The following is a 72,089-nucleotide window of genomic DNA, read 5'->3' on the forward strand; positions in this document are numbered from 1 at the left end:
GTTTCTCACGGTCACAAACTTGCTAATTCTGATTTTAGTCAGTGGATGTAGGGTTTGCTAATACCTCTAAAGTCGGTTGCCTACTGCTCACTCGTACAAAAAAGTGTAGTTTATTTTAGCCATTTCCATACAACTTGCTAAATCAGTGATAGACAGAAATCAAAAGGTCTTCAGATAATGTGCCTACTGCTCCGTTCATACATGCGCCTTTAGTTTGACCTACCTTAAAAAAGATTTGCGGTAGAATCAGCCTCCTTATAATTTACTAAAATAATGATTTCAGAATACTTCAGAATAAATCAAGATGTAACATTTATTTTGCCAGGCAGGCTTAAGCATCAATTAAAAGGATTAAACAGAATACACAATACAAAACTGATCAGCATAAAATACAAACATAATTCAAAACACCATATCAAAAATAGTTTAAAAGAGCCAGCATACCTGGCAATAGAGACACACAGCAACAGTGTGGGAAGTTCTGTTTACAGATGCTTCCTTGAGTGGTTTGCCAATTCCCTTTAAATACCCAAGTGGAACAAAAGTACAATAAACATCTAGCACCCAAATATTTATTCAGCTTTCGTTGGACCCTTTCTCGTGCCCCAAGTGGTCACGCCTGGGTTTGGGGGATAAAGATAAATGTTATCAACGATCTTTATTGGGGCATCTCCCACAACAGAAGAACAGGCATTGTTTTCTTTCTTTTTCTTTCGGGAATGAAACTCCTTTACCATTCGCACCAGAAGTATTTATTTTGACCTCTCATAAAACAGCTGGAGACAGTAGGTTTGTGTGTTTTGCATGACTGTGTGAGACCTGTAGGGGAAAAGATAGTGTGAGGGGTCAGGAACTCAGCATGGGGGGAAGAGATGAGATTGGGGCAGTTGTGTTGTGCTCTCTGTCCCATAGATCTCTTCTTCAGATTAGTGAGTTTTATTATTTTATTGCAGGTTCGAGTTCTTGAATTCAGTCTTAGTAAAAATCCATCCTTACAGTGGTTAGGACTAGAAGTTTGGAGAAGGGGTGGTGGAAGGATGCTGCTAAACTGTCAATGAATTGAGGTGAGACTGCTGAATATATATAAGGGCTGTCAAAATAATTTTTTAAAGTTAATTTTTTTCTCAGATTAATTAATCGAAACGTGTTAAAAAAATAACGCAGATTAATCCATTCCGCATTGACCTTTGACCCGGAGCCGTTCTAGCCACCATTCGACTGTAAAATGAAGGAGGGAGACGAGAACGCGCTGGCGCTGCCTGGATCATTGATTGGAACATTTACTTGTAAAAAACGGCCTGATGGAAGTGTTGATAAAAATAAAGTCGTCTGCAATGTCTGCAGCAAGGAATTTGCATATCACCGGAGTTCGTCAACTGTAAAGTACCACATCAATGCAAAGCATCCGGGAGTTAACGTTAATCCGGAGGTACGACCTAGCACGTCCCGTGATACCAACTCTAGCAGTCAACGTCATCTTCAAACCACACTGGAGGAAACACTGAAACGCAGACTTAGCAAATCAGTTTGTGACTGACTGAGCAATTCCCTTGTTAAATGGGTCGCTGTGTCCAGCAGACCAGTTTCGGTGATAGATAGGTGGTTAGCAGAGGTTTTGCAAATAGCTTCTTACATAACATAGAACCCGCCATCGCGAAACACCATTATGTTAAAAATCCAGCAGCTGTACGAAACAAAACAAAATGAGATGTATTGTTGATTGTTATGGCCATTGTTTGAACAGTGAAAATAATAATAAAAGAGTTTTTGAACTTTAATGTCACTAATGGTGATTATTCATTGATTCATTTGAATTGAAATATTTAAAATACTTTCACAGCGAAAATTATGTATGCGATTAATTTAGATTAATTAATCACGGAGTATGTAATTAATTAGATTACATTTTTTAATCGATTAACATCCCTAATATATATACTAAAGACCCCCCCCCCCCCCCCCCCCCCCCAAATGAGTGCCGAGTTTGGCGGGCTGGCATCTCGAGACGGGGCCTGGATGCTTGACCAGAAGGGCCCATGATGGCGGCTCACTGTGCCGGACTGACGGGCCCTGCTGGCCCACGAACGGGGAGCAGTTGTAATTTGGAACGACCAATCAGGAGAGTTTGCGCCTTTCTTGATGGGAGCAGTTCGTGGCAGATCGCGGATGGCGAACCGGAATGACAATTCCGGTCTATGCTTACGGGAAAGTTCTCGTTGTGTCCGCTGTGAGACCAATGCTCACTGGACAGAAAGAGAAAACAGGGAAGAGGAAGATGAGTACTTGACCGGGAGATTTTCTCACTGCGTCCGCTGTGAGACCAAATGCTCGCTGGACGGAAGAGAAAACGTAAGTGCTCTACCGGGAAAGTTCTCGCTGCGTCCGCTGTGAGACCAAATACTCGCTGGACAAAAGAGAAAACAGGAAAGAGGAAAATGAATACTCGACCAGGAGATTTTCTCACTGCGTCCGCTGTGAGACCAAATGCTCGCTGGACGGAAAGAGTGAGACCCCAGGTGGACGACCCAGGAGGTTTTAACCACGTCTATGGTTTTGAGCACGTCTATAAACTGAAACAAAACTCAGCGAATACTTGTCACACATTTATGAGCCATATATCTTTATAATCATTTAAGTGTGTACTTTTAAATGATCGGATTCAAACTGAAAACAAATATTCTCTGTTTAAGTAATTTGTATAAAACCAACAAGATGTCCAGTATCTCAAACCCTTGCTCATTAGTTTTAATTTGACCACGCACGCAAAAGAGATTCACATGCAAATCTCCACATGGAACGCAAACGCGCTCATTACCTCAAAAACAAAGCACGAAAAAACTTCACAAGTCTCTGCTTTCCGTCGAGTTTGGAAGACGCGCATGAGCTTACATTGGATTTACCTCAGAAGAAGAAGAACGCGATTTGAAGACAAGAAAGATGTAAGGTAAGAAATTCTTAATTATTAGTTAGTTATTGTTGCATAAACTTCACATTGCAGTTGAACTGTTGCTAGATATATGGTGAATATTATAATATTTAGACCCGTGTTTACTGTTACTATGTTTGTGGATATCTGCTCAAACGTAGATATGGTAACCATAATGTTTCATATTGGAGCGCGATCGCGTTTGAAAAGCAAAACGCACCAAACGGCTTCATGTTTTTACTATTATCTCATTTCATATCATCATAACGAATGGAAACATTTGAAGTAACATATGATAATCAATATATTTTTCTCTAGCTTAGTTGTTACTGAAATCTTTTGGAAGATTTATAGGCTGCTATAGGTTATTGTTATTATTATTTTATGCAGCACTGCGCATAGCCTAAGGCACAACAAACTTGGTGTTCATTATATTATATATTGTTGGAAACATTTGTGTGTGTGTGTGTGTGTGTGTGTGTGTGTGTGTATTCTGTGAATTTTAAAAAGCAACTTTAACAAGAAAAATCTAAAATGTATTCCCAAAATTGTGCAGGCCTTTCTCTTGATATCAATATGTTCACTTTTTTTTTTTTTTCAGGGCCCAGATGCCACTGAGTCCTGCTGACTCAGTCAGCATTCACATGAGTCTCTGTACATGAACATGGTAAAGTGAAAATCAAACACCTTGGAAATGAAAGGTATGTACAATGTTTTTAGGAATGGCACAAAGGTCTTGTATTTGGATCAGTGTGTTCAATAAGTGCTTTTTTGTCATTTGTTGTGTATCTTTGGATTATGTTGTGTTGTAAATAAATCCAAACAATCAAAAAGCCATTCTTTTTTAAATCTCCTCATTCTTTGTGCAAGGTTGCTCAGAATGATAGGGCCTGATAGCTCCTAATAGGGCCGTTAGGGGAGGGTCTTTGTCATTCTCAGGTGTGAAAAGGCTTACATATTAATGAGGTGATCACACCTCCCACATAAAGCTTTCTCACACAAAACACGTCGTACAAATTTTAAATCAATATATTGTCTTATCTGAATGAGCAGTCAGGGTGATTTTTATATAGTTTTGGAGCAAATATTCTAGGCTATGTGATACAATTTTCAAAAGTCTTGTGAAGAAATAATCAGTATGGGTTTCATGGCCTTATTTCAGTGAGAATTTTTTTTTTGTATTTTCACAAACCACGCATAAATGTCATTATCTCAAAACTACAAACTTTTACATACATGCTGCTGATATATTATTGTAGCAGAGTTTGTGCTGAATACAGTGTAATCAGACTTTAGCCATGAAAATGTCACAAGTAACAGAAATAAGCACAAATGTCAGAGCATGTCAGAACACCTCCAGAGCCCAGAAAACCCCTCAGACCCCAGAGGGTTAATCAATGAGGGTTTGGTGAGCTTTTTTAATGTGGAACCGGTTGGTCCTGATATAGCTTTGGAAAACATCTGAGGACCATCTCCCAAGGGCTTGGATCTAATGTTGGGAGAGGCCTTTTTTCATAGGTGCCATGAATCTGGATGGATAGGCATTACTTTGAAAGCAGATGTAATGTCAATTTTGGCAAGCCAAGCGCCCCGACCTGCGATTTTGATCATGTCGATTGCCTGATCTATGTCGTGGTATTTAAGCGAAAATTCGTTGAGAGGGATCAAGCTGTTTATGCTTGGGAACGGGGAATTGTGTGTGGCTGACAGGTCGATTATTAGGCGTTTTTTTACCTGAGAATTTTCTTGTAGCCACTCCAATGGGGCTAATACGAAACAGATTAAATGGAGGATAAGCCTGACTCGACTTCTTTTTTGATCAGATTGTCTACAACTTCAGGTTCTATGAGGGCGGATTGAAGATTATTACATATGATCTTTTGGGAGAGCGGGCATTCTAGGCCGGGTTTAAAGCCGTTCAGATAATGAGTAAATTCAGCATCCGGGTGATGAGCTAGTTTGAAGTGCATGCGCGAAATATTTACAGGAGTGGCCAAATAATTTTTTGATTTTTTATTCACAGATTTGTACACTGGACATACAATGCGGGCATGAGCACCGCCACAGAAGCTACAGATGTGCATGAACCGGCAGCGCGCTCTGTTACATTTACCCGAGTTAAAATGGTTACAGGGCTGTCTGCTTTCGTCGAAAGAGTCCTGGTTTGCGCTGGTGGTTGCTGCACAAGGTACGTAGCTGGTGGATTTAGCAGTGCTTGTTCCCAGGTAGGGAAGAGAGGAAGGGTTAACCTGTGGGCATGATGCAGTTGGGTGCGTCACTGCGAAATAAAGGTTTTTGCACCCTAAAAACACCCTGCTGTGGAGATCTGGGTCGAGTGCGCCCCAGTATGTACACTGGTTCCACTGTGCGACTCGCACGACACTTTTGCCTGAAAAAAGTTTATGGTATGTGTAGAAGTGCCCTCCCCCATAGGACAGCGCAAGCTCGGCTATGATTGCTAGATAATCATTCAGTTCGCGCCGCCGCCTGTGGTGGAAAGCTGAACAGATAATTTCAGTGAAACGAGAAAAGGCAATTGAAAATTCAGAAAATGAAAGAACGCGGGATGAGTTTGTGTTTTTCAGGGTAATGGAGAAATCCCCACAATCTATTTGGCGGTCTGGATTGGCTGCGGGGAGCAGAGAGAGAAGAGAAAAAAGGTCTACATCTGCACCTGAGAGGATCTGTACGCGGATGTTTTGAGAGACTGGTGGTGGTTCCATGGCGACGGCGTTGGATGGAACGGGCACCGGTGTTGCTGTGAAGAGAGCATGTTGAGATTTATGTTGTATGAGAAAGCTAGGAAGGGTATAAGCCGGGGCTGCAAATGTTGGCGGCGGCCTCACGCTTGGATTACCCGCTGTGGCTTGGAAAGGAAAGTTAGTTGGAGGATAGGAAGGAAAGGAAGGCTCGCTGAGGGCCGGATCTTGTGGGGGAGGACAACGATGGTGTCTGAGGAGGCGACTTTTGGGCCCTGCGGGCTTAGCTCTGCCTGTGAGCTGACTTGGGAGTTGGTGTGGACTTTGGAGAGTGGTTGGCTGACTGTAAGGTAGCGTACAGATCATCCAGCTCCACTTTATTCATTTTTCGCGAAGCCTGTACGTCCGAATTACCCAGCGCTTTTCTCAATCCTGCTACGGTCCACTTTCTGATAGGTGGGATCGTCGGGACAGCCGAGCGGTAGGAGGAGGCCGGGGAGGAAGATGGAAGTCTTGCCGGGGGCGGCTAGGACTGGCCTCGACATCTTGGCGAGCACAGGACTGTTCGAGCAGGCGTGCGGCCGCGCAAAAAAGCCTGGGGCTCAGGTGCGATGTCCGGTGTAGGAGGAATGGTCCTAGGGCCGGCGGAATGCGAAGGCAGATCTATGGGGGTGTTTGTTTCTTTGTCAGATGAAGAGCTTTGACGTTGCAACATGGTAGCAGAATGGCAAACCAAGATGCTGCTAAACTGTCAATGAATTGAGGTGAGACTGCTGAATGTATATATACCCCTTACCATTGATTGCTGAGTGCTCTCCACTTGTGTTAATTATCTGAACGTGCTCCTCCCGAACTTTGTTAAAAAAACATAATTTCAAAGTGCAAGTTTTTGAAAACTCGTCTCCTCGTAAACAATCAAAGTGTGAATCTCTGAAGACGATGAGGTCATGTACATGCGTATTACATGTTTAGTCTATAGTGTTTCATCGCCATCTGATGGCCTGGCAGCAGAATACAGCGTTTTCGCGGATCCGTGTGAATGGGGATCGTTTTGACTACAGTGTCGTCTGTACGTGGAAAACTCAAAGGATAGACTTCCCCGTTTTCATCATAACTGGGTTGTAACAACCAGATAAGAGAAAATGTGATCAGGTGGTGTTGGTTATGTTTTGACTAATTTATAGTCTAATCTCTGAGTTTGATTGACCTTATTGATTACAGCCACCCTGTGATTCTACAGCATAAGATCCAGCATTTTCAATATAATTCTAAGGATTTCTTAAAGTTGTTTTGATAAAAAAAAGCCAGGGGCTTGTTTTTTCTCAGTGGATCTAAAAGATCCATACTTTCATATCCAGATTGTCCCCCTTCACAGACCGTTCTTGAGGTTTGCATTTCGAAGGTTTTGCATACCAGTATACAGTCCTACCATTGGACTGTCTCTGGCACCACGCACGTTTAAGAAGTGCATGGGTGCGGTGTTTTTCCCCTGAGACCGATGGGAATGCACATCATCAACTACCTCGATGACTGGCTCATTCTGGCCCAGTCAGAGGCGGAATTAAACTCTCTCAGATCTGTGCTCCTCAGCCATTTGGAATGCCTAGGACTCAGAATCCTGGGTGCAGTAATATACTTTGGCTGAAGGTTTGGCTGACACCCGAGCGCGCTCAGACGATTCAACGGCTTTTGACTTCGTTCAGAGTAGGGGCCCGTTTCAAAGGATTCTAGGCCTCATGGCCTCGACATCGACAGTCCTTCTGCTGGGTCTGCTGCATTGCGCCCCCTGCAGTACTGGCTGAAACCCCAACATTATATAGTATTCCTGCTAGAAAAGTTGTTTGTCCATGATAAACCTGTGATATTACTTGCATACTAGTCATAATCTGAATATATAGTACACATGCAAGACACGGCTTTAGTGGTGACATGTTGATATACAAGGTAAATTGCTACAGTCAGTCATGACATCAAATACACTTGTTGTATTACATTTTAACATTTATTCACAACACATACCATGACTGTTCACAAACATCTCTGTACCCTACAAACTAGGGTAAATGAAATGGCAACTATATATGCAGACAATACTTTTATTAGTTTAAATTAGACCATTAAAGTACACATTTAAAATAGTCAGATCTATGCATTTATTCAGGTGAAAATTCTCTGCACTGACAACATATATTAGGTCTCATTAAGCGACAAATCAAACCCAATGTACTATTTAAATCGATTGCTGGACATCGGAATGTTATTGTACATATCTGATTTAGCATTGTATTAGCAACACCCCCCCCCCCCCCATTTTTTTCCCTGTTTATCTTCTGTCAGCTTCATCATGTGCATAACACTTTTCAGAGAAGAGTAGAGCTGCACGATTCATCGTTAAAAGATCGCGATTTCGATTCAACCCCCCACACGATCTTAATCCTGCATTTCTACGATTCTGCCGATAATATTCAATGAGATAATGCGCCATAACTCACAGCGGGCGCGCTGACGCCTTGACGTCTCATCGGGTATTGCGAAAGCCAGATGTGCTTGTGCTAGATGCATTAATCTCCTGAAATGAGATGGTTAAAAACAAAACTGCTCAATCACAAAGTACCAGCGGCCAGACGAAACAAACGTCTAGAAAAACAATGCTATTCAACGCAACACCATACCCATCAAACTCCCTCAGGCACAAAGAAATTACAGATGCAATAGCATTTCACCTGGCAAAAGATATGGCTCCCGTGACCACTGTTAAAAAGATGGGTTTAAAAAACTGATTAAAACCCTTGATAAGCGCTATTGCATGCCCTTTCGTAATTATATTTCACATGTTGCAATACCTGCTCTGTGCAACAAGTGTCGTGGAGCAATTGAAACGGAACTGCGAGATGTACATTATTTTGCAGCAACTTCAGAGTTATGGCCCAGCAGAGCAAAGTTATACATGAGCATAACGATTCATTTCATTACTCGTGATTTTGAGTTGAAAAGTCGGTGCCTACAGACTGGGTTTTTTCCTGAGGACCAGACTGGCGAAGCACTGGCGCAGGGATTAAAGGATGCTCTCATAAACTGAAAATTGGAGGAGGAAAATAACTTTTCATATAAATGAGATTTAAGAAGACTAAGTACAGTTTTTCTTTAAAATTTTCAACAATCTAAAGTTTTTGAACAGACATTGTTTAATAACAATTATACTTTAGGTCACCATTAAACAAAATCATTACAGTAATCTTCTAAAAGATAAATAGAAGATACAAATGTATTACAACTTTAAAGATTTAATTTAAAAAATCTCTCATTTTAAAAGAGCATATTTAAACTTTTATGATTATGCTTTAAATTTTAATTTAGTATGAACAAAACTTTGGCTTTGGAAAAGCGTTAGCAGAATAACATTACATACGCTGTGACATGATGCAGAGAGGCTCATCAGGTCTTTGTTATTACACATACTGTACATTTCAGTAGATATTTTACATTTCAATTGTCTTTTTCAGTGGTTCTTTAGGGCTTCCAAATTACAAAAGCACAGACGTTGACATGTAAAACATATATTGCCAGCATCAAAACGGTACAAATTGTTATGTATGAAGAAAAAAAAACTAACATTAAAATAAGCTACAACAAAATTCAACGATTTTTTAAATTGTTTTGGAAACCATCTTGTAAACCTGGATATACAAGATAGCCTAAATTTAAAAATGGGATTTTCTAGACCTGGAAAAGAATATCTAAATCCAGTATGGTCAAACTAACACACATGCGTTTCTGCGTAATTATTGTCTTTTGTCCTCTTTGTGTTCTGGCTTTGAGTTCTAGCACTTTCAGAACTATTTTAATAACCGTTGGTCTAGTTTTAATTTAGCAATGTGTGACTAACTAGTGTGACTACATATTTTCAGGAGTATTTTCAGAGCGGTGAACTCACTGTTGAGGTTTTGAAACATGTTTCTACTGAGTGTGAGAACTCAGCTAGTTTAACCACACATGTTTTTAGAGAAACACGTGTGGTTAAAGAATAAAGAAAGAAGAGGAACTGACATCAAAAGTAAAATAACGTATTTAATGGATAAATACAAGTATTTGTCTGGTACCTTTTATTGGATGCTGAATAAGACAAAACAAGAGATTAACTTTAACTTGATTAAGATTAACTTCCATATACTGCAGATCCTTAATGTATTCCTTAACATGATTTTAAGGAATGACAACATGTCTTACTCTTGCAATGACAACCAATATTAATAAGGTTATTAATGCCATAATGTACAAATAACTGGTTTTATGTACTTATGGGACTGAATAATAAGTACATTTTAAAATGTTTTGTCTTATTCAGCATCCAATAAAAGGTACCAGACAAATACTTGTATTTATCCATTAAATACGTTATTTTTGTTTTAGCAGGTTCAGTCCAAACTGGGTTCAGAGATGATCAGTTCTGTGTGGGTTAAGATGTCAGTTCCTCTTCTTTCTTTAAATGTTTCATGTGTGGTTAAACTAACTGAGTTCTCACACTCTGCAGAAACATGTTTCCAAACCTCAACAGTGAGTTCACCGCTCTGAAAATACTCCTGAAAATATGTAGTCACGCTAGTTCCACATTGCTAAATTAAAACTAGATCAAAGGTTATTAAAATAGTTCTGGAAGCGCTAGAACTCAAAGCCAGAACACAAAGAGGACAAAAGACAACAATTCAGTACAGTTTGTTTGTTAACATGTAAAAGACATTGAAAGTATTAACAATGAATGAACCCACTAGGATTGAGTTAAATTAGATTGATATTCCTCTGCTCATGTGGGTTTTGTATAATTATTTGCCTAATTTGTTCTTGTTCACAGAGGCATAAAGTTGACTGCAGTTCTCCTGAGCTCCAGCTTTTGCTCCTCTGATGGAAGCATAAGTCACTTTATCATCACAGCGAACCTGAATGAACATCACAGTTGTTTCAACCCTCGATTATTACAGCATGTTGTTTGAGCTCAATTCATGAAGAACTGCATATAATCACACAAATCAAGAAGAAATGCATATAAATTACAAACTATCCTGTTGAGAGAAGCTGGACAACATCGAGGAAGTGTTCGCTCACCTTGTTCTTTTTGCTTCGTTTTTTACTGAACGCAGCGACTTCAGTATAAGTCACATCATCTGTCTGCTCCTAAACATCAATGGAAAAAATCAAGCTATTAAATGCCATTCATCAATAATATTTTCCTCAGGTTCTGCAAATGTTCAGGTAATATATGTGTAAAACGTGTGTCCTGGCAATTTCAAATAAATCAAATAAATGTTTTGTGAAAATCTATTATACAGACATGACGTTATGATGACAGATCCTATTGTAACATGACAGGATGATTGACTTGACTTGACCCACACAACAGGAACAACACATGATGAAATCCACAACTAGAACAATGGGCAATTAGTAACAGTAGCACAACACACTCAGGGTACTAAAAACGCTGTATTCTGCTGCCAGGCCACTAGATGGCGATCTTCACAGATTCACGTTTTTGTTGTTTTACACGGAGAGCGTTTTCAAAAACTTGCACCCAAAACGCAGTTGTCGTGTAAATGAATGGCCAAAACGCATAAAAGGTTTTACGTTTTTGGTTGAAAACGGTGTGGTGTGAACAGCCCCTCAATTACAACAAACTGGCAAAACATGAGGGAAAATAGAGCGAGCTTTGGTGAAAACTAAGTGAATATTTAATGACACCAATAGTAATTTCTCGCTATAAATGACATCACAAGTGGAGAACGTTGATCAAAAATGTACATTTACACACAAACAGCCGCAACTTTCAGACACCATCTTTATTTTTCTAGCTCAACTGTCACAGAATGGAAAGCACAGGATTGTGGGATATCAAAGGCAGTGAAGGATAGATCTGTGTTGCCTTCAAAACTCGATCAGATGAAGGAATCTCAGGAGACAGAAGTGAAACTAACATTGCATTCGGGAATATTGCATACGCAGACAAAGAACGTCTCGGTTACGTATGTAACCCTCATTCCTGAACGGGAGACGTTACGTCAACGTGACGACGTAATTTGGATCGCCTTTAGAGACCAATCTACTCATCAACGACTAAACAAGAGGGCGTGGTCACTGGAAACTGAACATTAATAACTCATGGATCAACCTGCAATACTTACCACAGAGTCACCAGTCCCTCTTCTGTTGCCTGAAACATAAAGTCACGGGAAAGTTTATGATCAAACACACACACAGTCTCTAATGCAGATGACAATCAGTTTTTAAAAGAGTCTAGAAGAATCTAGTGCTGTAGAATAGAAACATTATTTTAATGTTACTCATTGATTTCTCTTCACTTTTAGAGAAAGAAATTTGTCTAAATTACATATTTATTTTATCAATGTTTTTGTCTGTTGTTACAAAATATGAAAAACTCACCCGCTCTTTTTTTACGAATCACCCAGAGAATAAGAGCCAGAAGGAGAAGAGCGAATGAAGCGGCAACAACAATCACAATCACAATCACAATCACTGAGAGAGAGAGAGAGTATAGAGAGACACATTCAGCAGGACTATATTACTGTGTTTAACCAAATACATAAAAATGGCACATTTATTAGCATAGTTATCCTTATTTATCATGTAAATTGATGCTTGTGATGATGATTTTATAGAAATTAATATGTATTAAAAGCTATCTGTACACTAACAGACTGTACCTCATATGTTCACTAAATGAATGTGACATGATTGTTTAGGATTGTCTGGATGAGAATGATGTGTGTGACATTTAATGACAGTTACTTTTTACATTACGGTATTAGTTTTCATGTTTATGATTGTTGGTGATGTACAAGAGAATGGAATTAGAAAGTGATGTAGATTACAAATTAAACATGGCTTGAGTCAAAATCTGTGATCAGCTGTTCGAACAACGAGTCGGTCAAATGAGGATGATGTTCATACACACCTGGATTCAGAGGGTTTGCTGTGATATCTGGAGTTGTTTCTATAGTTGATGTTACAACTATTAAAAACAAAATGGAAATAGAAATATGTCATATTTTAATGCATGAACACAATGTCAATGCATTTATTTTACAAACTGCTATATGTTTAATAAATCCTCACTATGGGCCCATTCATACACCGCGCAATACAGCGCCAGGCAAGATGCAAGTGTAATGATGAGTCAGCAGAAGTGGGATCCATGTGCAGCTTTATTTAAGATAGTAAGATAACAACGGGCAGAGGTCAATCACCAGCAACAGAGATATCAAAGGCAAGGCAGAAACGTAATCTTACAACAGGCAATGGATCAGGGCAGGCAGCAGACAAAAGGATAAATCCAGGTAAACAGGCAGAAGATCAGAAGGGCAGGCAGCAATACAAGAATACGGGGAAAACAGTCCAAGGTCAAACATAAGAGATCAATATACAGGGAAACACGCTCAGAAATGTCTGCAATGGCAAGAACAAGACTTTGCAGTTAGTGAGTGAGTGAGTGAGTGAGAGTGAGAGTGAGAGTGAGAGTGAGAGTGAGAGTGAGAGTGTGTGAGTGTGTGAGTGTGTGTGTGTGTGTGTGTGTGTCATAAATAGCCCATGGGATGAGGATCAGGTGTGACTGTAATCAGTAACAGGAATGATGGGAAACGTAGTCCGAGTCAAAGTTAGTACTCCGGTGAGGGAGCCCTCTGGTGGTGATAAGAGGGAGCCACAGAGGCTTGATTTGTGACAGCAAGTGTATTTTGCTAGTTTCAGCCCAACGCAGTTTTCATTTTCACGTCCTGCGACACGTTGTTTAAATAGCAAATGCATTTGTGCCCATCAGTGCGCATCAGTGGGTGTTGTTATTTGTTTGTTGTCGGTGCGTTGCTATTTTGAGGAACTGAAATACACTGAGCCATTGACCAACTGAAATCTGGTCTAAAATCAATGGTGCAGAATTTTATGTATTTTTTTGTTATTTAAAGAGCGAGTTAGTAATGTGCGCCTATTGGCGGGTCCACAACGCGTGCACAATCTGCTTAATACACACACTCTGCTTATTACACACACAGGGACGCACAGCAGCACACAAACATGCCAAATATTAAAAATAAAAGGATTACAATGTAAAAGATTATTGTTGTGTACATAAAGATATGGTGAATGCGGCTTGTCCCGTAGATTGTCCTTTTAACCACACACACACACACACAGCTTTAACCTCACACATGAGCAGATCCGTTTCCTCGCTAGAGAAGCTTTCAGTTTTTCTGCTTGCAAATTCCTCCATGGAAATAGTGGATCTGCCATGGCACGAGCGCAACTGGCTTTTAAAGGGAATGGGAGAGGAGACTCTGATTGGTTTATTTCACGTTACACCCAAAACACACCCATTACTCATTAAGAGAATAAGGACAACACTTTTAGATCATGCGCTGGGCGCACAGATAAACTAGCGTTAAACTAGCAAAAGTGGATTCAGACGGCCTAAGTGAACTTATGCCGTGCGCTTTAGACTATGAACTTAGATCTTCAAAATAGGGCCCTATGATTTTATTAATTTATCATAGCAGTGGCGTGAGTTACACTAGCTGTATATTATGAATATTTTGCATCAGACAACAGACTGTACAAGACCGGTCATATGTATCAAAACTCACTGACAAATCTGACTAAAGAGCTTTTTTTGATGATAATATGTGTGATGATAAAGCAGTCTGTGAGAGCCAGTGCAAACCACTGAAGCGAGAGACTGATGATGTGTGACAGTGATCATGTGATCATGAACCTTGTGTAGAAGCTGCTGCTGTAGTTCGGCTTGATGTCTTCTCAGAGTTTGAGCTTCTGACTGGAGTCAGTGTTGTTGAAGCGACTGGAGCTGCAGAAGATGAATGTTCAGACGCATCAGGACATTAACATCATATTTTCATATTGATCATGACATGCAGTTTGTGTTCAATCATCACAGCTTACAGTGGCAGTAGTTGAGAAGAGAGATGTTACTGTATCATTTATTCCTGGTTTATATGAGAGTGAAACACAGTGAGCTGCTTCCCATAAACCTTCAGCTTTCCTGAATCAATGACATTATTAAGCCTTAGAATTCCTAAAACTGACCTCCTACATGGGTCATACTAGGCTTTAATAGGTTTATGCAATATTTCATGTATGACCCATGTAGGAGGTCAATATTGGGAATTATAAGGATTTTACATGTAGTTTATGACTTACTGATGACCACTAATATTTTACAATTGCCAAACGTATGAAGCCATCAGGAAGAGTAGAGCCAGTGTGTAAAAGTTTTGACAAATCTGTCTGAAAAGAGTGTTTTCTCACCTGAATACTTGACAGCGTATCTGACTGAGGTCTTGGGTTGATTTCTGTGAGTAAGCTGACATCTCCACTCTCTGTTGTTATCTTCATTCAGGAGTGTTGTAGTCAGAGTGATGATACAGTGATATTGATCTGATGATGATGATATCTGATATCTGGAGTCTGTCTTCAGATCAACACCAGCCTGATTCACCCACAACAGCTCATTTCCCTCAGAACGAACCCATTTATCACAGGAGTATCCAGCATTTGAATACAACTGACAGGAGAGAGTCACAGAGCGGCCTGGACTGATCTCAGTCTCTGAGGATGAAGATGATGAAGATGATGATGATGATGATAATAGAGACACTGAAACTGGACACAAGACACAAATCACAGACTCTTCAATCATCATCTGAGTTTAAAGGGAGAATCTGCTCTTACCATCTTACCATGAAGAACATGCAGATAAACATAAGCATCAGGTCCTTGTTGTCTGTCATTCACATATTGTCGGCATCTGTATAATCCAGAATCTTCTTCTGTGATGTTCTTGATGTTCAGAGAGCAGTCAGACTCCAGACTCAGTCTCTCATGTCTCTCTGTGTCTTTATTCTTTATCCCTTTAGTAATCAGTTCAACTCCTGCTGAATGTCTGAAGCTGTTAGAGTAGATCCATGTAGTTGATTTGCAGTCAGAAAGAGCATTATTACAGGACAGACGAGCATTTTCACCAGAACTGATGAACACATGATCATCCACTCCACTGATACCTGAAACACAGTATGGGCCCTATTTTAACGATCTGAAACGCAAGTGTCAAAGCGCAAAGCGCAAGTGACTTTGTGGGCGGGTCTTGGCGCTGTTGCTATTTTCCCGGCGGGATAAATGACTCTTGCGCCAGGCGCAAATCTAAAATGGGTTGGTCTGAAGAGCTTCATTATTCATAGGTGTGGTTTGGGCGTAACGTGAAATAAACCAATCAGAGCGTCATCTCACATTCCCTTTAAGAGCAGGCGCGCTTGTTCTAAAGCGGATTCCTATCATAACGGCGGATTTGCCAGGTGCGCGCCAGGAGCGGTTCACAGCCGAGGAGAGCAACGCTCTCGTCAGGGACGTTGGGGATGGAGAAACCCACCCAAATTAACTTCGGTTAAAAAGGCGTATGATAATTTGGGTAAATGTGTAAGCTAGATGTATGCTTTTATAATAAATTGTCTATCTATCTATCTATCTATCTATCTATCTATCTATCATAATAATGTATGATTTGCAAAAATGAAAACTGCTGCTTCTGTGTAGATGAGAGAATCAAAGTGTATGCGCGTTGTGCACACGCTACATTGATTATGGCCAAGCATGCGCCCTTAAAATAGCTTATGAATAACATGCGCAACGCGCCACTGACTTTAAACTATTTTTTCCTGGTTAGTGGCGCAATTGTTTTCTAAACCTGCAAAATAGCATGAAGGACCGTTTGCGCCGGAACACGCCTTCTTTTTTGCGCTGAACCGCCCAATGAGCGCAAGTTCATTCCCTAGTTTAGCGACGTGCTTCTGTGGAGGGAAAAGCGCGCTTTGCGCGGGTGCAAAATAGGAATGATACATGCGTCGGTGTACAAAGTCAATTGCGCTGGGTGCAAGATAGGGCCCTATATCTCAGTGATCATTATGATATTAATAAATTAAAAAATATAAACCACACCAGCATAAAAAGCAGAAGATTTAACTCATACAGTCTTTTCCGGTGTTTAATAGTTAATGCATTCATTAAAATCTATGAATAAAGTTAAACCAAATCAAACGCCTCTTTAAGAAAGAATAAGAAATACCCTGACTTTGAAACAAATGTAAATAATGTAATATCATCATATCTTGAACTCTTGATTTCAGCTTTGTCATAAACATTACTGGACGGCACAGGATTAGTTGATCCTCCTCTTCAACCGTAGAAAATACACTAATAACTGACCTTAAAAGCTCTTTATCTGTTCTGTGTTTCTCTCTTTCCTTCAAACTCACCCTACTGTGACTTATGCACAGCTAAATACAAAATAACAATTCAAAACCCACAAAGAATATTTGTGGAACAGTTCCCAAAGGAAGGAGCAAAACTCAGGGAAGGTTTGCTGGGATCAGTAGTTCACTCTCCATCCAGACACAGTCGTGATGATACTGTACTTCTGTTCTCTGACCACACAACATCACTTCACTGAGCTGAACACTCGTTGTGTGTTTGATAGTAAGTTTATGATCAATCATGAGCTGAGTTTGGGAAGTAGTTAACAGTGAATTTGATCATGATTAGGGCCCTCGCAAGTAAGTCATGACAAAATAATGCATTAACAAATCATTTTATAAAATATGATTAAACATGCACTAGGAGAATATATATTTGTATTCCTTTACACCACCAGTACAACAAAACAAACAAACAAAACAAAAGATAAAGGTTATTTGTAGTTCTTTTACTCACAGCACATTCACTGTGTGCTCATACTATGATCTCGATATCAATATTGTTAAAAGCGCTATAGAAATGAAGGTGACTTGACTTGACAATAGGAGCTCATCCCAGATAGAAATGTTGTTGTTCTATGAATGTTTTGAGAGCATTATGTTGTTCTGGTAATGTTTTCTGTAGATAATTTTATTTTTGTTACCAGAATGTTCTCCTAAAAGGAAGGATAACACTCTCTAAACATTCTTATACAGTTTTAGCGGGAAGTTTCCCAGCAGGACTGAACCATCTTTTCCTCATACTGTATGTCTCTAGTTTCCTGTTTATACTCAGTGAATTTGAGGTCAATATGGTCCCAAAAATGTATAGAGTGATTGTATATATTTTTTTTTTACATTGTTAATAATACACACATCTTTTTTTTGGTTTACTTCTCATCTTTAGACCCTTTTACAGTTGGTAAACATGGTGACGTATTTGTGTGGGCGGAGCTTAGGTGGTGGCAGAACGATCCCTTTGGCCACTTTACTAACGTTAGTTTGCAAGTTTTGTTAGCTTGTTTTTTAATAATGACTGGAGAAAATCCGATTTTATCTTAATGTGCAAGGTCACTCACTGTCCAGGACCGCGACTGTTATTTGCAAAAGTTAATTTTAACGGACAAGCTCAGTCAATGGATGGACGATCTGACAGGATTAATGTTAACGCTGCCTCCGGTTGAGTGGCCTGACTTCTACACCTACTTGATAGAGAAACTGAGCGTAAAGAGAAACTGAGAGGGCATGCAAATCTTTAGATGCCCATAACTGTACTAAATGGTCATGTTACGTACAAGACTTGTGTGGTAGCCTACGATCCACAGTTCTGCCGAGCCAGCGCCGACACAAAGACGACAATGTAAAGAGTGACATTACGGTGCAATTTATTTTCTTGAAATAAAAATTCCAGATACAGCATATTCATTTTTTAACTATGTATTTGATTACCCTTTATTACCAGGTTCTTCAAAAAGTAACTGTTATAGTCACAATCAATCAAAACAATGTATAAAATCATAGATGATTCACAAATAATCACAATCATTTAGAAAACATTATGCGATAAAATTTCAAATTGGAGCCTGTACTCCGTCGATTCTTGCACCCAATAACACAACAAGATGACATTTAATAACAATAATAATAATAATTTAAGCTCCTTATTATGTAGCCGAATCTGTGCTGGTTTGTATTGGCCGCCTCCAGTTTTCCGTTCGTTTTGCCACCAGCTAACGTTGTGACGTAACTGTGACGTAGGCTCGAAATTGGTCTATCGACTGGGCTTGATTCGGTTGGTCTGAAAAAAAAAAAAAACCTTCAGAACAACCGAATAAAGCCCAGTTTTTTTTGTGTGTGTATAGATAGATAATTTAGAAAAAGTCACAAAAACTTATTGCACTGAGATGAAGGAAACCATTTTTTTTAACTAAAGAAAAGTCGATTGGGTCATATTGACCCCAAAGGACAAATTAGGGTTCGGTCCTGGAGGGCCACTGTTATACTGTTATATTAGATGTGTTTTATATTCTGAGAGTGCAAGCATGATGATGAATCATCATCACATTGTAACATAAATTCAATGCCATAATCATTGATTTTTTGGATGAAATCTAAAATCTCATCATGAACATTATGGGTGTAAAAGTGATGTTGATTCAATGCAGTTAACATTGACACATTAACATAGATTTAACATTGGTCGGATGGTTGCTTGCTATCTGGGACCCTCATCAAACACAGCTAATCAATATCTCCAGGATTACTAGAAAGCTACAGGCAGGAGAGTTTATCAGGGTTGGAGATAAACTCTGCAGGACAGTGGCCCTCCTGGACCGAGTTTACCCATCCCTGGTTTTCTTTATGAAGCATGTCACCGTTATTGAGTTTGGGAATTATTAACTCATTTATGTGTCCAGCGCTGTCACATCATGTCAGGTGTCAAAAGAACGAAAGACTCAGAAGAATCAGACCCGAAGACTCAAGAGATGAACTAATGATTTCTCTTTCCGGTACAGAACCCATAGGATTTTGCGCATGCACGGTCGACACAAAATGAACAAATCACTCTCTGAGACAACTCAGTAGTCCTGAGTCATATTAAAGATTTGTTCAAAATAAACTAATCGTTCATGTCCGACCCATCACAAGAACACATTTTCTCTTACTGTTCTTGCCATAGCACACAGTTCCAGCAGCCAGAGAAAAACGAACCAACACTGAACAAATGTTTAGACGTCAACGCAGTTTTCATTTACAACCAAAATTTTACGTCTGAGCGATGTTGGAGTCCATGTCCAATAACATTTCTATCTGGGATGAGCTCATATTGTGATCATAGTATGAGCACAGAGTGAGTGCGCTGTGAGGTTACACTTTTAGCTCACTGTGACATTGTGATCATATGGAGAGATCACTGTGAGATCAACATGTTGACTGGGTGAGAGGGCCCAATCATAAGTAATTAACTGTTAACTACTTACTAAATTCAGCTCATGATTTATTTTAAACATACTATCAAATACACATAATGTTCTAACACAACGAGTATTCAGCCCAGTTCAGTTGTTGTGTGACTTTTCCAGAAGTCAGAGAACGGAGGTGCAGTCAGGATACTTCTTATTCCTTCTTAAAGAGGCAGTTTGATTTGGTTTATCCATAAATATTAATGAATGCATTAACTATCAAACATGTACTAACATAAAGTTAAGGCAGCTGTTATTCATGCGTGAATCCATAATGACTCCAGTCGTAGTTCAGGATAACTCTTCAGTGGTTCATGATTAGTTCATGCTTTCAGTTATCATCAGTTCATGTTGAATTAAGTATTAATCCAGGTATTAGTACATGATTATTCATATACCCTTATTGTAAAGTGACAGTTTTTTCTCACTTAATGCAAACAACACACTCTCCAGAATAAACTATTAGTCTTTATCAGAGAGCTGTTCAAATCACTGACACACTCTTAATATGAAGATAATTCTTTATCATCAGATGTTTGAGTGACACTATGTCCAGTATCAGGAATAATACAGTATGATCTGTATGTATCAATACACAACTCTGAGATAACAACGTGAATGTGTGCAAGAATAAACTGAGCATGTTCAAATGAACTCTTTCCAGACTAATTCCACTAAATGTCTTTAGAGCAAATACAGATTTCTTTACCTGTGAGAAGTGAAGAGAGAATGATCAGTCCCAGCAGACACAAATCACACTTATCAGCCATTTTGTGTTTCTGTCAGTCTTTCTCTGCATTATATATAGTTACAGCTCTTCCTTTAAACATCATCAGCTCCTCCTCTGGTTGGTAATTTCCTCAGAGTAATTTTTATGTGTCTATTTTTTTTTTTTTCATTTACACTTTTTTTTCCGCATCACATCACTAACACATTGTGTTGCTATATGTGTGTGTACCATGAAGCTTTTATTAGGCTACTAAGATTGTGCTTGTGAAACCACAAATTCACAACTTCCAGAAGTGTTTCATTGACAGATGCGTCAAGATCACACTTCATCTATATATACACAGCAAAAACTCCAGTGTTAAATTAACTCTCCTTGGAATTTATTTTAGACCACACTCAAAAGTGTTAAAATAAGGGTACATAAAAAGTCAAGGGCCCAACTAAAGCAAACACTGATCACCATAACGGTGAGATTTTATCCTTCAGTGATTCTGCTTGTTAACATCAGGTGGCTTCAATAATTGTCAATTATCACTCAATTAATCACTGAATAATTGAATTATAACTTAATTATATCTTAATTATAACTTTAACACTGCTTCACTGTTATTTTAACTTAGGGGCTGTTTACACAACACCATTTTCAACGTTACACTTTTTACGTTCATTTACACGACAATGGTGTTTTGGGTGCCTGATAACGCAAATGTTTGAAAACGGGTTTCACGAGTTCACACTTACATACAATTAGAGGGGGTAAAGTTTAATGCGTATTTGGCGTGCTGTCCGGGGGGAGGGCTCCGAGCTCGTAGTTTGGCCCGGACCCAGAATACTGGGGTACACGGAGATGCGAACCAATGACCTTGAAAAAATCCCCCGAAACCAATTGATGGGGCGGCGTCAGTGAACAGTTGGATATCGGTGGGGGACGAAATGAGGTTGTTATAAAAAAAGGATAGGCCATTCCACTGGTTTAGAAATGTTAACCATAGCCTGAGTGGTTGGCCGGTTAGGGCCGCCCCATCAATTGGTTTCGGGGGATTTTTCCAAGGTCATTGGTTCGCATCTCCGTGTACCCCAGTATTCTGGGTCCGGGCCAAACTACAAGCTCGGAGCCCTCCCCCCGGACAGCACGCCAAATACGCATTAAACTTTACCCCCTCTAATTGTATGTAAGTGTGAACTCGTGAAACCCGTTTTCAAACATTTGCGTTATCAGGCACCCAAAACACCATTGTCGAGTAAATGAACGTAAAAAGTGTAACGTTGAAAATGGTGTTGTGTAAACAGCCCCTAAGAGAGTTAAAATAACAGTGAAGCAGTGTTAAAGTTATAATTAAGATATAATTAAGTTATAATTAATTATTCAGTGATTAACTGAGTGATAATTGACAATTATTGAAGCCACCTGATGTTTTACCAAGCATAATCACTGAAGGAGAAAATCACACCGTTATGGTGATCAGTGTTTTCTTTAGTTTGGCTTTTGACTTTTTATGTACCCTTATTTTAACACCAAGACGGCCGCCGTGAGGCTTGCCACAGTACAAGCAGTGTTCCTGTTTGTCATTTTAATATCTGCGTTACTTGTTTGTGAAGTGTCATGCTTAATCCAGTACACTCGATCGGAGCTCCTAAACCTCAGATACACTTCTCACAGTGATCTGGGTCCATCTACATCCTTGCTGGAGAAATTACAGGAATTAAACATATCAAGCCACTCAACACCATAGCTGCCGACCAAAAAAGGCCGTCGCTCAGGAACCTTTGCTAGGTTCAGGAGACGCCCTCACTGGCCACCGCTCCCAGCCCTTTTGCTGTCAAACGTTAGATCCCTCCGGCACAAAATGGATGAACTCCAACTTATGTTACAAACCAACAAAGACTACAGTGACTGCTCTGCCATCTGCCTGACAGGGACCTGGCTGGATCAATCAGTACCTGACCAAGCGGTAACACTTTCAGGTTTCACATTACACCGTGCCAATAGATCACCCAAACTATTGCACAAGTCTAAAGGTGGTGGTATTTGCATAATGATCAATGAACGTTGGTGTACAAATTCTACAGAACTCACCCATGTATGCTCACCTCACCTGGAATACCTCACTGTCAAATACAGACCATCATTTCTCCCACGGGAGTTCACGTCAGTAATCATGATCTGTGTGTACATTCCACCTGAGGCTAACGCTATCACCACCATAGCCGAGTTAGCCAACTACGTCTCCTCAGTGGAAAATATACACTCGGACGCAGCAGTCATTGTCCTCGGGGACTTTAACCAGACTAATCTGTCGTCTGAGCTCCCTGGCTACCATCAGCAGGTAGCCTGCCCCAGCAGAGGGACCAACACGCTGGACCACTGCTATATTACCATCAAAGAGGCTTACCATGCTTTCCCGAGGGCTCCGCTGGGCAGGTCCGACCACGCAATGCTGCTGCTGCTAATTCCACAATACAGACAAAAAGTTAAATCCTCCAAGTCACCAACAAAATTTGTCCGGTGCTGGTCCCCTGAGGCCATCGAAAAACTTTGTGGTTGTTTCGCGTGCACAGACTGGGAAATTTTCCATGCTGCAGGCGATCACCGACGCAATAACGTCATATGTCAATTACTGTGTGGACCTGTGTATACCAATCAAAAAATTCAAATACTACAATAACAACAAACCGTGGTTTTAACAAAGATATTAAACAGTTAAGAAAGGAGAAAAATGCAGCTCATCTATCAGGAAACAAAGAACAATATATGGCTTCCAAATACAAACTGAGATCTGCAATAAGAAGAGCCAAATCCAACTATGCTACTAAACTAGAAGAGCAAATCACCACTAATGATACACGTTTTATCTGGAAAAAACTTCAAAACATGACAAATTACAAACAGAAACCCACCCCCATACCTGAAGCGATAATCAGCTTTCTGATACACTCAACTTCTTTTATGGGAGGTTTGAGCAGGTACCGGCTAAACCACCATCTCCCCCCGACCCCCCCCCCCCCCCTTTACCATTTACAAAGGAGGTGAGGAGCACCTTCAGGGGACTTAAGAGGAATAAAGCCCCCGGCCCTGACAACATCAGCCCTACAGTTCTCCACCACTGCGCTGCAGAACTGGCTGGGGTCTTCGCCGACATTTTCAATACCTCCCTCTGTCAAAACTTAGTACCCAAGTGCTTCAAAGAATCCATTATCATCCCGATTCCCAAGACCAAGAAGACCATCTCCTGCCTCAATGATTACAGGCCTATTGCCTTGACATCAGCAGTCATGAAATCATTTGAGCGCATCATACTCAATCACCTAAAAACCGTTAACACCCCCCTCATGGACCCATTCCAATTTGCATACAGAGCCAACAGGTCAGTTGAGGACACCGTCAACTTAGCAATTCATCACATACTGAACCACCTTGAGTCCACAAATACATATGCCCGCATCCTGTTTATGGATTTCAGTTCTGCATTCAATACAATAAACCCGGCCAAACTGTTTAATATATTACTGGACATGAATATCGACCCATGCATCTGTCACTGGATTCACATTTTTCTCGGGAACAGGCAACAGAAGGTAAAGATTAACAATTATACATCCTCCCCTCTGTTCCTCAGTACAGGCACAACTCAAGGTTGTGTTCTCTCACCCTGGCTATTCTCTCTCTACACAAACCAGCTCACATCACACCATAGTTCTGTCAGCCTATACAAATATGCGGACGATACAACCATCATAGGATTCATCACCAACAACCAAGAAACCGAATACCGTGCACAGATCAACCAAGCAGTGACCTGGTGTACAGACCATGATCTCCTACTCAATACATCAAAAACAAAATTACTCATCGTCGACCTAAGACGTCAGCCATCCCCCAAAACTCCTGTGCTCATTGAAGGTGAACCCATCTCTATTACTGATACATACAAATTCCTTGGGACCCATATCAGCAACAACCTCAAATGGAAAATCAACACAGATCATATCTACAAAAAAGCCCAGCAAAGACTTTTCCATCTCCGACAGCTCAAGAAGTTCAGAGTAAGGTTTCATCTCCTGCTCCGCTTCTACACGGCCATCGTTGAAAGCATCCTCACCACATCCATCACAGTTTGGTTTGGCAGTCTTGACACACTTTCCCGGAAGAAATTACAGCGCATCATCAACAGAGCATCCAAAGTCATTGGTTCACCCCTACCATCCCTTGAATCACTCTACCACAAACGGACACTACGCAGAGCCCACAAGATCATTTCTGATATCACCCACCCTACACACTACGCCTTCCAGCTACTGCCCTCTGGGCGGCGTAACAGGACAATCGCCTCCAGAACAACTCGCTTCAAAAACAGTTTAATCCCAATTGCTATAAACATTTTGAACTCTGAAGGCTGAGGACTGTGGATTAAGCATGACCCCTTATGTATTATTATGTATCTATGTGTTTGTCTGTATGTATATATATATATATGTTATTTTATTTTATATGTTTATTGTTTGTTTAATGCTGGAACCTGTACCAAAGAGCTGTACTGAAAACAAATTCCACCAGCTTGGCTGTGTGGTCATTAAAATCAAATAAAAATCAAATCAGTGTGTCGCGACATGCTTGAGTTATGGAAATGAAGTCCTCTAGCGAGTTGGCGAAGGACACGAGTGAGAGGAGATGCGATATGAAGGGCCCTGCGGAATGATGCACATTGCAAAGTTTAAATGGGAGAGCAGGGATAGGAGTTTGCGTTTTGAACAATTCGCTTTTTTAACCCTCTGGGGTCTAGGGTGTTTTTGGGGCCCTTGGGATGTTTTGACATGCCCTGACATTTGTGCTTTTTTCAGTTATTTATAAACATGATAATGGCAAAGGTGTAAATTCACTCTATATAGCACAAACAGGGCTACCATAATATGTAAGCATTGTGTATGTAGATGTTTGTATTTTTAAGAGAATAATGTTTATGCATGGTTATTGAATAAAATAAAAATGAAAGTTGCTAAAATAACTCATACTAAATATGTGTCAATAAGACTTTTGACTAATGGATGTTGTTGCTACGAGTTCTGGCTTCAAAATTATGTGAAAATAGTCTTGCTTTATCGTTCACATAAAACAATACATTGGGCCCTATTTTAACGATCTGAAACGCAAGTGTCAAAGCGCAAGTAATTTTGTGGGCGGGTCTCGGCGCTGTTGCTATTATACCGGCGGGATAAATGACTCTTGCGCCAGGCGCAAATCTAAAATGGGTTGGTCTGAAGTAGCTTCATTATTCATAGGTGTGGTTTGGGCGTAACGTGAAATAAACCAATAGGTGCATCATCTCACATTCCCTTTAAGAGCAGACGCGCTTTTTCCTTGGCGTATTGCTATTATAACGGCGGATTTGCCAGGCGCGCGCCAGGAGCACTTCACAGCCAAGGAGACTGACGTTCTCATCACGGCCGTAAAAGAGAGAGAAGTGACATTGGGGATGGAGAAACACACAAATTAGCTTCTGTTAAACAGGTATATAATAATGTGGGTAAATGTTTAAGCTAGATGTATGCTTTTATAATAAATTGTCTATCTATCTATCTATCTATCTATCTATCTATCTATCTATCTATCTATCTATCTATCGTTTGTAATAATATGATTTGCAAAAATGAAAACTGCTGCTTCTGTGTAGATTGGAGAATCAAAGTGCATGCGCGTTGTGCACGCTATACATTATGGTCAAGCATGCGCCCTTAAAATAGCATAATGAACAACGCGCAACGCGCCACTGACATTAGACTAGGTTTTTTTTTTGGCCAGTGGCGCAATTGTTTTATGGAACAGTAAAATAGCACCAGGGATTGTTTGCGCCGGAACAAGCCTCCTTTTTTGCGCTGAACCGCCCAGGGAGCGCAAGTTCATTACCTAGTTTAGCGACGTGCTTCTGTGGAGGGAAAAGCACGCTTTGCGCGGGTGCAAAATAGGAATGAAACATGCGTCGGTGTACAAAGTCAATTGCGCTGGGTGCAAGATAGGGCCCATTGATTTAAATTGGGTAAGACCGGTTTTGCTTGGAAAGCCAATATGCGAGGGGGGCGTGAACGAGGAGTGGTTTACACCTTAGAATACAATGTCCCACCCACTCTGCATAATTAGCCATTCATTCAGGTGTGACACTGACTGAGCCACAATGCAAGGACAAAAGATATATTTAGAAGAAGACTTATATTGACCATTTAAGATTTTGCTTACATCTATCTTGTAAATATATTTTGCTATTTTATTAAAAAGGTTACAATTACAACAATAATTACAATTTCAACAATATTTCAAGTGTACTCTTTCTTTGTAAAAAAATTATTATAGGCCTACATTTTATTATGTATTCACTAGTTTGAATATAGCCAACATTGGAACAGCTAACATCTTAGTTGATGACTTTATTTTTGACAAAAATTGGAACAGCTAACATCTTAGTTGATGACTTTATTTTTGACAAAAATAATATTTTTATATGTGTGCGGTTGGGGTGGCATTGGGAGGCGAGATTATTAAAAAATCGTCTAGCAGGTGATTGAGGTGGGGAATGGCGTAGTTGTTCGACAAAATAGCATGTTGAATATTTTAGGGCTGCTTTTGCCTCCGAAAGTTAACCCTCTGGAGTCTGGGGTGTTTTTGGGGTCCTTGAGATGTTCTGACATGTCATGACATTTGTGCTTTTTTCAGTTGCTTATAAACATATCAATGGCAAAAAAAATTACACTCTATTTAGCACAAACAGGACTACCATAATATTTGAGCCACATGTATGTACATGTTTTAATTTTTGAGACAATAATGTTTATGCATGGTTATTGAAAAAACTAAAAATGAAAGTTTCTGAAATAAGGCCACAAAACACATACTAAATATATGTCAATAAGACTTTTGGATGTCGTCACCTGGAGTTTTTTCTTCAAAATGATGTGAAAATCATCCTGCCTAATCATTCACATAAAACGATACATTGATTTAAGTTTTGCGAAACACTTTTAGTTTGGAAAGCCAATATGCGGCTGGGGCGTAAACGATCATGCATATTTAGTAGTTCACACCTGATTAGACGATGCCCCTGCATACTTAATGAGCCATTCATTCAGGTGTGTCACCTATAGCTAACTTAAATATACAAGCTTCATAAAAATTATCATTCTAGAAGAAAATTTCAGATGGCATTTAGAGGCTTTTGCATCTGAACTCTTCATATATATATATATACACACACACACACACACACACACATATATATATATATATGTGTGTGTGTGTGTGTGTGTGTGTGTGTGTGTGTGTGTCATCATATTAGAATGATTTCTGAAGGATCATAAGACACACCAAAGACTGGAGTACTTGCTGATGAAAATCTTTATTTGGCAAAAAGCACAACACTTTGTTTTTATTGTGAGTATACACAAAAATAATACACATTTAACAGAATCGATTGATGTATGAAACTCCTATGGAAAATCAAAGTCAACAGAGTATTTATGAGTTTGTTTTACACTGATAAAAAAAAAAGCGACCTGGTATCGCAGGCGATTGTCTGAAGTTTAAAATCATTGGTTACCCTTAAGCCAATCACATAACGTTTGGTTATGGCGTGTGTTATGCGCATGCTCAGCCGCATCTAACTTCCACTGTAAACACATGTATGATGTGAAAACAAAACCATCGAGCGAAATATCGGAGTGAACATGTCTGTGAACGACTTTTGCAGATTATGTGAAGTAAATCTACACATCCACGGTACAATCAGCATCTACGTCACGGCTCTCAGCCCGCCCTCTGTTCGTTGATTGGCCGGCTGTTTTCAGACCGGAGAAAAACGGAAAGCTATGACGCTGTCTCAGACTGAGTACAGAAGCGAAATGAAATTGTGCGGAAGTAGGAAGTCTGACGTAGTCAGGCTAAGCGAACTCCAAATAGGTGCCATGAATCTGCATGGATAGGCATTACTTTGAAAGCAGATGTAATGTCAATTTTGACAAGCCAAGCGCCCCGACCTGCGATGTCGATTGCCTGATCTATGTCGTGGTATTTAAGCAAAAATTCGTAGAGAGGGATCAAGCTGTTTATGCTTGGGAAAGGGGAATTGTGTGGGGCTGACAGGTCGATTATTAAGTGTTTTTTTACCTGATAATTTTCTTGTAGCCACTCCAATGGGGCTAATACGAAACAGATTAAATGGAGGATTTTCAAACGGGCCAATCATGAAGCCTGACTCAACTTCTTTTTTGATTAGATTGTCTACAACTTCAGATTCTATGAGGGCAGATTGAAGATTATTACATATGATGTTTGGGGGGGCATTCTAGGGTGGGTTTGAAGCCGTTTTTTAGGCCTAACAGCAGATAATGAGTAAATTCAGCGTCCGGGTGATGAGTTTGAAGTGCATGCGTGAAATATTTACAGGGGTCGCCAAATAATCTTTGGATTTTTTATTCACAGATTTGTACACTGGACATACAATGCGAGCTTGAGCACCGCCACAAAAGCTACAGATCTGCATGAACCGGCAGCATGCTCCGTTACATTTACCCGAGTTAAAATGGTTACAGGGCTGTCTGCTTTCATCGAAAGAGTCCTGGTTTGCGCTGGTGGTTGCTGCACGAGGTACGTAGCTGATGGATTTAGCAGTGCTTGTTCCCAGGTAGGGAAGAGAGGAAGGGTTAACCTGCGGGCATGATGCAGTTGGGTGCATCACTGACCTGCAGACCGCGAAAGAAATGTTTTTGCAGCATAAAAATACCCTGCTGTGGAGATCTGGGTCGAGTGCGCCCCAGTATATGCACTGGTTCCACTGTGTGACTCGCACAGCACTTTTGGTACGTGTAGAAGTGCCCTCCCCCATAGGACTGAACAGATAATTTCAGTGAAACGAGAAAAGGCAATTGAAAATTTGGAAAATGAAAGAATGCGGGATGAGTGTGTGTTTGCGTTTTTCAGGGTAACGGAGAAATCCCCACAATCTATTTGGCGGTCTGGATTGGCTGAGGGGAGCAGAGAAGAAGAGGAAAAGGGTCTACATCTTCACCTGAGAGGATCTGTGCGTGGATGTTTTGAGACACTGGTGGTGGTTCCATGGCGACGGCGTTGGACGGAACAGATTCAGAATCCAATAAAAGGTACCAGACAAATACTTGTGTTTATCCATTAAATATGTTATTTTTGTTTTAGCAGGTTCAGTCCAAACTGGGTTCAGAGATGACCAGTTCTGTGTGGGTTAAGATGTCAGTTCCTCTTTAAATGATATTCTAAAAACATATTGGTTAAACTAACAGAGTTCTCACACTCAGCAGAAACATGTTTCCAAACCTCAACAGTGAGTTCACCGCTCTGAAAATACTCCTGAAAATATGTAGTCACGCTAGTTCCACATTGCTAAATTAAAACTAGATCAAAGGTTATTAAAATAGTTCTGAAAGTGCTAGAACTCAAAGCCAGAACACAAAGAGGACAAAAGACAACAATTCATTACAATGTGTTTGTTAACATGTAAAAGACATTGAAAGTATTAACAATGAATGAACCCATTACGATTGAGTTATATTAGATTGATATTCCTCTGCTCATGTGGGTTTTGTATAATTATTTGACTGATTTGTTCTTGTTCACAGAGGCATAAAGTTGACTGCAGTTCTCCTGAGCTCCAGCTTTTGCTCCTCTGATGGAAGCATAAGTCACTTTATCATCACAGCAAACCTGAATGAACATCACAGTTGTTTCAACCCACAATTATTACAGCGTGTTGTTTGAGCTCAATTCATGAAGAACTGCATATAAGAGGAAAATATACAAAAATCATGTTGAGAGAAGCTGGACAACATCAAGGAAGTGTTCGCTCACCTTGTTCTTTTTGCCTTGTTTTTTACTGAACGCAGCGACTTCAGTATAAGTCACATCATCTGTCTGCTCCTAAACATCAATGGAAATATGGAAAAATCAAGCTATTAAATGCCATCCATCAATGATATTTTCCTCATGTTCTGCAAATGTTCAGGTAATATGTGTAAAACGTGTGTCCTGGCAATTTCATGTAGCGGGTCAGGTGGTCGAGTTGGGAAGTGTACCTTTAAGGCCGGCTGATTATTTGGATCAGGTGGCGTAAGTGACGCATCCCTTTAAAGGTGTTGAGAGGAACAGAAAAATGGTGCAGTGTGAGTGAAGAGTGAGTCTCTTGGTGTATCGGCCGTGCGAAGGGGAGAACGTGAGTCTTTTTGGGAGGTTATGTTTATTTGTTGTTAATATTGAACCGCTTCTCACGGCTCTTTGTTTGTTTGTAGCTCGGTTGGGCGTCTGCGTTTATGGTGTCCAGTATGGTGCCAGCAGTGACGAGCTACAGAAACTTGCTTTCATAATAGTGAGTAGTGATCCAACACAGGTTTTGCGGCAACGTAAGTAACGCAGATCTTTTTGGAGGTCCATGCCTAGTTGTTGTTGATAGTAAATTCATTGAACCGCTCAACACGGCTGTTTGTTTGTAGCTCGGTCTGGCGTCTGCGTTTATGGTGTCCAGTAAATGGTACCGGCAGTGACGAGCCTATAGGAACTTGCTTTCATATAGCGAGTAGTGATCTTACATAGGTCTTGCAGCAACGTAAGTAACGCAAGTCTTTTTGGAAGTCCATGCCTATTTGTTTTTAAATTCATTGAACTGCTTAACACGGCTCATTGTTTGTTTGTAGCTCGGTCTGGTGTCTGCGCTTATGGTGTCCAATGGTACCAGCAGGACGAGCTTACAGAAACTTGCTTTCATAATAGTGAGTTGTGATCCTATAAGAGTTGCAGTAATGTAAGTTCACTGACTCTGTTTCTTTTAGATATAGTGTATAAGGTTTAGCGCTGATTATTCTCTTGTTAATTTCACCTATGAATAGAAACGATACGTTGCGAGTGTGCACAGTTATTAGTCATCCACACCACTTAATTGTATCGCTACGGGGCATACGGCGTTGATTCAAAGAAAAACGTAAGTTTGATCCTTTTCCTGTTTTAATCTTCCAATTAGAGATTGGTTATTGTTTTAAATTGTCATGGCATCATAAACCACTTATGCTTGTGATTTACAGGAGGATTGCCTACGTCAGTCACTAGCCACTGTTTTTCCTGAGCATAATCATTCTGTTGTATTTTGTGTGTGTGTGTGTGTGTGTGTGTGTGTGTGTGTGTGTGTGTGTTTTTGGAGCGGCTACTTTCTGGATGACCCGGACCTAGTTGGGCTTAGGATTGCGCCCTCCCATAAGAAATTTTATCATGATGTACTATAGTACATACCATGGTATACCATAGTAGTACCATGGTAGTACCATGGTACCTTACATATAACCATGGTACATACTATATAGTACTTCAGATATTACCATGGTACATTGCATGGTACTGTAGATGTTACTATGGTACATAGTATGGTACCTCAGATTTACCATGGTACCTACCATGGTACATACCATAGTACCTCAGATATAACCATGGTACATACTTTATAGTACTTCAGATATTATCATGGTACCATACTATGTACCTTAGTAACATCTACATTACTGTACTGTACTGTATATACTGTACAGTATGTTACTATGGTACATAGTATGGTACCTCAGATTTACCATGGTACATGCCCTAGTACCTCAGATATAACCATGGTACATTCTGCCGTACAGATATTACCATGGTACATACTACCTCAGATATAACCATGGTACCTCAAATATTGCATGGTACTTTGCATGGTTGCATGGTACAGACATCTTTTTACTTTAAGCCCGGGGTAAGAGGATTAACACTTTAGGCTTATACTTTAGCAAAAATAAAAATAACTAATGAATAATAACTAAGCCAAATATTTTTATTTTAATTATTATTGTGAGTGACTGCAGTAGTGTGGGCATAGGCCATTTGGTCTATGAACGAGTCATAGATCTCCAAAATCAGTTTTAAATTCATAATTTAATATTAATGAGATTTTTATTTAAGTAATGTTCTAATTCTAGATGTTTGTAAATGCTGCATGATTTTGACGTGGTTTAATCAATGGCCATGCGCGTGAACTTTGAACTCTCATGTCGCTTTCAAACACTGGAACGGCCGCGGCTCAGAGTTGCCATGGAAACGGCGCTGGACCACTGCGACTGGTAAGCAGGAAAACTCCCTCTCTCGCTGTTGTTTTCACTACTTTCAGGTGATATTAGTCTCTAAAATCACAAGAATAATACACACAACTGTTCTTGACACTTCTCTTACTTGTACAGTAATTGATACGCTTCTGTTGAATATTTACTTTTATAGACATGGTTTTGTGTCTTCGGAAAAAGTCCGTTAGCATCTCAACCGTTTTCAGAAGAGGTAAACTAACGTTAAGTTAACGTTAACTCGGTTGAGCTTTTGTTTATGAAAGTTTGGGCTTTTAATCACCTCTTATGTGTATATGTTTTCCTTGGAAGTGAGCTAATTTATTTTACACAAAGTAACTTTAAACATAACGTATGTAATCGGTGACGTCACTTACATTTAGTGAGAAAATTGGTTGAAACTACGTTAGCTCAGTGGTAAACAAATATTGATAAAAAAAATGTTCTGTGATTTCAGCAGCAACAAAATAACCCATAACAGAGGGAAAGCTCCACGACTTCAACATTTCTGAAGAAAGCTGCTGCTTGAGAAGTAGGAAATCCAAAACTAAAGAATTAATTATTGATTTTAGGAAACAGAGCCCCCCTCTTTCCCTCACTATCATTGATGGCCAACCTATTGAGATAGTACAAGAATACAAGTACCTTGGCACAATAATTGATAGTAAGCTATGTTTTGAATCACACACTGTATACTATTTATTTAATTGTCAGAGCGTTTAATTTATAATCAGTCCTCTTCTATCATGCCAACAAAGACATCGACAGCGTGGCAGCATTTTTTTTAAATAGTAAACGGGGAAAAAGTCAAATGCAAATATATATTTGATATGATATTGTGCAGGTGCACGTGATGCAACGCTGTCAGAAATTTCAGGACTTCAGTCGACCAAGATTTTCTTTTGTTGATTACAGCCCTACTGTTTTGTCTGTCTGTCTTCTTGTTGGTTTCTTGTGAGTAGGCTAACATGCATTCTTCTGTGCTTTTTAAATGCTGTATGCAGTCTTCCAGAACACAGCTGCCTGTGGATGACCGTTCTGTCTGTCTGGTAAGTTATATTCACTAATAACAGAAGTGTACTATAAAGTGGGACCAGGGAACTTCTGCAAATAGAAATCTGAGATAAATAGGAAGATAACAAAATTATTTTAGTTGTCCCCTTTGAACCCCAACACGACTATTTCATAACAAGCTTTTGGTAATATGACCCAATGTGATACCAATTTATGTTCTTAGGATATTCCACAGGCAATCAGGGATCGCTGCAACAAGGTCACAGCAGCCAAATATACAAACGATCTGATGCATGGCCTGTACACCACTGCATTCATGGCATCTCACAGTGTGACTGGGCTTGGGTCATCATGCAAGGGGGAGACACGACCATCACTCCCCACTGAAGATGTTTAAAAGATTGTTGGTAAGTATTTGTTCTTCAGTGACAGTCAGTAATGTACCGTCCGTAAAGAGTGACAAATGCCTGCCGCACTGTGTAGTGTAGTGTTGTATCATTTCACAACATTAGAAAACATTGAGTGAGCCATACAGACTTAAGAAATTAAGGTAACCAGGTATTTTGCAAAGCAGGCGTGGGTATGTGTTGCCCTTACTGTTACTCTTTCACTCTCAATAGTTTGTCATTGTATCTGTAATATCTGTGTATGTATATGTACCTGTTTGTACTTAATGTCTATGTATCTATCTGTAACGTGTCTGTTCTCCTTTCCTTTCCTTCCCTTCTTTTCTCTCTTTAGGTGAAGTTAAATCTGTCTTCCCAGAAAAGTCGGATGCTGAAATTAAGGGATTCATTCGCCAGAAGTTGTCAAATGCGGCCAAGATCATAAAAAGACAATCATGCTAAATCTATGGAAAAAATAAAATAAAATGGGAAAAACATTTTTTTGTTTACTGTCTTTTTATTTGCCTGAGCTAAATATTTAAATTCATGTACATTTGACAGTTGTAGATATGGTACAAATACCATGGTACATACCATGGTACACGTCCCATTGTACTATTAAAAATACCATGGTTTATGTACCATGGTGCCATCAATATTACCATGGTACATGTACCATGGTACTGTCAAAAATACCGGGGTACTAGTACCATGGTATTTGTACCATGGTACTACCATGGTACAAATACCATGGTAAAATTTCTTATGGGCTGCTTGTGGTAGCCTATTCATTTAAATGTTGTGTTTGCTTTATTTCCTTGTTTATTTTCTGTTTGGCAGTCATACCCCCAACATTCGGCTGATGGGCATCGAGCAATATCTCCTTTAGGAACAGCATCTATTTTGTGATGAAATGCTCACTAGTGAAGTGTGAAATGCTGTGTTAGTGTATGTTTGCACGGCCGAATTGGTTTGAAGTGTTTTTGCAGTGTTTTGTGAACAGTACCTATTTATTCGACTTTATGCACTGTAGTTTTGATATTGTTAGACTTTATACCCTGTAACTCATTTACTATGAGGCTTTTATTCACTGTGACCTATTTATTGTAAAATTGTTTACTGTTACCTGGGGGGAATATTTGTCTGCCCTGATTGCCAATTTTTATATTTGTGTGTTTAATAAATTTATAATTGAGTACATCAGTCCCATTTCTGTTCCTTCATTGGACGCAACCTGCCTAATTATCTCAAAAGGGAGCGTGGGTTTTTGGGGTCTCTATTCTAAATATCCAAATTGTGCGTTGGAGCGCCCCCTAGGGGTTACATTCATATAAATGTTTTGTGAAAATCTATTATACAGACATGATGTTATGATGACAGATCCTATTGTAACATGACAGGATGATTGACTTGACCCACACAACAGGAACAACACATGAAATCCACAACTAGAACAATGGGCAATTAGTCACAGATAGCACAACACACTCAGGGTACGTTTCCACGAAAACAATATGCTTAAAAAATTTTCCTTTGAGTTTTCTGCGTACAGACCACACCATTGTCAAAACGATCCCCATTCACAAAAATTCACAAAAACTCACAAAAACAACTTAAAACGCTGTATTCTGCTGCCAGGCCAGTAGATGGCATTGAAACACTATAGACTGAACACGTAATACGCATGTGCATGACCTTATCGTCTTCACAAAAACTTGCACTTTGAAACCCGTTTTCAAAATTTTGCATTTTAAGGCACCCAAAACGCAGTTGTCATGTAAACGGCCAAAACGCATAAAAGGTTTTACATTTTTGGTTGAAAACAGTGTTGTGTGAACAGCCCCTGAATTACAACGAACAGGCAAAACATGAGGGAAAATAGAGTGAGTTTTGGTGAAAACTAAGTGAAAATTTAATGACACCAATAGTAATTTCTCGCTATAAATGACATCACAAGTGGAAAACGTTGACCAAAAATGTACATACAGACAAACAGCAGCAACTTTCAGATGCCATCTTTATTTTTCTAGCTCAACTGTCACAGAATGGAAAGCACAGGATTGTAGGATATATCAAAGGCAGGGTTGCCAACTCTCACGCATCTGGCGTGACACTCACGCTTTCAGCATCAATCTCACGCTCTCACGCACACGCAATAAATGTCACGCCAAAATCCATTTTTCTCCCCTCTCAATCCGTTAATTTTCTGTTGATGGCAGTATATTCTGATCATTGATTTGCTGAAAACCTTGCACCTGATACGTCAGTTGTGTGTGAGTTCAGAGAGAGTTCAGAGCATAGGTTCGGAGTCGGAGCCTACTGATGCGCGTTTGAAAGTTTGGATGACAATCAAGGTCATGACCATCAAGGAATAATTTATGTAATTTATGTAGTGCGGACAGTTTGATAACCTAATTCAATTTCTGTGTATTTCATACCTGTTAGACAGGAAGGGCACATGTAAATATTACATTTATTTTTGGGTTTATGTGAGGAAAGTTTTAAGTTCACTTATATTAAAAGTTGTTATAATTTTCAAAAGTAAAAAAATTATTTTCATGGAGACATCAGTAGCTACAGTGATACTGGCCTTCATTCATAAAAAAAGGCATTAAACAATTGTTTAAAATATACTGTCTTTATGTTGTTTCTACATTACAGTGGAAATTGAGTCTCACATTATTTAAATTTTATTTACACACAAAACATTAATGGAGACCATTTTTGACTTTATAAAATGATTCTCTCAAGTCTAAAGAAAGTAAGAAGTATTTTAGTTTAGTAGCCTACTATATTCTTTCTGGCAGGATTTATCATTATAATCAACTTAATTATTTCCTGGATTTTGTATCACCATAGTCCCTAAAGGTATGTAAATGCAGGAAATTTTTGCTTTTTTTAAAGTGCAAAAACTTTTTCCCCCATTTTGTGTGATGATCAAAAAAATGATCAAAGGTTGCCCAGATTGTGTTAAGTCTGCCACAGTCAAATGTGGATGCTGAGCGAACCTTTTCAGTTATTGGCCTAAACAAGACGGACACCAGGAACAGACCATCACTTGATGGCACCCTGTGAGTGATGGGAAGTTCGGATCATTTTACTCACTCGTTTGTTCGATCTCTTTCATTAAAATGAACAAATCTTTTTCGAGTCATTTCGTTCATTTAAGGGGCTTTAAATGTTATACTTTTAACAGCCAAATTCCCTGGACACATCCACCTACGCAGTCTTTATCATATTCTGAATTAAGAAATCATTATAATGCAGTCAAAAATAATTTACAGGGAACATAAATGATTACTTTCCGAGTCTTTCGTTCACTTGTCACGTGACAGACGCAATGAACGTCCATGACCGGATTGAACCCTGCTTCAGATACGAGCTCCTGCAGATGTGGTGAAGCAGGCCAACACTGCCACTGTGGCACAGGCTACAACAGGCCTCATTTGTGAAACTTGTACTGTGTTTTTTTGGGGAGGTGGAGTAACGATTATGTGTCCCTTTTGTTTTGAGATTTTTTATTGTTTTGATGTTGTTGTTTTACATGTTTGTTATTTAATCACCTCAATCTTTATTTTTTTTATAGTGCAATCAATAAATTAATTGTACATTTTGCACAAAAAAAAAAAATTTAATCATAAATCAGGGTTTAGGCTATATAAGTAAACAAGGACTGATGTTTTTAAAATTAGGGTTAGGGTTACGCGCGCACACTGATGTTTTACAGAGTCTCACTCCAGCCAAAGTCCCAAAATTGGCAACCCTGTCAAAGGCAGTGAAGGATAGATCTGTGCTGCCTTCAAAACTCGATCAGATGAAGGAATCTCAGGAGACAGAAGTGAAACTAACATTGCATTCGGGAATATTTTTCAAAACTTAGCATTTTCATGCACCCAAAACGCAGTTGTCTTCTAAACGAACAGGCAAAACGCATACATTTTTTTTACCGTGTCGTGTGAACTCATTAACAACTAAACAAGAGGGCATGGTCACTGGACACTATGAGGCGGGACAAGAGGAACACATAGCCAACACAAATAAAGACAGAGCCATGTGCTCAAAATCAACACAAAAACAGATTAAACTAAGACAAGACTGACAGAACTGTCTGCTGAGAACCCTGACATTTTATAATCTGATTAATAAGTGTGTCATATTTCAGGGTCAGTCCTTATGAACATTAATAACTCATGGATCAACCTGCAATACTTACCACAGAGTCACCAGTCCCTCTTCTGTTGCCTGTAACATAATGTCACGGGAAAGTTTATGATCAAACACACACACAGTCTCTAATGCAGATGACAATCAGTTTTTAAAAGAGTCTAGAAGAATCTAGTGCTGTAGAACAGAAACATTATTTTTGTTAACTCGTTGATTTCTCTTCACTTTTAGAGAAAGAAATTTGTCTAAATTACATAATTATTTTATCAGATGTTTTTGTCTGTTGTTACAAAATATGAAAAACTCACCCGCTCTTTTTTTATGAATCACCCAGAGAATAAGAGCCAGAAGGAGAAGAGTGAATGAAGCGGCAACAACAATCACAATCACAATCCCTGAGAGAGAGAGAGTATAGAGAGACACATTCAGCATGACTATATTACTGTGTTTAACCAAATACATAAAAATGGCACATTTAATAGCATAATTATCCTTATTTACCATGTAAATTGATGCTTGTGATGATGCTTTTATAGAAATTGGTATGTATTAAAAGCCATCTGTACACTAACAGACTGTACCTCAAATGTTCACTAAATGAATGTGACATGATTGTTTAGGATTGTCTGGATGAGAATGATGTGTCTGACATTTAATGACAGTTACTTTTTACATTACGGTATTAGTTTTCATGTTTATGATTGTTGGTGATGTACAAGAGAATGGAATTAGAAAGTGATGAAGATTACAAATTAAACATGTTTTGAGTTATAATCTGTGATTAGATGTGAATCTGTGTTGTTTCTGTAGTTGACATTACAACTGTTAAAAACAAAATGGAAAGAGAAATATATAATATTTGAATGCATGAACACAATATCAAGGCATTTATTTTACAAACTGCTGTAGTCCAGAGCTACAGTATCAGTGCTGAAAGCTGCTCACACTAACATGGGATGAGTTATGCTGGGTACACACCAAAACATTTTTTTTTCATCTTATAAGATTTTCAAAATGTGATAGACCACAAACATGAGGACAAAAAATCCTAGATTTAAGTGTTTTGCTCCTATAGTGTGTGGTGTGCCATGATGTGACAAGGACAGCACATTACACACCAACAGATTTTCAACCAGAGTCTCGACTGTGAACACAGAAAATCTTGCAAAACCTCGCGACAGACTTCAGAATAAGCATAGCGAACGATATGCAGGATGAAATTGCGATGAAAGTGTTTGGAAAGGTTTTACACAACACATAAATATTCGTGCTGTTGCCACAAATCAACAAGCTGATCATCATTTCTGCTGTCCACATCAATTTCACTTTGTGCTGCGCCATGACTGCATTTGTTATGCTTCCGTCTTCCATCATCTCGCTTTCTGATTGGATATTGTTTCGTTTCACGTGATAATTTCCAGAGCGTGTGCGCGTTTGTCCTCGGGTTCCCCACACACATCAGAATTTCTGATCGTAAATATTCACGATCAGGGCGGCTCCGACGTTCCTCCGAGCAGGTTCTGACACTCTTAACACACCTCACACCAAGGGAAAATCAGATAAGATAATCTGTTGAACCATCAAGATAATCTTTTGTGATTGTGAATAAGTGCACAGCATCCTGTGAGTGTAACTCTAGCGCTGCATTAACATGTGATGTGAATGTACGTCGAGTTTTACAGTATTGGGACTGAGGCGCCAGAACTGCAGCTGATAGAATGTGCGCTGTTGCACGATACTACCATATTTTAGTTTCCATTCTTATTGTGTTTCCACAACAATGTTAGTGAGTAAATCTACTGAAATGGCCACCATAACAGTGGAGTGTGATGTGTAAGATGAGAAAGCAGAGGTTACGCTTGTTTTACACATACTCCGTTTGCAGTGCGTAAGCAGTGCTTATTTTTTCCGTACCCATGTTAACAGGTTAGAGCTTTCAAACTTCACGCGGGTGCAGCCCGGCGATCCGTTACAGGTGCAGTGCATATACAGCAGTGCAGAGATCGTTTCCACACAGAGTCTATTTCTGCTGTGATGCAAACGCTGAATTAAAGTGACAGCACATGGTTCGTTGTCAAACTGAACACAGATTGACATGAAAATATAATTATCTCACCATAAATGCATTTAAAGGTATAGCGGAGGATCTTTCCGAATTTTAGATAAGACCCGCCCTCTCCACTTTTTGAAAAGTTTGATTGATTCACCAGAATGATTGACAATTAGGAGGACCAATAGTATAGGCATTCCACCCGGAAGTAAAAAAATCCTCCGCTATACCTTTAATTAAATTAAATGTAGTAATCTCACCATAAATGTATTTAATTAAATACTACTATTTTTGACAGTCATCTATTTACTTTAAGACCGGGGTAAAGCAAGGAAAACTAGTGACATAATGAACAACACTCGTCTCATTCGTGGAGGTGGAAAAACAAGTCCTTTGTGACATGCAAGAATTATTGTATTAACATTGAAATGCAAAAGAAAAGGCACGAGAGTCGGCTGTTTCTGTCAGTTTTAAGTTTTAAGTAATTTAAAATGTTTGCGATTTTAATATAAGTAAATGGTTAAATATTTTACCACTTGCTTGAGCAACTTAATATATAAATCTATATAGAAGTAGCCTAATGCATTGAATAATACGTTGTTTAATTTGTGTTTAAACGTGAATATGTCTAGAGTGTAGCCTACTGTATATATGTACAAAGAGATTTGCAATGTTGACAAAACTTTTTTTAAATAAAAGTCGCTGCATAACTTCTGGATTTGAAATAAAAATAGTGAGTATGTGTTTGTGGTACAGACGCGGATCAGTTACACACTGCAAACGCAGCATATGTGAAAGCACTATAGCGCATGCTGCTCCTACACCGCATACACACTGCACACGGAGTATGCAACAATGGGGGGCTTTCCTCTCAGTGCGAATGAAAAAGACATGCTAATTATCTGGGAAACATTCTCTAACAGCAGTCAAGTTGTCACTGTTTGTGTCAAACAAGTTGTGAATTTGTTGTAACATTAAAGCAGGAGATCATGACTTACTCTGTGCTCAAAGTGATGTTCGGGGCGGGAGGGGAGGGGAGGGGAGGGGAGGGGAGGGGAGGGGCGGGAGGGGCGGGGAGGGGGCGGGGAGGGGACGGGAGGGACGGGAGGGACAGACCAGGGCGGGACGGGAGGGACAGACCAGGGCTAGACAGGGAAAACAAAACATTTGGGACGCCAGAGCGGCCCACAGGGTTCGGGAGGCCAAGGCGGAAACCTTCCCTCGGGCGGCCACAGTGGAGACGACCCCTCGGGCGGCCACGGCGGAGACGACCCCTTGGGCGGCCATGGCACTGGAACCGACACCGGCACCACCGGCTCAGGAACTGGAACCGACACCACCGGCTCAGGAACTGGAACCGACACCGCCGGCTCAGGAACTGGAACAGACACCGCCGGCTCAGGAACTGGAACAGACACCACCGGCTCGGCGGCGGTCATCTTCTCCGAAGACATAGACTCGGCAGACGTGACGTGAACAGGCTCGGTGGCGGCCATCTTGTCCGAAGACACAGGCTCGGCAGTCGTGACGTGAACAGTCTCGGCGGCGGCCATCTTGTCCAAAGACACAGGCTCGGCAGGCGTGACGTGAACAGGCTCGGCGGCGGCCATCTTGTCAGAAGACACAGGCTCGGCAGACGTGACATGAACACTCTCGGCGGCGGCCATCTTGTCCGAAGACCCAGGCTCGGTAGGTGTGACGTGAACAGGCTCGGCGGCGGCCATCTTGTCCGAAGACACAGGCTCGGCAGACATGACGTGAACAGTCTCGGCGGCGGCCATCTTGTCCGAAGACACAGGCTCGGCAGGTGTGACGTGAACAGGCTCAGCGGCGGCCATTTTGTCGGAAGACACAGGCTCGGCAGACGTGACGTGAACACTCTCGGCGGCGGCCATCTTGTCCGAAGACCCAGACTCGGCAGACGTGACGTTAACAGGCTCGGTGGCGGCCAACTTGTCCGAAGACACAGGCTCGGCAGACGTGACGTGAACAGGCTCGGTGGCGGCCATCTTGTCCGAAGACACAGGCTCGGCAGACGTGACGTGAACAGTCTCGGCGGCGGCCATCTTGTCCAAAGACACAGGCTCGGCAGGCGTGACGTGAACAGGCTCGGCGGCGGCCATCTTGTCGGAAGACACAGGCTCGGCAGACGTGACGTGAACACTCTTGGCGGCAGCCATCTTGTCCGAAGACCCAGGCTCGGCAGACGTGAACAGGCTCAGCGGCAGCCATCTTGTCCGAAGACACAGGCTCGGCAGATGTGATGTGAACAGTCTCGGCGGCGGCCATCTTGTCCAAAGACACAGGCTCGGCAGGCGTGACGTGAACAGGCTCGGCGGCGGCCATCTTGTCGGAAGACACAGGATCGGCAGACGTGACGTGAACACTCTCGGCGGCGGCCATCTTGTCCGAAGACCCAGGCTCGGCAGACGTGACGTGAACAGGCTCGGCGGCGGCCATCTTGTCCGAAGAAACAGGCTCGGCAGACGTGACGTGAATAGGCTCGGCGGCGGCCATCTTGTCCGAAGACACAGGCTCGGCAGACGTGACGTGAACACTCTCGGCGGCGGCCATCTTGTCCGAAGACCCAGGCTCGGTAGGTGTGACGTGAACAGGCTCGGCGGCGGCCATCTTGTCCGAAGACACAGGCTCGGCAGACATGACGTGAAAAATCTCTGTGGCGGCCATCTTGTCTGAAGACACAGGCTCGGAAGACGTGACGTGAACAGTCTCTGGCTCGGCAGACGTGACGTGAACAGTCTCGGCGGCGGCCATCTTTTCCGAAGACACAGGCTCGGCAGGCGTGACGTTAACAGGCTCGGCGGCGGCCATCTTGTCCGAAGACACAGGCTCGGTAGGTGTGACGTGAACAGGCTCGGCGGCGGCCATCTTGTCCGAAGACACAGGCTCGGCAGACATGACGTGAAAAATCTCTGTGGCGGCCATCTTGTCTGAAGACACAGGCTCGGAAGACGTGACGTGAACAGTCTCTGGATCGGCAGACAGGACGTGAACGGTCTCTAGCTTGGCAGACGGGACGTGAACGGTCTCTGACTCGGGAGAACCCATGTGCTCTTTCCATGCCTGCAGAACGGCCAATGCGTAGAAGGTGAAGACAGCCCTCTTGGCCATGACAGGACTGATGGTGGGAACGGTAGGCTCCGCAATAGTCCTCCTCCGCTGTTTACGAGGTTGTGGTCTTTGGCCACCACCGGACTTGAGACCCCCGACGTCGGGTCCTCTCGGACCACCGGGCTCGAGACCATCAGAACTGGGACCACCGGAACAGGGATCACCGGAACAGGGACCACCGGAACAGTCACGGAGGAAATTTTCCTTCTCCTCCTCCGTTTCGGGACCAGCGGTGAAGGCTCTGCGCTGGACGGGACCACATGCACCTGGCTGAAGAGCGATTGGACCCTGGAATGACGTTGGGGTTCCTGACGACCATGTCCCCCTCTACGACCTCCCCGAGTCCCAGAGAATCTGGCCAAGCGGGTTCCCTCAAAGCGTTGCGGGTGAATAGGAGCTTTAGAAGAGTTGCCAGTCGCAGTACTGGGCTTACCTCCTCTCAGCTGACCGCCGTCTGCCATGGTCTCCTCAGTCCTTTGAGCGCACCTAGCGAAGTAGTCAAACAAGGAAATTGAAGATCCTTTATCCTCTCCCGGAGAAAAAATCTCGCTCCGCTGTATCCACATATTTTGGCTGGTTCGTTCTGTCACAGAATAGTTGAACGTGAGACGAGGATTCAAATGCAGAGGAAATTTATTAGTCACTGGCAGACAAGGTACAAAACTCAGAAAGCAAGCGGGAAGGAAACACCAGGAACAGGTAACTTGGACAACAAACCAGCACAGGACTACAAACACAGGGAGGCTAAATAGGGGAACAAACAAAGGAGGGTAACGAGAAAGACAGGTGGGACAAATTAACCAATAATCAGATAACAAGATGGGAGGGGATAGACAATAGACAGGAGAGCACATGGCACAAAACAACAAAACACCCATGTGCAGCACAAGACAGGAAAGGCATGTGACACCTATATGTCCCACAATGCAGTACGACTGTGACGTCACCACATATCTCGTCTAATCACCACCACAACAAACAACTCTATGATATATTAATTATATATATATTTTATTTAAGACAATCCACACACACCTATATACATCTGGATGCTGCATTAAACAAATTCTTAATGGAAAAAAAAATGTAAATAATAAATAAGCTCCACAGCTGATTCAAGTGATCAAGGGCTTAGGAGGTTCCAGTTCAGCCCACCGCAGTTTCCGCCAGTAGTGGGCACTCGTGCAACGTAAGCAATGACGTACATCCGAGTGAACGAGACGGAGGGAAGTTAGCGAGTGAAGGGCATGACAATTTTGGACTGGAACGCAGCCTAGGAAAATATGTTGATGTCATTTTCACGCAACCAAAAACACCACGCTCACGCGCAGCCAGTGTGTTGCCGGCCTAACACGCCGAGAGCACCTATAGTGCACCACTAATAAGTGTCTCACCAGAAACAAACCCTACATACTGTAGTTCCAGGAAGAAAAGTACTTATGACTAAATATTTATGAATAATTAAAATCAGAAAATGGTTTAAATCAAATTCAATATATTATTGGTAGTTATTAAGTCTATTTTTCACGTTTAATTAGAGTATAGATATATTAAATGAATGACAAAATAATCTTACACCGTTCTAATTATTTGTCATGAATAGGTGCTCTCGCCGTGTTAGTTGTGTTGTTATACGGTAATGCTGGCATTTTAATCTAATATATGTTGACTGCTTTGGCAAACCAAATTGATAATTATATTCATGTTTGCATGAGTTTTAAATTGGGAATTTTCCAGGAAGTGATGTACAGTAATTAACTGTATTGTTTTGTTTTTTAATTGTATATGCTTGTAAACGTGCCTCGTGTGTGTCTTTACAGGTATGTTTAGGCTTTATTTTAAGTCTATATGTTTAATGATGTAAATAAATAATAAAAGAATTACAAATAACCTTTATCTTTTTTTTGTACTGGTGGTGTAAAGGAATACAAATATTCTCCTAGTGCATGTTTAATCATATTTTATTAAATTATTTGTTAATGCATTATTTTGTCATGCCTTTACTTGCCCAGTCAACACTTTAATCTCACAGTGATCTCACCATGTGGGCACAACATCATCAATGTGAGTCACAGTGAGCTAAAAGTGTAACTCTAAAAGTGTAACTGACAGCGCACTCTCTGTGGCCACAATATGAGCTCATCCCAGATAGAAATGTTGTTGTTCTATCAATGTTGTTATGTTCTTGTAATGGTTTCTGTAGATCATTTTATTTTTGTTACTAGAATGTTCTCCTAAAGGAAGGATAACACTCTCTAAAACATTTTAGACATGTTTATTCCTAACATTGATAGACCATTATCCCCTAACATTCGTATAAAGTTTTAGCGGGAAGTTTCCTAGCAGACACAGGACTGAAACTCTTAAAAGAGGTTTAGATGTTGAAGTTTGTTTGAACGTAATAGTTTGGTTTGGTCACCATTATGGTGATTGGTGTTTGCTTTAGTTGGGCTCTTTGTCCTTGACTATTTGTTTTAAGTTTTTCTCTGGCTGCTATAAGTGTTTATTATAGCAAGAGAAAATGTGATCAAGTATGCTGGCTACTTGTTGATCATAATGTGAAGGCCTGATTTCACTCAGGGACTAAATCTTAAAGGCTGTCTTAAAGCCTCCTGTCCACTATCTAGCCGGGATCATTTAGATGCAGCCTTGGCACTTCACCAGGCGAGGTCGCTGTTACTGTGGTTCAGTGCTTCACCAAAGCTTAATTTGCTCATCACCACCAGTGTTTTAATCAGAAAATATGGAGTATTTATTATAAAAACAAAAACTGTGCACAATAAGATTTAAACGTCTTCAACGAGACAAACACAAAACTCAAGAATCAACGTGTGAATCTCAATAACAGTGACGTCCTTCATGCAGCAATGCATTCTGGGTGCATCATATAAAACTAATCAGTGGCTCCCACAATGCATTGTGGCATGAAGCACGTCAGCGTTATTGAGATTCACGCGCCGATTCTTGAGGTTTGAGTGTGTCTAAGTGAAACAGTAGTTCAAACTATTTAGTGTTTTTTATACACATTTTTTTATTAACATTTTTTTAGATGTCATCCTATAGAAACATTACAATAATCAATTATATGAAATGAATTACACACATGACAGTTTAGAAGAGATTAGCTGATCAGAACCCAACATGATGATTATATCATTATCGTCATCATCAAGTAGATGACATCATCTGATCACATTTTTCTCTTACTGTTCTTGCCATAACACACAGTTCCAGCAGCCAGAGAAAAACTAACATTAAAACATCAAGAGTCAAACTGACCAACTAAAGCAAAACACTGATCACCATAATGGTGATATCAAACCAAACTATTATTTTCAATAAATCATCATCATCATCTAAACCTCTGTTAATCTCAATATGTTAGAGATGCAACAAGTATTCAGCCCAGTTCAGTTGTTGTGTGACTTTTCCAGAAGTCAGAGAACGGAGGTGCAGTCAGGGTACTTCTTATTCCTTCTTAAAGAGGCAGTTTGATTTGATTTTATCCATAAATGTTAATGAATGCATTAACTATTATACATGTACTAACATGTAGTTAAGGCTGCCGTTATTCATGCATGAATCCATAATGACTCCATCGTTCATGCTTTCAGTTATCATTAGTATCAAACTATTAGGGCCCTATCTTGCACCCAGCGCAATTGACTTTGTACACTGACGCATGTATCATTCCTATTTTGCACCCGCACAAAGCGCGCTATTCCCTCCACAGAAGCACGACGCTAAACTAGGGAATGAACTTGCGCTCCCTGGGCGGTTCAGCGCAAAAAAGGAGGCGTGTTCCGGCGCAAACGTTCCTTCATGCTATTTTGCAGGTTTAGAAAACAATTGCGCCACTAACCAGGAAAAAATAGTTTAAAGTCAGTGGCGCGTTGCGCATGTTATTCATATACTATTTTAAGGGCGCATGCTTGGCCATAATCAATGTAGCGTGTGCACAACGCGCATACACTTTGATTCTCTCATCTACACAGAAGCAGCAGTTTTCATTTTTGCAAATCATACATTATTATGATAGATAGATAGATAGATAGATAGATAGATAGATAGACAATTTATTATAAAAGCATACATCTAGCTTACACATTTACCCAAATTATCATACGCCTTTTTAACTGAAGTTAATTTGGGTGGGTTTCTCCATCCCCAACGTCCCTGACGAGAGCGTTGCTCTCCTTGGCTGTGAACCGCTCCTGGCGCACGTCTGGCAAATCCGCCGTTATAATAGGAATCCGCTTTAGAACAAAGCGCGCCTGCTCTTAAAGGGAATGTGAGATGACGCTCTGATTGGTTTATTTCACGTTACGCCCAAACCACACCTATGAATAATGAAGCTACTTCAGACCAACCCATTTTAGATTTGCGCCTGGCGCAAGAGTCATTTATCCCGCTGGGAAAATAGCAACAGCGCCGAGACCCGCCCACAAAGTTACTTGCGCTTTGCGCTTTGACACTTGCGTTTCAGATCGTTAAAATAGGGCCCTTAGTCTTTATCAGAGAGCTGTTCAAATCACTGACACACTCTTAATATGAAGATAATTCTTCATCATCAGATTTGTTTGAGTGACACTATGTCCAGTATCAGGAATAATACAGTATGATCTGTGTGTATCAATACACAACTCTGAGATCACAAAGTGAATGTGTGCAAGAATAAACTGAGCATGTTCAAATGAACTCTTTCCAGACTAATTCCACTAAATGTCTTTAGAGAAAATACAGATTTCTTTACCTGTGAGAAGTGAAGAGAGAATGATCAGTCCCAGCAGACACAGATCACACTTATCAGCCATTTTCTGTTTCTGTCAGTCTTTCTCTTCATTATATATAGTTACAGCTCTTCCTTTAAACATCATCAGCTCCTCCTCTGGTTGGTAACTTCCTCTGATCTCTTCAACTCAGTGTTTAGTCCTGACTCTATGACACAGCTTAGGAAGAGATCAGAAAGATCTCTGGTGTAAAACTGTGTTGACTTTGAAAAGCTCTGGATCAGAAAGTGAGCTGAACTGTACAGTGGTATACAGAAACCAACCAAGTCCATAAAGAAGTATTATGTTTGACACTGAACAAAATGATTTGAATGAACAGTTCCACACAAATCAATACAAACATACAGTATATTTTTCCTCTCATTAGCTGTTTCCATCACCCTGTTTTTATGCATATTTTGAAGTATCGCATCAGAAACGAGTGATGGAAACGCAAAATTTCTAAACTTTATGTTTGGATTGAAACCCAGCTATTGTAGCTACTGATTGTTTGTCAGAGAAAACGATTTCAACATAATGAAATATAGTTATTTTTAAGTGACCCAACACAGTGTCCTCAGAGTAATTTTTATGTGTCTATTTTTTTTTCCATTTACACTTTTTTTCATCACATCACTAACACATTGTGTTGCTATATGTGTGTGCACCATGAAGCTTTTATTAGGCTACTAAGTTTGTGCTTGTGAAACCACAAATTCACATCCTCCAGAAGTGTTGCATTGACAGATGCGTCAAGATCACACTTCATCTATATATACACAGCAAAACTCCAGTGTTAAATTAACTCTTCTGCAAGATTATTTTAGACCACTCTCAAAAGTGTTAAAATAAGGGTACATAAAAAGTCAAAAGCCCAACTAAAGCAAACACTGATCACCATAACGGTGTGATTTTCTCCTTCAGTGATTCTGCTTGTTAACATCAGGTGGCTTAAATAATTCAATTTTTAATTTTCACTCAATTAATCACTGAATAATTAATTATAACTTAATTATATCTTAATTATAACTTTAACACTGCTTCACTGTTACAACGTGTTATGGGTGTGTGTGTGTTTTCTTTCTTTGTATCTCTTGGTTTGTAGGTTGCAGCGGAGATGAGGAACACCTGATTAAATTTAGGAGGTGGAGATATAAGCGTTTCGGTTCCGTGCATGAAGGCGGCGTACGGGGAAGTGACATCATCCACGGCTGGCATCTTGTTTCCTTGCTATAGTGGGATCTAGCGTCTGTCAGCAATTTTGAGCTTTACCATAAAGCACACACTGCAAAAGTAGCGTCTTCTCGCAATCTTCCCACCCCATAAGACCTGCCAATCTCTCAAACAAAGTAAAGAAAGTATCCAAATCATCCTCATCAAATTTTGGCATGAGGTTAAGAGAACGAGCAACATCAAAAACTTTTGGAGCTGGACTAACTATTTGGGCCTGTAAACTCTCAGAGTGGTATCCCAACTTACCGTCTCTAATTAGAGCAAACCTTTGAGCTTCAATATCCAACTTTCGCAACTCAACTTCTTGATTTATTCGACTCTTCTCCATTTCCAAGAGCAACAATTCCTTCTGCTCTTCAAACGACAGGGATAAAGGAATACGAGCAAGGACATTGCTTTCTCCAGTAACACTTAAAGCTATGGTCTACGAGTTCAAAGATTGTTCATTATTAATAACCTCGTTTAGATGCTGGTTATGGTTCTACAGTACAATCCTAACAATATGAAGAGAAAAAAGAATGAAAAAAATCCATTCACTCTAATGGGTGTACAGCTGCAGAGAAGTTGACCAATGTAAGCTGTCCGGCCGGACAGCTTACATTTGTCAACTGCTCTCATCCAATCCCCTGCTCCACTTGAAACTCCACCTGGCGCTCGCGTCTCCACCCCACCACACCCCGCCCCGCCCCGCCCCGCCCCCCTCCTGCGACATGAAATTTCGCGGGCAAGCAGCTGACAGTCTATAGTAGCTAGCAAAGTAGCATCAGCTCAGCAATGGAGAAAAAAACAAACCGACAGCAACAAGCGGCCCCTGCTTGCCCCTACAGTCAAGGTTGGAAGAACGAGAAAGTCTGTAGAGGAAAGAGCAGAGATAAAAAAAATTGTGAAGAACGCCGGACTCAAAGTAGAATCAATATAGGGTCCACCATTGACCGTTGGAGGAAGCTTCAGGGAGGTTTGGGACTGAAAACCGACGCTGACATGGCTGACTTTTTGTTGAGCAGGTAAGCATTTATTTATACTTTTATGGTGTGAGGTGTTACATAAATAGCTTTTTATCAGTCTGACAACATGCTCATGCTGCCGGTCGGCATTGGAATGTTAGCCGTTTAGCATCGCCTATCACGGGTCAAAGTAGTTATATTTCTTGAAGTGCTTGAATATATTTCAGTAGGCCTAGCGGGTTTCTGTTCGAGCCGATCGGAATTTGAACAAGATGCGCTGTGTGCTGCTATAACAATTACTCAAAACCTTAGCAATACTAACTAATAATTATTGTGCAATTAATGTGCGCTAGGTAGTACTTTTGACCAGGGTAAACGAGGCTCAGGAGGGGAAACATATGCCAAACGTACCCTCCTAAGACGGCAGCTGTAATACAGTATTATTTCTTTTACTTGTTTACTACCGGTGATCACAGCTTGACTGAGTGATGTTGTTCAGGTCGTTTCCCGGTGGGAGGGATCAGGTAGCACAGAGGGGAGGGGTGTGTGTGTGGAGGGGCGGGATGAGTTTTTTAAAACATCCCAACCGTCTCAGGCTTTCTCGAACGATTTTCAACATCGTAGACTACAGCTTTAAGGGTCTCTCTGATTCAGATACAAGAATACCCAAATCAATAAGTTGAGTTGCAAAAGTTGGATATTGAAGCTCTAAGGTTTGCAATTTTTTGAAGTCTATGTAACAAGTGGTATTTTTCCAATTGTGGTATTTTCAGACCACAATACACTTACCTTTTTGCACTCTTTGCAGAGCCCAAACCAGCGTCTTATTCGATGGTCTCTCTTTTTGCAACCCTATCCTTTGGAGATTCGACACATAAGGGGTGTGGAAAATGTTCTGGCTGATGCCTTATCTCATGCCCCATGTGAGAGTTTTTGCAACTGATTCAATGGATGTTTTTTTTTCTTCTCTTTTCCCTCATTTGTGACTATGGCTTTTCCTAAGCGCCGGGAGTTGCTGTATTCAAATCAAATCAAATCAAATCAAGTATATTTGTATAGCGCTTTTCACAATACAGATTGTATCAAAGCAGCTTCACAGTATTAAAATAAAATAATACAACAAAGTTTGTTTCTAGTGGAATTTATTGATTGATAGAATAAAATTAAATATCCCCAAAATATCCCCAAAATATACCCAACTGAGCAAGCCAAAGGCAACAGTGGCAAGGAACCGAAAAAACTCCATCAAGTGACCTAATGGTGTCCTAAAACTCCATCAGGTGACCTAATGGAGAAAAAAAAAAACCTTGGGAGAACCCAGGCTCAGTCGGGGGCCAGTTCTCCTCTGGCATTTATGAACTAGAGGCCGGATTGTAGTTTGAGACTGTGAGATTAACAATATTATATGAATGCCTGGCTGAAAAGATGCGTCTTTAATCTAGTTTTAAACTGGGAGAGTGAGTCCGAGTAACGAACAGTATCAGGAAGGCTATTCCAGAGTTTTGGAGCCAAATGCGAAAATGCTCTCCCTCCTTTGGTTGATCTGGATATCCTAGGTATGACCAAAAGCCTTGAATTTATTGATCTTAAAGAGCGCGATGGATTATAGGGTGATAGAAGATCCGTTAAATAGACTGGAGCTAAGCCGTTTAGGGCTTTATAAGTCAGTAGCAATACCTTATAATAATTAATAATTAATAATTAAGCAATAATTAATACGGAACTTTATAGGTAGCCAATGCAGTGATGATAAAATCGGTGTTATATGATCATATTTTCTTGATCTAGTAAGAACTCTAGCAGCTGCATTTTGGACTAACTGTAGCTTGTTTATTGAGGATGCAGGACAACCGGCTAATAAAGCATTACAGTAATTCAAGTTGCAAGAGGGGGGATCAGATTAAGAAGGCACCATGCTGGGTTTGCAGTCTGTTATAATATATATATATATATATATATATATAATATATATATATATATATATATATATATTAGGAGTGTAACGGTTCACAAAATTCACGGTTCGGTTCGATACGATACACTTGTGTCACGGTTCGGTTTGGTACGTTTTTGATACAGCAAAAAGAAAGAAATGCCAGAGAAATTTCCTTGATTTAATTTTTTTTTATTTATTAAAACTAACACCATAAAGTATGTTTTTTTATTACTTTGAGCAATTCTGGAGCTATGATTGACTCTTCTTAGGAGCATATAAAACAAACAGCTCCATGGAAAAAATGAAATGTAATATTGTAGTAGTTAAAAGGTTTATTTTAGTTCAGATATCCATGGTGAATGTTGCTGATCTGTGGACAAGTTAATTTAAGGCACAATGTTTCTTCCTGGTTTCCACGTCAGCGCAGTTTGATCCGTTAATAACGGAGAAATGTAAATGTTTACAAGATCTTGCAGCAATGTTATTACTTCTGTGGAGAATTCAAATGCTTTCTTTACCGGATCTCTTATTAGTGCTGTGTAGTAAGTAACAGTGTCGCTTGATCATGATCGGCTCGCGCTCATAGACAGTAGCCTATGCTCGCTCTGCACTGGTCCAAACTGATAAACGGTCCTTCAACCACGCAATAATGAGCAGTTTCGTTCCGTTTGCATTACGTTTGCCATTTGATGTTGGACAATGTTGTGGTCGCGCCGGCGTCTCTTACATTATGAGCGCGCTTGCCATGTGCGCCTACATTTGAAATAAGCAAATTTTGGTCGGCAGGAAAAATGGTCCAACGAACCGTTCGGTTTGAAAATGCGTACCAAAAACCGAACCGGTTAGGCTATTGAGTTACTAAATTTTCCAGTATTATTATCAAGATAGTATTATTCCTCACAGCGTCGTAAAGTACATGAGTCTGAAAGTGAACTCGCTGTGTGTGTTATCCAGCTGATGTGGGCGTTCACGGGTTTGCCTGGATCACCTCAGATCATTTGCGTTTGAATAGCGTACGCTCTCCGTGGGCGGAGTCACATTAAAACTTAATGAGCTGAGATGAGAATGACTGACATCTCTCTCTTTTCATACATATTACATAAACTGAGTATATTTGTTTATATATAAAAAATACTTCATTTAAAAGAAGAGAATTCAAGCTTCATGCCTGTGTGTCTGTATGCCTGTTTGACTGAGAATTTGCTGAGTTACAGTTCATTTTCGGGCGCGTTTCAGAATGGACTACACTGACAGAGAGTAGGCAGAACTCGCATCATGTTTATTTTTCTTTATTTGGCAAAAAGCACAACACTTTGGGTTTTTTTGTGTTAGTCTACACAAAAATAATACACACTTAACAGGATCGAGTGATGTAAAACACAAGTATGTAAGATCAAAATCAACAGAGTATTTTTCGTCTCTGTTGCACTGATAAGGAAAAAAACAAGCCTATCGCGCCGGCGCGACAGCCGACCTCAGGGGGTCAAGTTTATCATGCGACGACAATACTTTTTGTGTGGAAAAACAACAAAATAACGACTATTCAACTATTAGTGTTCTTCAATGTGGGCCTCTGACGAGAGTTCACAGGAGCGCCAGGACGCATGCGCGAGAACTGAGATTACGGCGTTCTTCTACTACTACTACTTGTTACTGGCTGCTCACTCCTTGGGAGTATTACCGCCATCTACTGTACAAGATGACGTCCTGACATCATCGCGACCTAAATCACAATACGTGTCGAATTCAATAGCTTACATACAGCGCGCGTCTTCCTCTGCTTATAAACAGACCGTTTTGCGTTTCCGGCAATGTCGGTACGTCATCTTGTACAGTAGATGGCGGTAATACTCCCAAGGAGTGAGCAGCCAGTAACAAGAAGTAGTAGAAGAAGAACGCCGTAATCTCAGTTCTCGCGCATGCGTCCTGGCGCTCCCGTGAACTCTTGTCAGAGGCCCACATTGAAGAACACTAATAGTTGGATAAAGTCATTATTTTTGTTGTTTTTCCGCACAAAAAGTATTGTCGTCGCATGATAAACTTAATGTAGAGCCACTGTAGTCACTTGGGACTATTTTAACGATGTTTTTAATAACTATTCTGGGCCGGCGAGCTTGGGTCCCTCTGAAAGCCTATGGAGAACTGAGACAGCTCTCATATTTCATCAAAAATATCTTAATTTGTGATCCGAAGATGAACGAAAGACTTACATGGTTAGAACAATATGAGGGTGAGTAATTACTGACAGAATTTTCATTTTTGGTTGAACTAACCCTTTAACCCTTAGGCTGCATTAGGGACATTTTTGTCCTTTTCATTTTTATTTCTTTGACCATTTTGGCTGTTTTAATGCCAATGGTATGTAATTTGGCAAAGTTGTGACTTTTTGCATAAATTTACAAATTTTGGAAAAAAAAATTAAAATATGTATAACACACACGGTGTAGAACAAATAGCACCATTCAGTACCATAAGGGACAAAAATGTCCCATTGACACCCATTAAAACGTCGTTTAAAGCCGGGGCCGTCATTAATACATAAATCATGATTTATGTTGAAACATTCTTTCATTTTGAAGCAAAGGCATTATATTTGCATTATATAGTGTATTTTACCAGATGACGTCACTACATGTGTATTCCCTATAGGGGGAAATGCACGCTATTTTCCTGGTTTCCACTATAGGGGCACTTGACTGTGCATGAAGGATTTGAATGGTTCAAAGATCTAAAAATTATGTTTCCGAGTATGTGTGGATGTCTGAGAGCGATGTGTGTCTGCGTTGACAAAAATTGTGTGTGTGTGTGTGTGTAGGGCCGTAATGCATGGTGTTTAGGCGAGTGACAAAAATCACAATATCCTGAAAGTCATGTTTTACTCTCTCTCTCTCTCTCTGTGTGTGTGTGAGTGTGTGTGTGTGAGCGCGCGCGCGCGCACGAGAGAGAGAAAGCGCTTCTCACGGCATTGTTTTCTTTCGGTTTGATTCATGCGTAATTTACGCACAGACATGAACCTTTGACACGGCTTCGTTTTTTAGCAGTCTATGTTTCAAAGGTAACTAATAATTTCTCACATAGGACAACGTAGGCACAAGCACAGCCATGCAGTCAGTCCTTAGACATAACAACTTTCATCTTGCGGCAACACAAAGATCTATCTGCGAGGGATCCAAAACAAAGTCTACCTTTGTTTTGCAATAGTCTAAGTGAGAAATCGGTGTTTATACAAGTGCGGTTGATGCAAAAGTTATAAAGCTGTGCCTTTGGTGCGGCCATTTCACACTCGACAAGATGATAAAAATAAAAGTTCATGTTCATGGTGATCTTGTAGTTTTGCTTTCTTTCTAGAGATTTTGATGTGTAGGGAGACAGACACAGGTTATAGTCACCTAGTAGAAATCAGGAGAATGTTTGCAATACTGCATGATGTTTGTGATATGTCAGATGTATGAAAATTGGTACCAACTGGTTGAATACAGTAAAAAGTAAATATTTTACCCCAAGGCTTGGTGATGACAGGGTATTTGAATAAAAATTATGATTTTAGAATATTATGACAGTGGGTTCAAAAATGGATATTTTAATGGGTTTCAATGGGGACAATTTTGTCCTTAATGCACTGAATGGGTTTTTTTTATTTTAATCTGACGTAGCACAAAAAATAAAAATGCACCAAAATTTTTTTTGCTGCTAATCTTTTACATATTCAAGACTGTGATAATCCAAAGCCAAGATTTTCAATTTGCATTTACTATATGGAAAATAATTGGATTTTTGTGTTTTTTCCTCTTATAAAATTGAGGGTACCGTCACCAAAACTGGAATTTAAAGGGTTAAAATCCTGAAATTAAATAAATATGTGGTATGTATGATGAGGACTGATGCTGGTTAAAATATTGAACTCAGTCAAAGTGGAAAAAAATAATAATATATAATAGTTTTATGGCAGTGTTTAGAGTGGACATTTTTGTCCCTTAACGCACTCAACGGTGTCAAATATATAATGCAGCCCAAGGGTTAAATTAAAATTTCTCCTGGTTTGAAAGTTGTTGGAAACAGTGACCCTCCAGGACAGAGTTTACTTTTTCTTCCGCACCTGAGACGTTTGTGTCACGCATGCGGTGTGCAAGATCTAACCTGTTAACATGGGAGCCGAAATAAAAACGTACACGCCACGCAGCCAGTGTGTAGCCGGCCTAACACATCAACCCAATTTTCATTTTAAACCAAAATTTGACATCTAAACGATGAAGTTCATGTCCAATAACATTTCTATCTGGGGTGACCTCACATTGTGGCCATAATATGAGCACACAGTGAATGCGCTGTGAGGTTACACTTGTGACTCACATTGTGATCATATGGAGAGATCACTGTGAGATCAACGTGTTGACTGGGATGTAAATGAAAACAAATCTGGCCTTTTATTTGTAAAAAAACAACAACAAAAAAACCAACAAAAACACATTTTAATCTAAACTTGGTGTCACTCTTTCTTCAGGGTGATCAGAGTTTTTTCTTTGTTTTCTGAGAAGAAGAAAATAAAACGATGAACAATCCTCTGTAAGTTTTTGCTATTTTAAATATTGTTGCAGATTTGCTCAAAACTCATCAGTATTTTATTCTAATATTGCAGGCATCTCTATTTCCTCTGGGTGCTTCGAGTCCTTCCTTCCTGCAAAATAAAAGCATTGACTGACCTCTCGTATGTGTTTTTATCATGATTGCAGATTGTTCCAGATCAGATGAGTGTGAATCATCAGATTGTGTGCGGCTCAAAACTCACCAGCTCTTCTTGCACAGATGATCTGAAGAAGAATCACAGTAGGAGCAGCAAACACTGCGATCTCAACAATAATCACAATCACTGCAGGAAACATGAGAGGAAGAAGAGAACTGTACATGACTGAAGTCAAGGGTATTCAACTATCAACAGTTATTGATGAAGCTTTTACAGACTGACTGATAGTTTAATGTTATAAAGCTGTCAGTATAAATGAACGTGTCGTACCTCTGTATAATGATACAACAATCACACTGACTTCAGTTTCTCCTGGATCTGTGGATCACGTCTGTTAGTTCAGTTCAACACATAATGCCACATATACACAACACCATCATCACATAATACTTGAGCTGCTCATCACAGAAATGATGAATATGTGCACGAGTCTGTCATCATTATCTTCTTACTTCAATATCAAGGTGTCAGGAGGAGAATGAATATTGCCATTGACCAAAAATAAATCTAATTGATGCTTTATTCATTCATAGATATTCATGTTATAACCCTAATATATAATATTATATATTAAGGTTTATATAATATTATATATTAATAATAACCTTAATATATAATGTTATATTCATGTTATAACTCCTTTATAAGTGAGTTTCTAGCACATTTGCATTTCTAAGTTTGCAGAAACATTGAAATGTAGAATATCTATTTACTGACGGCATCTAAAACATACAACGTTTCCTGTATGAAAACATTAAAATGCACAAATATTGAGGAATCCTTCGAGGTTGATGTATGTGACAGTGATCATGTGATCATGAACTGTGTGTAGAAGCTGCTGCTGTAGTTCGTTCATACACACCTTGATTCAGAGAGATTGCTGTGGTATCTGGTTGAAGTGTTGTTGCTGAAGTTGATATTACAACTATTAAAAACAAGATGGAAACAGAAATATGATACATAATATCATGGCAATTCTTTTACAAACTGCTGTAGTCTAGAGCAGCTCCGTATCAGTGTGACGCTCAGTTCTGGTGCTGGATGACATACTAACATGGGATGAGTTGTGTTTAATAAATCCTCACTATGATTTATTAATTTATCATAGGAGTGGCGTGAGTTACACTAGCTGTATATTATGATTATTTTGCATCAGACAACAGACTGTACAAGACTGGTCATATGTATCATTTTACAATTGCCAAACGTATGAAGAAACCTCCTACATGGGTCATAGGCTTTAATAGATTCATGCAATATTTCATGTATGACCCATGTAGGAGGTCAATATTGGGAATTATAAGAATTTTACATGCAGTTTTCAAACTTACTGATGACCACTAATATTTTACAATTGCCAAACGTATGAAGCCATCAGAAAGAGTAGAGTCAGCGTGTGAAAGTTTTCACAAATCTGTCTGAAAAGAGTGTTTTCTCACCTGAATACTTGTATCTGACTGAGGTCTTGAGTTGATTTCTGCGAGTAAGCTGACATCTCCACTCTCTGTTGTCATCTTCATTCAGGAGTGTTGTAGTCAGAGTGATGATACAGTGATATTGATCTGATGATGATGATGATAATATCTGATATCTGGAGCCTGTCTTCAGATCAACACCAGCCTGATTCACCCACAACAGCTCAAATCCCTCAGAACGGACCCAATAATCACAGGAGAATCCAGTATATGAATACAACTGACAGGAGAGAGTCACAGAGCGGCCTGGACTGATCTCAGTCTGTGAGGATGAAGATGGTGAAGATGATGATGGAGACACTGAAACTGAACACAAGACACAAATCACAGACTCTTCAATCATCATTTGAGTTTAAAGGGAGAATCTGCCATTTTTAAATTGACCACATAATCATAAACTTACCATGAAGAACATTCAGAGAAACACGTGCATCAGGTCCATGTTGTCTGTCATTCAAATATTGTCTGCAGGTGTAAAATCCATAATCTTCTTCTGTGACGTTCTTGATGTTCAGAGAGCAGTCAGACTCCAGACTCAGTCTCTCATGTCTCTCTGTGTCTTTATTCTTTATCCCTAATTTAATCAGTTCAACTACTTCTGAATGAATGACTCTTTTATAGTATGTCCATGTAGTTGATTTGCAGTCAGAAAGAGCATTATTACAGGACAGACGCACATTTTCACCAGAACTGATGAACACATGATCCTCTCCACTGATACCTGAAACACAGTATATCTCAGTGATCATTATGATATTAATAAATGAAACCATAAACCATACCAGCATAATAAGCAGAAGAATCAACTCATACAGTCTTTATCCGGTGTTTGGTAGTTAATGCATTAATTAACATTATGGATAAACCAAATCAAACGCCTCTTTAAGAAGGAATAAGAAATACCCTGCACTTTGAAACAAATTTAAATAATGTAATATCATCATAGCTTGAACTTTTGATTTCAGCTTTGTCTTAAACATTACTGGACGGCACAGGATTAGTTGATCCTCCTCTTCAACTGTAGAAAATACACTAATAACTGACCTTAAAAGCTCTTTATCTGTTCTGTGTTTCTCTCTCTCCTTCAAACTCACCCTACTGTGACTTATGCACAGCTAAATACAAAATAACAATTCAAAACCCACAAAGAATATTTGTGGAACAGTTCCCAAAGGAAGGAGCAAAACTCAGGGAAGGTTTGCTGGGATCAGTAGTTCACTCTCCATCCAGACACAGTCGTGATGATACTGTACTTCTGTTCTCTGACCACACAACATCACTTCACTGAGCTGAACACTCGTTGTGTGTTTGATAGTAAGTTTATGATCAATCATGAGCTGAGTTTGGGAAGTAGTTAACAGTTGATCATGATTAGGGCCCTCTCAAGTAAAAGTCATGACAAAATAATGCATTAACAAATCATTTAATAAAATATGATTAAACATGCACTAGGAGAATATTTGTATTCCTTTACACCACCAGTACAACAAAACAAACAAAAGATAAAGGTTATTTGTAGTTATTTTATTATTTATTGACATCATTACACACAGACTCAGGAGTCAACATATATTTGATTAAAATGCCAGCATTACCATAGCAAGACAACTAACACACCGAGAGCACCTATAGTGCGTCACTAATAAGTGTCTCACCAGAAACAAACCCTACATACTGTAGTTACAGGAAGAAAAGTAGTTATGACTAAATATTTAAGAATAATTAAAATCAGAAAACGGTTTAGATCAAAATTAAATTTATTATTGGTAGTTATTCGTCTATTTTCCACATTTAATTAGAGTATAGATCTATTAAATTAATGGCAAAATAATATTGCACCATGATATTGGTCATGAATAGGTGTTCTCGGCGTGTTAGTTGTTGTAACGTATAGGCAAGCTTTGGATCTTTTCCCGGAACAGTCAGGGGAACGCCTCAGTGATTCATGAGGCTTCATTTGAAGAGCTCTTTTCCAAAACGGGATAAACGCCATTTTAAAAAAAAATGAGTTTGTCATGTCATTTTGCTGTGTACTGAACCTATTTACTGCTCCATCAACGTTTCTTGACAAATCGCTATATTTACTTGTTTAAGTCCACACAAGACAAGGGGAACACAAGACAGGAATCATGACAGTTGTGTTTATACGGTAATGCTGGCATTTAATCTAATATATGTTGACTTTGGTAAACCCAATTGATAATTATAGTAATTTTTTGTTTGTTAATTGTATATTCTTCAATTAACTTGTGTACGTGGCATATTTGATTGTAAACGTGCCTCATGTGTGTCTTTACAGATATATATGGGCTTTATTTTGAGTCTATATATGTTTAATGATGTAAATTAAATAATAAAAGAACTACAAATAACCTTTATCTTTTTTTTTTTTTTTGTACTGGTGGTGTAAAGGAATAAAAATATCCTCCTAGTGCATGTTTAATCATATTTTATTAAATTATTTGTTAATGCATTATTTTGTCATGCCTTTACTTGCCCAGTCAACACTTTAATCTCACAGTGATCTCACCATGTGGGCACAACATCATCAATGTGAGTCACAGTGAGCTAAAAGTGTAACTCTAAAAGTGTAACTCACAGCGCACTCTCTGTGGCCACAATATGAGCTCATCCCAGATAGAAATGTTGTTGTTCTATCAATGTTGTTATGTTCTTGTAATGGTTTCTGTAGCTAATTTTATTTTGGTTACCAGAATGTTCTCCTAAAGGAATGATAACACTCTCTAAAAACATTTTAGACATGTTTAGTGATGACACTGATAGAACATTATCCCATAACATTCTTATTATCAGCCAGAGAAAAACTAACATTAAAACATCAAACTGCCCAACTAAAGGGAATGCAAATATCTTTGCGAAGAAACGAAAAGTTTTGAGAAGGAAAGATTTGACTTTTTTTACCCCTCCCACCTTAAATTTTGTCCCTTAAATAAACAAACTTTTCCAGAAGTCAGAGAACGGAGGTGCAGTCAGGGTACTTCTTATTCCTTCTTAAAGAGGCAGTTTGATTTGGTTTATCCATAAATGTTAATGAATGCATTAACTATCAAACATGTACTAACATAAAGTTAAGGCTGCCGTTATTCATGCGTGAATCCATAATGACTCCATCGTAGTTCAGGAGATCACAACGTGAATGTGTGCAAGAATAAACTGAGCATGTTCAAATGAACTCTTTCCAGACTAATTCCACTAAATGTCTTTAGAGAAAATTTCTTTACCTGTGAGAAGTGAAGAGAGAATGATCAGTCCCAGCAGACACAGATCACACTTATCAGCCATTTTGTGTTTCTGTCAGTCTTTCTCTTCATTATATATAGTTACAGCTCTTCCTTTAAACATCATCAGCTCCTCCTCTGGTTGGTTACTTCCTCTGATCTCTTCAACTGAGTGTTTAGTCCTGACTCTATGAGACAGCTGAAGAAGCGATCAGAAAGATCTCTGGTGTAAAACTGTGTTGACTTTGAAAAGCTCTGGATCCGAAAGTGAGCTGAACTGTACAGTGGCGTCCAGAAACCAACCAAGTCCATAAAGAAATATTATGTTTGACACTGAACAAAGTGCTTTAAAATGAACCGTTCCACAAAAATCAATACAAAAATATATTTTCCCTATCATTAGCTATGTTTCCATCACCTTGTTTTTATGCGCACTTGGAAGTATTGCATTAGAAACGAGTAATGGAAATGTTACCCTGGAACAGTTACCCTGGAGTCCTGTCCAGTGGGGGAAGTGCACCCATCCTCACCGCAAGTGTTGCTCCATTCGTTGGGTGGACTGCTGAGGAACTGTGCTCTGCCCAAGCGGCTGACCCTGATATTTCTCCCATAAGAAGGTGGATGGAGAGAGGCGAGGAGCGACCCTCCTGGAAAGATGTGTCACCCTACGGGCCAGCAACAAAAGCCTACTGGAGCCAGTGGAAGAGACTATACCTAAAGGATGACATTCTGGTACAACGTTTTATACCTGATGGAAGGTCCCGAGTTTTGTCCACAGATCATTCTCCTGCGAGTGTTCCGAAAAGATGTCATGCAGTAGATGCATGAAGGACCAGTGGGTGGACACTTTGGTGTAGAGCGGATGCTGTCATGACTGCAGACAAGGTATTATTGGTACAAGATGCGAGAAGATATTTCACTCTGGTGTCGTACTTGTGTCAGCTGTGCGTCCAAGGCTCGACCATCAAAGAGGCCTCAGTCGCCCATGGGTACCTTACGAGAAGATGTTCCCATGGAAAGGATTGCTGTTGATTTGATGGGGCCCATGAATGAGATGGAACATTTCAATCGTTACATCCTAGTGGTCGCTGAATGGGTCTGCCATTATGGACCACCAATTACTTTGCATAGTGACCAAGGCACTAATTTTGAATCTGAGGTCTTCAGAACAATGTGTGAACTCTTAAACACTGAAAAGACCCGCACAACACCTTTCCGGCCAGGTCGGGCAGTTCAACGCCACTCTTCAGAAAATCCTAGCTACAACCTTGGAGCGTTGTCATTGGGAGTGGGATCTTATGGTTCCTTATGCTGTAATGGCTTATTGAGCAACCAAGCACAGTTCAACTGGCTTTATCCCAAACATAAAGCTCTTTGGCCGGGAGCTAACTGAGCCCATTAATCTAGTTGCAGGAATGCCCCCCAATGATACATCAGCTCAAACACCCCCGCAGCACGTGGCTCAGATGAGAGAAAGGCTGGAGTTGGCACATGAAATTGCAGGGGATGCACTAGACCAATCTGTGGAGCATGCTAAAAAGCAGTACGATAAGAGAGTGGCAAGGACACACTACAAGGTTGATGATGCAGTGTGGTACCTTGTTAAGGGAACTAAACGGGTGAAAAACAAGATCAGGAAATTTCTTCCCAACTATGATGGTCCTTACTTCATCCTCGGACATCTGGACGATTTAGTGTACAGGATCCAGAAGAGCTCAAGGGCCAAAGTAAACAGGTGGAGGAACCTGAAAACTCCAGCGGCATGGACAGGGTGCCTGTTTTAAAGGGTTAGTTCACCCGAAAATTAAAATTCTGTCAGTAATTACTCACCCTCATGTTGTTCCAACCCCGCAAGACTTCCGTTCATCTTCGGTAAATTAATAGTTGAATAAAGTCATTATTTTTGTTTGGTTTTTTTGTGCACAAAACGTATTCTCGTCGCTTGATAAACTTATGGTTGAGCCACTGTAGTCACTTGGACTATTTTAACGATGTCTTTAAAAACTTAAAGACTGGAGTGATTCAGCTCTCAGATTTCATCAAAAATCTTACGGGGTTGGAACAACATGAGAGTGAGTAATTACTGACAGAATTTTCATTTTTGGGTGAAATATCCCTTTAAATTACACTGGTGTGCAGACAGTGGAACATGAGGGAAGAGATGTTTCATGGAGTGAAGGTGTAGGCCGCAAATGAGGGGTAGGCCGCAACGAGTCAGGAAACCACCAAGTTGGTTCGGTGACTGGCCTAATTGACCCTTGAGTCTTAAAAAAAAAAAAAAAAAAAGAGAAAGGAAACCTTGGTGATAATGAGTTTTGTTCTGCTGTTGATAAAGAAAAAAAAACTGAAGCATGCTGCCTGTTGGAAATGTTTTATAAGTCTTCCTTGTGTAAACCGGGTGGATTTTGTTCACATTTTGTGGTTAAGCAGACAGAATATGTTAAATGAAGCCTAATTTATTCATCTGTAAGTGATGGCTGTTGTTAACTTATTTTCCTTCTGCAGGCCAGTAGGTAAAGGAACACTCCACCATTTTTTTGAAATAGGGCTTAGTCACCTTCTTTCCTACATTTAGATAGGTGGGCAAATGCATTTTTGTCTCAGTGCATGCATTGTTTTAGTTTGAAAGCGCCACCGCTAGCTTAGCTTAGCATAATGAATGGGATCCTTTGTTGCCAGCTAGCATGTCCTGAGTAAAAGTGATAAAAAATAAATAAAAAACACCTAATTACTTCTTGTGGCCTGCGTATTCACAACAAGTACAAACAGAGATGCAGATTAACCCCCTGAGGTCGGCTATCACGCCGGCGCGATAGGCTCGTTTTTTTCCTTATGAGTGCAAAAAAAAAAAATCGAAATACTAATATTAATTTTTATCTTGTATGCCTGTGTCATACATCAATCGATCCTGTTTAGTGTGTATTTTTTTTGTGTATACTCATAATAAAAACAAAGTGTTGTGCTTTTCGCCAAATAAAGAAAAATAAACATGATGCGAGTTCTGCCTACTCTCCGTCAGTGAAGTCAATTCTGAAACACGTCCGAAAATTAACTGTAACTCAGCGAATACTCAGTCAAACAGGCATACAGACACACAGGCATGAAGCTTGAATTCTCTTCTTTTAAATTAAGTATCTTTTATAAAAAACAAATATTCACAGTTTATGTAATATGTATGTAAAGAGAAGATGTCAGTCGTTCTCATCTCAGCTAATTAAGTTTTAATGTGACTCCGCCCACAGAGACCGCGCTATACAAACGCAAATGTGAGGCGATCCATACAAACCTGTGAAACGCCCACATCAGCTGGATAAGGCCGGTGACACACTGGATGCGTGGCGTAACCCCTCATTTACACCGCACACGTCTGCAGTGCATTACGGCTGTGACACGGCTACCGGAGCTGATCGCGCCCATTCTAGTTGCAGGAATGATATTGAGAACAGGCGCGCTCAACTCCCAAATCGATTATGGGTGCGAGTAGTAAAAAAGTTATCAAAAATAAAGATGAAAAACCGCACTCTCAATGTATCATTTCATAAATTTATTGTAACCATGTCCACAGTTGCTAACCTAGTTGCAGGAATGCCCCCCAACGATACATCAGCTCAAACACCCCCGCAGCACGTGGCTCAGATGAGAGAAAGGCTGGAGTTGGCACATGAAATTGCAGGGGATGCACTAGACCAATCTGTGGAGCATGCTAAAAAGCAGTACGATAAGAGAGTGGCAAGGACACACTACAAGGTTGGCGATGCAGTGTGGTACCTTGTTAACCCTTTAGAACCGGCTGTGTCGTCGCCGACACATACCAGCAAGCTGGAAGCCGATGGAACTGAACTCGACCTGGACCTGTCTAGTCTTTTCATGGAGGAACCTGAAAACTCCAGCGGAATGAACAGGGTGCCTGCTTTAAATTACACTGGTGTACCGACAATGGAACATGAGGGAAGAGATGTTTCATGGAGTGAAGGTAGCATGGTGCAACATGAATTAACAGGGACTGTTAATGGCCAAATGAGGGGTAGGCCGCAATGAGTCAGGAAACCACCAAGTTGGTTCGGTGACTGGACTAATTGATCCTTGACTCTAAAAAAAAAAAAAAAAAAAAAAAAAAAATTTTTATTTTTTAATAACATTTATAATGAGTTTTGTTCTGCTGTTGTTAAAGAAAAAAAACCTGAAGCATGCTGCCTGTTGGAAATGTTTTACAAGTGTTCCTTGTGTAACCCGGGTGGATTTTGTTCACATTTTGTGGTTAACTTTGGTTACGATTATTCAAGAAAAAATATAATACATCGTAACATACATTATGAATACCTTTATAATGCATTATACATAAAGGCTTTTAGTAAAGTCGTTGTGATGCAGTAAAACTCAGTTCAGTTTGATTCATTCAGATGATTTCTGATTCATTCCACTGTAAGAAGCTTGTCGCTGCTCTCTGAAAACAGCTGACAACAGATTGATGCTTATTATTAAATATTATTATATTCATCAAAGTATTTTCTATTTATTCAGACAGATTTTAAAGTTTAGGCCACTGATTTCATCATTAAATATGACTTTATGACATATGCCTCATGGTCTGTTAATTAAAAAGGTCAAATCATGATCTTTTCACTTATGTTAGTCTTCGTTTCTAACAATCATAATCACAATATAGCATTCATGACTTTTAGACTTTTTTCTTTTTGACTACTTAAAGTCTCTTAGACATACAGTAATTAGACACTCTCAACTCACCCGAAGATCCTTTTACACTGCAAGAAACTGACCAAGCTTGATTGAGTCTCAATCAGATATGAATCAATATTTTATTAGTGAAGACTGTTGTGTTTATACTCCCCCTAAATGATTTGGCATTACCTTCAGGTTTTGAGCATTGTCCGCTGGTTAGAAATTTCAGGGGGAGTCCGTGCCAAACTCAGTCTGGATTCGGGTGCTCTTGAGGCTCAATGGGATTATTGTCCAGGTTCAGATCATAGTTTTTAGAAGAAAATAACTCTGAGACTTGTTATAGAGAAGTTTACGAATCACCACAAGAAACCTTGTTCTACATTACCATTTATAGAGACCAAACATGCCACACATTGTGATTTTAGTTAGCCTTAGTATGCAAGTCTGAAACATTTATTTTAAACACTGAGTTTAAACGAGAGAATGTCACAGTGTCTGGTTGTGTTTCCCTGGGGTTCACTAGAGGTCCTCGTTCTCACGGTGTCATTCACATTAGACTACATTTCCCAGCATTCTGTTCTGTCACTTATCTGATTATTGCACTCAGCTGGTTCCCATCACCTTGTTAGTTCTGTGTGTATATATGCCCTGTCTGTGTTAGTGTTACGGAGTCCTTGTTATGTCTCACACTTCTTGGTTTGTTCCTGCTTGTTCCTTGTGTTCATTGTTCTCGTTTAGATTGCTTGTATGGTATTTGACACTTGCCTGGACTGGATTACGTTTCACGGATTACCCAATAAATATCTCACTGCACTTGGATCTACTGTCTCGCTCATGTGTGTCGTGACAGAGAATGAATAAGTTTATACCTTTCTCAAGTGCTTATATATAGAAAAAAATAGGATTAAAAGGGGTTTATTTCTCCTTCTCAACAAGAATTAACAGAAAACCTGGTTCTACCACTGTGTAAGCTTCATTTGGGATGTTAGATGCAGTTTTGGGGTGAAGTTTCATAGACATGTTGGGAGATTGAGTTAAATATAATGAGTAATTTGTGTGTCTGATTTGTCCAGATGCAACAGATGACATTGCTTTACTTGATAATGCTTTACTAGTTAATGCTTTACCAAAGATTATATGTAAAAATCAAATTGATAGATGTGTATGTAATTTTTCCCCTATTATGGAGAATTAACTATTAACGCAAATAAAATTTTTGGCTAGGGTGGCCATACATCCGGATTTTGGCCAGACAGTCCGGATTTTAAGCCCCCTGTCCGGCGTCCGGTGCAGCCTCAAGCCAGCCTCCTTTTTGGAGTTGTGCTGAATCGGCCTAAAAAAACGCTCTAGAAGCTTTATTGGGATGCAGCAGCATAGCCTCTAATGCCGTAAGATCTCTGGTCAAACAAATGAAGCGGTGTCAAATAAATATCTGATATATCGTTGGTTAAAACCGCAAACAAGCCTCCACGACGTGGAGTCCACATGCTGGCTACGTCATCTCATAAACGTTAAGATGCTGAAACATCAGACCTCATTTAATCTGGAATGGACAAAAGAGCACGAAATATGTCAAGTGCTGTTGTTGCCTGAGCTGCTGCAGAGGGTGAACTTCTTTGTTAAGAACTGAAATGTGTATTTATTTACATCAAGATATATCGTAGATCAAATTGTCTGGCGATGAAGAGAGTAGGCTACTTCAGAATCACTGTATCATGATACCATCGATATGATGGACAAAACTGTATTGTAGTTGCGAGTACACCAGAGTCCTATGCAATGATTCTTGCCTCACTAAATGCCGCAAAATGTCCTCCTTTTTGGTGTTATGGAAATGGCCACCCTATTTATGGCTGCAGAGAGACTTATCTCTGAGGGGAAGAATATTACTTGCCAAAGGGGAAGGATCTCCAGACTTTCATTTGGTGTTCAGTCGCTCCATGTGGATAACAACACTATCAAAAGTATTGACAACATGTTATTTAATTTCATATGGAAAAATGGCATACGTTATATCAAGAAATCTGTTGTTTTAAATTCTTATTTAGATGGTGCTCTCAACATGTTAGACTTTTGTACATTTAATAAGACAATTAATTTTGTATCATTTTAATAAAATGAACTGGGCCAAACACTTTCTCAAAAATCCAACCTCTGTTTGGAACTTCATTCCACATTATGTTTTCTCCAAATTTGGTGGTTTAAATTTTTTTATTGCTTTGTAATTATAATGTTGAAAACATACCAGCTAAATTATCTAAACTTCATAAGCAGATCCTTCTCGCCTTGTCTCGGATATACAAGCACAACTTTTCTCCTCATGAATATTTTATATGGAATAACCGTGATATTCTGTATAAAAACAAATCTCTTTTCTTCCAGTGCTGGTTTGAGGCTGATGTTTTGCTTGTAAGTCAGTTGTTTAATGCAAATGGCCATTTATTAAACTATGAAGAATTTCTTTATCATTTAACATTCCCATAACCCCTAAAGAATTTGCTATTGTTTTTGATGCCATACCATCTGGAGTTACTGGATTGTTTCAACATATCCCCTATCCCTCTTCTTTACCTCCTTTAGATCCTAATGTTACACTGGTGGGGAAATATTGCTTTTCATCCACTTCTTCTAATAGATTGATACGTCTATTATTTCTTAATGAGTGTGTATCAATTCCAAATGTCACCGTTTATTGGAATGATTTTCTTCCCGATATAGTCTGGAGAAAAGTTTGGCTGATTCCTAATAGATACTTAATTACTAATAAGATAAGAGAAGTTTCCTTTCGAACTGTCCATCGTGTATATCCCGTTAATACTTTCTTAAAGAAATTTAAAAAAAAGATATTAACGCAAACTGTTCTTTTTGTAAACAGCACCCAGAGACTATAGTGCATTTATTTTTGGCTTTGCCATTACTCTAAATTATTGTGGAAAGACTTTTCCCGATTTGTTATTGAGAACATTGATAAGGATGTTTCTCTACTTTAGGAAAATATTTTGTTTGGAATTGGTAATTGGATAAAAGAGCAATTACACAAAAAACTAAATATTCTTACTTAATCTTCTTTTTTTGTTAACAAAATTGTATATACATAAATGTACATTTTCAGGTCAGAAACCACTTTTCTATGTTTTGCTTACTGAAGTACAACATTACAGGACTAACAAGAAGGTTTTAAAAACAATTGAAATGTGCAAATCTTTTAATAATTTCCTTTGATATGTAATCTTTTCTGATTAGTTATATACCCCTGTCTTGTGTCTTTCTTTTCTTTTGTTTATTTGTTATACATTGTGACTGTTTCCTTCTTTGTTTATATAATGTTCTCAACAAAAATAAAAAATGACTCGCCAAATACTGTTCACAACTACAAAACTTTTTTTCATTATTTAGTATTATTTATTCAAATTGACTAATGATAAGAATGTTTTTATTTTTTATTATTTATTCATTTATTTTTATCATCTCTTATAGAGTGTCCTTAAATTGCATTATAGTCTACCTTTTAGCTCAGTTTTAATTGTTAATATTGATTATTCTTCTGTTTTTATTTATTCAATTTTTATAGTTCTTATAGCCTAAATTGATACATTATTTTAACATGTGATGTCTACAGGAGATTTTGAAATTATGTTTTATATGTTTGTGTTCTAAACATATTTTGTCTGCAATAATAAATGTACAAAAAAACAACAAAAAATCTATAAACATCAACATGATCACACAACAAAGTATTTTTAATTTTTTTTAAACTTGGTTGTTTAGAGTTCATTGCAAGTTTATAATTCAACTGTTAAAGCATGAAATAAGGTACCACGAATTAGTGAATTGATCTTAATGTGGGTATATTATCAGTAAAAAGTAATCAATAAAAAATTTGTAATCATTAAAAAAAAAATCAGCCATATATATCAATGCGATTCATAACCCACCAATGTTGTGCACTAGAGGGAGCCACAGGACTGCAAATTCTTCAAGATCTGAATGTAAAGGTGCTGTATGTAACTTTTTTACTTAACTAAAGCATAAAAATAGCATAATATGTTTATAAAGCTTGGAAGAGCCAGGACATTTTTTTCAGTCTAGTTTAAATTAAGGTCTATTTTAAATTAAATAGACTATTTTGCAGATCAAATCCGACCATCCGACACACTTTGAGCGTTCTGATCTGATCTAACTTTACTATAAACTGCTCAAAGATCCTCTGTAGTGAACTAAATCTGGCTATAGTTCTTATGATGATAATGATGCCTGTTTTGATGCGCACTGTTGTTGGTGTAATTTCTGGCCTGATTCTCTCTGTCCGTCTCTCGAATTTGGTCCGTCTCCTGCAGTGCAAATCAGCTGGTGTGTGGTGAGACTAATGTTTCCTACATCTGCTCGCGGTGCTACAGAGCTCCTGAGCTCAAATTCTGGGCCACAGACTACACTTCCAGCATAGGTAAGGTATCCGACTGCTCTCTGTCTCCTAAAACTCTTTTTAAACTACACCATTGGCATGGGTGTACTAAAAGAAATTTTAAAACAAAGAGATTCAGTATCACACAAAATCCTGTAGTGTTATATATCAGATTAAAGCAGTCATAATATAAACTTGATTGTTACATTGAGTAAATCATAGTGTCTTTGTGACGTCAAAAATATTTATATTTCGGATTAAAAAAAAAATCTCTTATGCAAACCAAGGCTGCCTTTATTTGACCAAAAATACAGTAAAACAGTAATGTTGTGAAATATTATTATTACTATTTAAATTTTAAAAGGTAGTCCATACAGGTGGTTCGTGGACAAACGCCCATACAGATAAGCTGCCAATGGACTCAGAGTGCCCCCGAGGGACCGTAGGGTGAATATGGATGACAATTGCCAATTAAATAGTGGGCATTTGTCACTTCGTGATAACCCCTGCACTAACCAATTGCCCCAGGAGTAGGTGGTATACGGACACCTTTAGAGGGTGATACTGAGCTAATGCCCCCATAAATCCCCCATAAACTCCCCACCGACCCCTAAGCCACTCCCACATCCCACTAACCCACCATTTGTCCAATAATCCACTATAGTGGGTAAATGTCCAATTGACCCATTTTCATATCACATGCAGCATCGATGATCCTGTGCATCAAGCCAACCATCTGGCCTTTGAAATGATCTTTAAACATACAATCTATCATAGCTTTTAAACGACACTTATTGCCCGTGGCGCACTCACACACCTCCGACTGCTTGTGCCCAGCATCGCCAGAACTCAACGGGCAGTCGCTCTCCATCAGGTTTTGTGTAGCCATTTCAGAAGTTTTTAGATTTTTAGATTTTTGAATAGTCCCCTATTCGATGATGAAAGATACTGTTAGTTCCTGGAATCTCCTGAGTGAGTCGTTGCAGCACATTCAAATTTGACGAAGTGCTATTGGAAGACATGTTGTCATAGCTTTTTGGCACATAATGGCTACTGTAGTTGCAACATGCATTCGAAAAAGCGAGGCGCTAGAGAGCACTATTCGTTTAAGTGCAAAATAGAATTTCACCGCTAGATGGGAGAAATCCCTACACATCGTACCTTGA

At 39.7% G+C, this 72,089-nt stretch overlaps 1 protein-coding gene and 2 long non-coding RNA genes across 5 annotated transcripts in view; 2 read left to right on the forward strand and 1 right to left on the reverse strand.

Moving 5' to 3' along the window:
- LOC311081998 (E3 SUMO-protein ligase ZBED1-like) overlaps positions 1-6,170 on the reverse strand; it is a gene marked incomplete at both ends in the record, with an annotated part of 16,644 nt that extends 10,474 nt beyond the window's left edge. The window contains 3 exons of the mRNA XM_084112749.1: positions 5,601-5,684; positions 5,784-5,929; positions 6,040-6,170. Coding sequence (XP_083968875.1) covers positions 5,601-5,684; positions 5,784-5,929; positions 6,040-6,170 — 361 coding nt within the window. The remainder of the gene's footprint in view (positions 1-5,600; positions 5,685-5,783; positions 5,930-6,039) is intronic.
- Positions 6,171-31,114: 24,944 nt separating this feature from the next.
- Positions 31,115-31,772, forward strand: LOC311094321. The gene is made up of 3 exons (XR_014608640.1): positions 31,115-31,227; positions 31,316-31,422; positions 31,508-31,772. It is a non-coding gene; the product is annotated as an uncharacterized lncRNA (long non-coding RNA).
- Positions 31,773-32,498: 726 nt separating this feature from the next.
- LOC311066439 lies at positions 32,499-35,325 on the forward strand. Of its 3 annotated transcripts, XR_014603078.1 has the most exons (6): positions 32,499-32,761; positions 32,916-32,972; positions 33,216-33,290; positions 33,763-33,807; positions 33,996-34,179; positions 34,514-35,325. It is a non-coding gene; the product is annotated as an uncharacterized lncRNA (long non-coding RNA). The 3 variants fall into 3 exon arrangements; XR_014603077.1 differs by having other exon boundaries at positions 32,499-32,972; XR_014603079.1 differs by lacking the exon at positions 32,916-32,972.
- Positions 35,326-72,089: the final 36,764 nt, after the last annotated feature.

This window comes from Abramis brama (genome assembly GCF_963993115.1).
Source record: "Abramis brama genome assembly, chromosome: 1".
NCBI lineage: Eukaryota > Metazoa > Chordata > Actinopteri > Cypriniformes > Leuciscidae > Abramis > Abramis brama.